The sequence below is a fragment of the Giraffa tippelskirchi genome, chromosome 5 (genome assembly GCF_054371585.1).
Source record: "Giraffa tippelskirchi isolate mGirTip1 chromosome 5, T2T-mGirTip1v1.2.pri, whole genome shotgun sequence".
Lineage (NCBI taxonomy): Eukaryota > Metazoa > Chordata > Mammalia > Artiodactyla > Giraffidae > Giraffa > Giraffa tippelskirchi.
This window is the reverse complement of record NC_137279.1, coordinates 137,493,906-137,565,994: the sequence shown is the minus strand read 5'-3', so window position 1 is coordinate 137,565,994 and position 72,089 is coordinate 137,493,906. Positions and strand designations below refer to the sequence as shown.

Genomic DNA, 72,089 nt, shown 5'->3' with positions numbered 1-72,089 from the left:
ACTTAATGAAGAGTTTGGTATGTAGTGAACTTCAACAAACTTCGGGGTTTCCCTGGTAGTTCAGCTGGTAAAGAATCCACCTACAATGCAGGAGACACCAGGTCGATTGCTGGGTTGAGAAGATCCACTGGAGAAGGGGTAGGCTACCCACTCCATTATTCTTGGGCTTCCCTGGTGGCTCAGCTGATTAAGAGTTTGCTTGAAATGTGGGAGACTTGGGTTCGATCCCTGGGTTGGGAGAAGGCGACAGCTACCCACTTTGTAAAGCACAGTGAAACAAAGTGCAATAAAATGAGATGTGTCTTTATGAGATTTTTCTAATTTTCTTTTTTCTTAGAAAATTTCCTAGCTATCTTTACATATTATTTCACAATATGGACTTACTATAACTTTGTTTATTTGTATACAGCATATAAAATCAAATCCCAAGATAAAAACTCCAAAAAGGAAGCATGCAAACAACACAATGCTCATGGTATGTTGTTTAGGATTCTGTTGAATATATAGATTAGTTTGGTGAGAAGTGACATATCCAGGGGATTATATCTTCCTATCAAAAAGTTTAAGATTTTTTGTCAGTTATTCAAATTCTCTTTTATGCTTCTTTATAGATTTTTAAAAAAGATTTTTAATGTAGGTCTGGTACAATACTTGTAAAATTTATATCTAAATGTTACATTTGTTCATGTTTCATGTGCTTTATAAATAGTGCAGTTTTTCCAAATTGAAAGTTTGCAGCAACACTGTGTCAAGCTATCAGCACCATTTTCCCAAGAGCATTTGTTCACTTTGTATCTGTGTCACATTTTGGTAACTGTTTCAATATTTCAAACTTTTCGTTACTAATATATGTGTTACTGCTGCTGCTGCTGCTAAGTCACCTCAGCTGTGTCCGACTCTGTGCGACCCCATAGACAGCAGCCCACCAGGCTCCGCCGTCCCTGGGATTCTCCAGGCAAGAACACTGGAGTGGGTTGCCATTTCCTTCTCCAGTGCATGAAAGGGAAAAGTGAAAGTGAAGTCGCTCAGTCGTGTCCGACTCTTAGTGACCCCATGGACTGCAGCCCAACAAGCTCCTCCATCCATGGGATTTTCCAGGCAAGAGTTCTGGGGTGGGGTGCCATAATATATGTGTTAGGGTGATCTATAATCAGTGATCTTTGATGTTACTACCATGACTCGCTGGAAGCTCAGATGATGCTTAGCAATTTTTAGCAATAAAGTATATTTTAATTAAAGTATGTACATTTCTTTTTTAGAGAAAATACTACTGTATATTTAATATATTACAGTACAGTGTAAACATAACTTTCATATGAACTGAGGAACCAAAAAATTTGAGTAACAAGCTTTAATGCAATATTCACATTGACTGGCATCCAACTCACAGAATCTTCAAGGTATCTTGTAAAAGGGATAGATGGTTATACAATTTTAAAATACATCATATATATATATAATTTTTGAAACTTTAATACTGAAGATGAAAAAATATCTATATGGGCACTAGAGATAAATTAGACAAACAATAAAACAGATTAAAAAGAAAATTTTATTCAAGCTTTACATATGATGATGATTCCATCTCAGATTATTGGGAAACACAAGGATAATTCTATAAATCATGTTGGATAAAATTAAAGCTACTCCTTATCTCATTCCTTGTAATAAAATACATTTTGATGGAGGAAAGATTTAAAGTAAGCATAAAAGTTCTAGAAAGAAAACACTGTGGACTTATTTCTAATTTTGAAATGAGAAAGGCCTTTTTAAATTGGACATAAAATCTAGAGGCATTAAAAAATAGGTAACACATACTACATAGAAATAAAATATATGTTTAAAAAATTACCATAAACAAAGTCAAAAGACCAATAGCAAACTAGAAAAAATTTTGCAACACATATAACAGATGCAAATTAAAGTTTTCAAATTTTCAAAATGCATATGTAAAATACTAAAGTAGAAGTAGCAAAGGCTATAAACAGTCAATGAACAGAAAAGCAGTACAAATATGACCTAAATATGTAAAATGAAATTAAGCCTCACTAATAATTATATAAAAATAATTTATTCAGCAAAAAATTTGGAGCACCTCTTCTGTATATTGGGAAAACAACCATTAACAAAATGCACAAATCCCAGCCCTAGTAGAACTTATGTTTCAATGAACAAACTATAGACCATAAACAAAATAAATGAATAGAGCATAATTTGTTAGACAAAGGTTGAGTGCTAAGGAGAAAAAAAAAAAAGCACCGACAATGTGAGTTCTAAAAAAAGGGAGGAAGACTGCAGTGTTAAATGTGGCAATCAAAGATGGCCTCTAATAAAGGTGATAGTAGAGTACCAAATTTCACAGTTTCACACCCAGGAGAAATACGTGTGTGTGTGTGCGCAGCAAAAATCATACATGAGAATGTTTCTAGAATCATTATTGTTAATAGTAGACAGTTTGAAATTACTCTATCAACATACTCAACACTAGAATAAACAAAAAAATTGAAATCACACAATAGAATTATATACAGCAATGAATCTGAATCTGCTACAAATACAACAAAGCAACATGTTGAAATCTCAACAATTTAATGATAGAAAAACAGTTAGGTAAGAGAATCTCCAAGTATAAACTCAGGCAAAGCTCATATAGGTACAAAATTTAGAATAGTGCTTACCCGTGGGGAGGAGCATTGCATGGGAATGTCTTTACTTTACAGGAAATGTTACATTTCTTGGCCTGAGTAGTGGTCACACAACTGTACTCTCATGGGATAATTTCACTGAGTTACTCAACTACAACTTTTTTTTTTTTTTAATGTAGGTTATATTTCAATTTCAAGAAAATTTTTAGAAAATTCTCTTTCTGGATACCCTGACTTCTTTTATTATTCTTGAGGTTTAAAAGACATACAAATGGCTAACAAACACATGAAAAGATGCTCAACATCACTCATTATCAGAGAGATGCAAATCAAAACCACAATGAGGTACCATCTCATGCTGGTCAGAATGGCTGTTATCAAAAAGTCTACAAACAATAAATGCTGAAGAGAGTGTGGAGAAAAAGAAACATTCTTACACTGTTGGTGGGAATGCAAACTAGTACAGTCACTATGGAGAATAGTGTGGAGATTCCTTTAAAAGCTGAAAATAGAACTGCCATATGACCCAGCAACCCCACTGCTGGGCATACACACCAAGAAAACCAGAATTGAAAGAGACACGTGTATTCCAATGTTCATCGCAGCACTGTTTACAATAGCTAGGACGTGGAAGCAACCAAGAGGTACATTGGCAGACAAATGGATAAGAAAGCTGTGGTACTTACACACAATGGACTATTACTCAGCTATTAAAAAAGAATTCATATGAATCAATTCAAATGAGGTAGATGAAACTGGAGCCTATTATACAGAGTGAAGTAAGTCAGAAAGAAAAATACCAGTACAGTATACTAATGCATATGTATGGAATTTAGAAAGATGGTAACAATGACCCTATATGTGAGACAGCAAGAGACACAGATGTAAAGAACAGATTTTGGACTCTGTGGAAGAAGGCAAGGGTGTGATGACTTGAGAAAATAGCATTGAAACATGTATATTACCATATGTGAAATAGATCGCCAGTTCAGGTTCGATGCATGAGACAGGGCACTCAGGGCTGGTGCACTGGGATGACCCTGAGGGATGGGATGGGGAGGGAGGTGGGAGAGGGGTTCAGGATGGGGGACACATGTACATCCATGGCTGATTCATGTCAATGTATGGCAAAAACCACTACAATATTGTAAAGTAATTAGCCTCCAATTAAAATAAATTAATTAATTTAAAAAAACGGAACTAGTTTTTATCTAGGTATTTTTATCTTTCAATTAGTTTTTCCAAATGCTAAGTAAGCATTTTAATCTGTATACCTAGGCCTTTCTCAGTTCTGGAAGGCTTCTTTAGTGTTTTTCCTCTCTTGTTCAATAAGAAATATTACATCTTTCATTTGATCTAGTGTCTCTGGTCTTAAATACATAGTCATTTTTATTGTCTTTATCCACTTGAATATTTCTGCTGCACTTTGGAGGTGATTACTATTTGTCTTTCTAATTAGTCATTTGATTTTCTGAATTATCATTCTACTGGTAATTTTCATCAAAATTGCTTTCCCACTTTCTAATGTAATAGTCATTAAGGCTGTTTGCGCATGTTTAGTTTTCTCTTTTACAGGCCATAGAAATTATATTTTTTTCATTAAAAAAAAATCAGTCATGGTTATATGACTTTTAGCATACTCTGAGAGAGTATGCTAAAAGAGGTGGTGGACCTAAATTTACATGTATAATTAAGATATGCAACATCCTGAGAGAACAGAGGTCAAGTTGATCTTAGTGCTGGCAGAGGAACATTTCTATGCTCCCTCCCTTCTCTATTCAGTATAGCTGCTTCACCAGAGGTTAATTTTCTGGAGCCAGGTTTCTGTTTGGCTGGAGCAGGTTCCTGCTGTGGCTGTTCCCAGTCCCCTAGTGGTGCCCACGGCATCAGAAACAAGCCCACATTGCCCTAGAAACTAGCCCTTGCTTCCCTGCTGGGATTTGTGCTTTCTAAGACTCTTAAGCAAAACTTGAAGGCTTCCTGTATTGCTGTTTTGTAACTTTTGTTTTTGTCATATTTATACTTACTTAAATAATGCATACATGTGTGACTAAATCAAATAATCAGCTTGGCTTGTCATAATTTCTATACTTCCTCACCCTATACTGTTCACACCCTTAGTCCCACTCCCCAGGAGCAACTTGATTTACCTTCTGTTACCTTCAAAACTCTAAGCATTGTAGTTATATCTCTGTCTCTTGATTTAAACACTCCAAATAAGTATTGATTGATTCACTAAAATAACAACAGAAAAGCTTTGCTTTAAACTTCTTCAATTCTCTTCTCAGTGCTTGCTGTGATTCTTCTATTTGCTATTAGATTTATATTTAGTATTTTAAATATTTGTAACCCTATATTTCTTTCCACAGTTCCTCTGCCCTTCCATTTTCCGTTGTCTGTGTGCTATAGTTTTCATTTATACTGGCTTTTTTGTTGATATGTATGTTCTTTCTGCATCCACAACTAATTCTTACACAATTCATATTTATATGTTTATATAATGTTTATATACTTACACAATGAGTCTTTGGAGTGACTAAAGTTGAAAACCATTTAAATATTATTAAATTATTATAAATAACAGCTAGGATTATATTCATTTTCTATGTGAAAATACCATAACACCTGAGCCACTTAGAAATTAATAGCATCAAGGCAAAGATAAATTCTTTTATATTTCAACAGTTGCTTGAAACAGTTGGAACTAAATATTTCCTTTCCTTTCAGTTTGAATATCATGTTTTATCATGTCTCAAATTTGTTCCATTTTCTTAATCATACAATTCTTTTCAAGTGATCTTTTATCTTCAGGGATCTCCTTCCCATAGTTCATCCATCTCTTACTGCACTGTATACCTGATAGACCATTATCATTCTGAGATTTCCCTTCATTGCTGTTTCATTGTTCTTATGTTCTATTTTTATTTCTTAATCTACTCTCTCACTTTGCTGGAGTACAAACTCAACTTTACAAAATGAGATTTGGGAAGTGTGGCTGATCATTAGTTAGACTTCCCAGTTGGTGTTAGTGGTAAAGAACCCGCCTGTCAACGCAGAAGACATGAGATGCAGGTTTGATCCCTGGGTTGGGAAGATCCCCTGGAGGAGGGCATGGCAACCCACTTCAGTTTTCTTGCTGGAGAATTCCATGGGCAGAGGAGCCTGGTGGGTTATGGTTCATAAGTTTATAAAGAGATGGACACAACTGAAGTGACTTAGCATGCTGCTCATTAGTTAATAGGGTAGAGTTACCTAGTTGCTTCCTCAATATCTATTCTTCTCTTACTTGGGAACACAGTTCAACTTTTTTTCCAGACTGAAAAGTACCCAAATAAAATATCCCACCTTGAAGCCACATGGGTCTGATAACTTAGGGAGGTATTATCGAATGTAATTCAGGGAAAACTTCTTAGATGGGTAAAAATAGCTGGTAAGCATTCTCTGGGCTTCCCAGGTGGTTCTAGTGGTAAAGAATCCGCCTGCCAATTCAGGAGACATAATGAGACACAGGTTCGATCCCTGGGTTGGGAAGATCCTCTGGAAGTAAAAGTGAAAGTCGCTCAGTCGTGTCGGACTCTTTGCAACCTCATGGAATTCTATACAGTCCATGGAGTTCTCTAGGGAAGAATATTGGAATGGGTGGCCTTTCCCTTCTCCAGGATATCTTCCCAACCCAGGGATTGAAACCAGGTACCCAGCTGAGCCACAGGGGAAGCCCAAGAATACTGTCGCGGGTAGCCTATCCTTTCTCTAGCAGATCTTCCTGACCCAGGAATTTAACTGGGGTCTCCTGCATTGTAGGCAGATTCTTTACCAACTGAGCTATGAGGAAAGTCTGGAGAATCCTATGGACAGAGGAGCCTGGAGGACTATGGTCCATAGGGTCACAAAGAGTTGGACACAACTGAAGTGACTTAGCACACATGCACACGCTCTGTAAATATATATGTACCTACTTCTAACAGGAATACAGAAGCAACAAGAGGAACTCCAGTAGTCATTTGAAACACGAAACAATCTTGAGAATGGAAGCCAAACACTTTGAACAATAAAAGACAGAGGAGAGCCTGGTACTTGTTTACAACATAGAACTGCTAAACCAGCCCTGTTACAATAAATTATAATTAAAATATACAGCTGCAGTTGCATAGCACTGGAGCAGCCATGAGGAAATACCCCACGTTCAAAGTCAGAGAAATCCCAGCAAGACGGTAGATGCTGAAGCGGCAGCTGCACAGCGCTGGACCAACTTTGAGGAGTTACCGCATGTCCAAGGGAAAAGGAGAAGCCCCAGCAAGATGGTATGAGGGGCGAATTCACGTTTAGAATAAAACCCCATTCCTGCCAGAGATGCTCAGAGGGCTCAAATAAACCTTGTGCACACCAGGACCCAGAGGGCCCACAGAGACTGAGACAGAACTGTGTTTGAGGGTCTCCTGTGGAGGTCCAGGTCAGCAGCGGACTGCCTCAGGGGCAGGAGCTCTGGGTGCAGCAGACTTGGGTATGGCATAAGCCCTCTTGGAGGAGGTCACCATTAACCCCATTACAGAGGTGTCAGAACTTACACAGGACTGGAAAATAGACTCTTGAAGGGCACAAATAGAACCTTGTGTGCACCAGGACCCAGGAGAAAGGAGCAGTGATCCCACAAGAGACTGACCCAGATTTGCCCAGGAGCATCCAGGAGGCTCCAGCAGAGGCAAGGGTCAGTGGTGGCCTGCTGCAGGGTTGGGGACACTGAGTGTTTGGGACCTTTAGAAGAAGGTTGCCGTTATCTTCATTACTTCCACCATAGTTTGGCCTCATGTAAATAACAGGGAGGGACCACACCTCCACCCATCAACAGAAAACTGGATTAAAGATTTACTGAGCATGGCCCCATCCATGAGAACAAGACCCAGTTTCCCCCTCAGTCACTCTCTTCCATCAGGAAGCTTCCATAAGCCTTTTATCCTTCCCCATCAGAGGGAAGACAGACTGAAAACCACAATCACAGAAAACTAACCAATCTGATCACATGGACCACAGCCTTGTCTAACTCAATGAAACTATGAGCGATGCCATGTAGGGCCAACCAAGATAGACGGGTCATGGTGGAGAGTTCTAACAAAATGTCGTCCACTGGAGAAGGGAATGGCAAACCACTTCAGCATTCTTGCCTTGAGTACCCCATGAAGAGTATGAAAAGGCACAAGGATAGGACACTGAAAGATGAACTCCCCAGGTCAGTAGGCGCCCAATATGCTACTGGAGATCAGTGGAGACATAATTCCAGAAAGAATGAAGAAACAGAGCCAAAGGAAAAACAATACTAAGTTGTGGATGTGACTGGTGATAGAAGCAAAGTATGATGCTCTAAAGAGCAATATTGCATAGGAACCTGAAATGTTAGGTGCATGAATCAAGGCAAATTGGAAGTGGTCAAACAGGAGATGGCAAGAGTGAAGGTCGACATTTTAGGAATCAGCAAACTAAAATGGACTCGAATGGGTGAATTTAACCCGGACGACCATTATATCTACTACTGTGGGCAAGAATTCCTTAGAAGAAATGGAGTATCCATCACAGTCAACAAGTCTGAAATGCAGTACTTGGATGCAATCTCAAAAATGACAGAATGATCTCTATTCCATTTCAAGGCAAACCATTTGATAACACAGTAATCTAAGTCTATGCTCTGACCTGAAATGCTGAAGGAGCTGAAGCTGAACGGTTCTGTGAAGACTGACAAGAACTTCTAGAACTAATACCCAAAAAAGATGTCCTTTTCATTATGGGGAACTGGAATGCAAAAGTAGAAAGTCAAGAAACACCTGGAGTAACAGGCAAATTTGGCCTTGGAGTACAGAATGAAGCAGGGCAAAGGCTAATAGAGTTTTGCCAAGAGAACGCACTGGTCATAGCGAACACCCTCTTCCAACAACGCAAGAGAAAACTCAATACATGGGCATCATCAGATGGTCAATTCCAAAATCAGATTGATGATATTCTTTGCAGCCAAAGATGGAGAAGCTCTATAGAGTCAGCAAAAACAAGACCAGGAGCTGACTGTGGCTCAGATCATAAACTCCTTATTGCCAAATTCAGACTTAAATTGAAGAAAGTAGGGAAAACCACTAGACCATTCAGGTATGACCTAAATCAAATCCCTTATGATTATACAGTGGAAGTGAGAAATAGATTCAAGGGATTAGATCTAATAGACAGAGTACCTGAAGAACTATGGACAGAGGTTCATGACATTGTACAGCAGACAGGGATGAAGGCCATCCCCCAAAAAAAGAAATGCAAAAGGGCAAAACAGTTGTCTGAGGAAGCCTTACAAATAGCTGTGAAAAGAAGAGAAGCGAAAAGCAAAGGAGAAAAGAAAAGAGATACCCATTTGAATGCAGAGTTCCAAAGAAGAGTAAGGAGAAATAGGAAAGCCTTCCTCCATGATCAGTGCAAAGAAATAGAGGAATACCATAGAATGGGAAAGACTAGAGATGGGTTCAAGAAAATTAGAGATACCAAGGGAACATTTCATGCAAAGATGGGTGCAATACAGGATGGTATGGACCTAACAGAAGTAGAAGATATTAAGAAGAGGTGGCAAGAATACACAGACGAACTATTCAAAAAAGATCTTCATGACCCAGATAATCATGATGGTGTGATCACTCACCTAAAGCCAGATATGCTGGAGTGTGAAGTCAAGTGAGCCTTAGAAAGCATCACTATGAACAAAGCTAGTGGAGGTGATGGAATTCCAGTTGAGCTATTTCAAATCCTTAAAGAGTATGCTGTGAAAGTGCTGCACTTAATATGCCAGCAAATTTGGAAAACTCAGCAGTGGCCACAGGACTGGAAAAGGTCAGTTTTCATCCCAATCCCAAAGAAAGGCAATGCCAAAGAATGCTTAAGCTACCGCACAATTGCACTCATCTCACACGCTAGTAAAGTAATGCTCAAAATTCTCCAAGCCAGGCTTCAACAGTAGGTGAAGCATGAACTTCCAGATATTCAAGCTAGTTTTAGAAAAGGCAGAGAAACCAGAGATCAATTTGCCAACATCTGTTGGATCATGGAAAAAGCAAGAGAGTTCCATAAAAACATCTACTTCTGCTTTATTGACAATGCCAAAGTCTTTGACTGTGTGGATCACCACAAACTGTGGAAAATTCTGAAAGAGATGGGACTACCACCTGACCTGCCTCTTGAGAAACCTGTATGCAGGCCAAGAAGCAACAGTTAGAACTGGACATGGAACAACAGACTGGTGCCAGTAGGGAAAGGAGTACGTCAACGCTGTATATCGTTACCGTGCTTATTTAACTTACATGCAGAGTACATCATGAGAAACGCTGGGCTGGATGAAGCAGAAGCCGGGATCAAGATTGCCGGGAGAAATATCAATAACCTCAGATATGCAGATGACACCACCCTTATGGCAGAAAGTGAAGAAGAACTAAAGAGCCTCTTGATGAAAGTGAAAGAGGAGAGTGAAAAGTTGGCTTAAAACTCAACATTTAGAAAACTAAGATCATGGCATCCAGTCCCATCACTTCATGGCAAATAGATGGGGAAACAGTGACCGACTATTTTGGGGGGCTCCAAAATCACTGCTGATAGTGACTGCAGTCATGAAATTAAAAGACCATTGCTCCTTGGAAGAAAAGTTATGACCAACCTAGAGAGCATATTAAAAAGCAGAGACATTACTTTGTCAACAAGGGTCCGTCTCATCAAGGCTATAGTTTTTTCAGTAGTCATGTATGGATGTGAGAGTTGGACTATAAAGAAAGCTGAGCACCGAATAATTGATGCTTTTGAATTGTGGTGTTGGAGAAGACTCTTGAGAGTCCCTTGGATTGCAAGGAGATCAAACCAGTCCATCTTAAAGTAATCAGTCCTAAATATTCATTGGAAGGACTGATGCTGAAGCTGAAATTCCAATACTTTGGCCACCTGTTGCGAAGAGCTGACTCATTTGAAAAGACCCTGACGCTGGGAAAGATTGAACGCGGGAGGCAAAGAGGATGACAGAGGATGAGATGATTGGATGGCATCACCAACTCAATGGAGATGAGTTTGAGTAAACCCCGGGAGCTGGTGATAGACTGGAGGCCTGGCATGCTGCAGTCCATGGGGTTGCAAAGAGTCAGACACAACTGAGTGACTGAAATGAACTGAACTGAAAATATACAACTACTGGCTAGAAATATATCTTATAGGAAGAGAGACATCATATCCCATTTGAATAACTGCCATTTTTTGATCTCCGTTGCTAGCTACTGGACAGAGTTATAAATTGAAAATTGTGGTAAAATTTCTAGACTTAAACATATAAAAATAATTCTGTCACACTTGGTTACTACATTTTTTGTTTATGTAGATTTCAAGATTGAATCTTCTTTTCCTTCAATGCTATAAACATTTCTCTATTCTCTTCTAATATTCAGTATTCCCTCAAGAATTCTGTTGCAAGTCTAATTTTCATTTCTTTAAGGACAATTCGTTTTGGTTTTTTTTCTTTCTGAAAAATTTTAGGAGGCTTTAGTTCTCTTGATGCTCTAAAACTTGCCCAGATTGTATCTGGATGTGAACTCATTTGTCCTTTCATTCTTTTATTTTTGTGAATGTAAGTGCATCATCCTTACATATACTAGATGCAGTTTTAAAGTAGAGCTGGTCCATGACAATAAAATAGAATCCAAGTGTTATCTTTCTTTAGTACTTCCCTTATCCCCTGCCTTCTCTTTTCATCAATAAGCTTTCTAACCTATGTATTAAAAACCCAACAAAATGTTATCGACTCACTTAATTTGAAATAACCAGAGCTAGTCAAACCTCAGGCATGGCTCTATTCCAGGTTCAGATGCTATCAGTCTCCATTCTGTCCATCACTTGGTTCAGTTTTATTCTATGATTTTACTCTTATGGTAGCCTCCCAATAGCTCCATGCTAACATTGATCTACAATCAAGTCTAAAAGAAGAGAGTTGCCCAAAATTTAAGCATGTCTGCTTGAGGGACTTCCCTGGTGGTTCAGAGGCTAAGACTCTATACTCTTATTTCAGAGGACCTGGATTCAATCCCTGGTCAGGGAACTAGATACCTTATGCCATGACTAAGAGTTCACATGTTGCAGTTAAAAGATCAGGCATGCTGCAACTGGAGATCCTATGTGTTGCACCTATGATCTGGGCAGCCAAATAAATAAATATTTTAAAAATCATATCTGCTTGGTTTAGTGTATTTTCCATTACTGTTACAATCTCTGTTACACTTTGTAGTACACAGGATTTGGACATGAACCTATCTCTGAACAAGTCATGGCAGCCAAAAGGATTCAATTCTTCTATTGCCTACTCTGGTATGACAGATATTGCTAGTTGCACTGAAAATCCAGTCTCCTTTTCTTCCCTTATAAAGACAATCTTGGTTTGGCCTCATGGATTCATTTCCAAGCTCTGAAGCTACATGTGTAATTATGATTGTAGTCTGATCAATAGCAAGTAAAATATGATGCATGCCACCTCAGGGAAGTGAACTTAAAGCAATGTGATGGCATAGCAACAAAAATGGTGGAACCTAGAACTGTAACACCAAAGGGCATAGTACCAGTCCCAGTCTCTCTTCAGCCTTAATTTACATGAAAAAATGAATTCCAACCTTGTTTTGGTTGTTGTGTTGGGTTTTCTGTCATTTACAACTAAGTTCAATATTTTTAATACACTTACTGTCAGCTCAATCCCAACAACGTGTAGTAACATAGACATATGTTGTTTACACACATATACACACATACGTGCAAGTGTGCTCAGTCACGTCCAACTTTATGCAACTCTGTGGACTGTAGTCTGCCAGTCTCCTCTGTCCATGGGATTCTCCAGGCAAGAATACTGAAATGGGTTTCCATGCCCTCCTCCAGGGGATCTTTCTGATCCAGGGATAGAACTCCCATCTCTTATATCTCCTGCGCTGGCAAGCACATTCTCCTTTTTTACCATCTGAGCCGCTAGGGAAGCCCCATACACACAACGCACACACAGAGAATTAAGAGCTACTAAAGTCATCTTTAGAGTATTGGTAATTATCTCTGATAAAGAAAATACCCAAGACGAACATGCAGTGTAGGCAGCTAAAGAGGCAGGGATTATGCAATTAACCTTAAGTGAAGCAGTTGCCTTGTAGTAGGAGGTATCCTGTTCAGTCCTCTGCTCCAGCTTTTGGGGTCCCCATATATAGGAGATGTGTCTTGAAGTGTGTTCCATAAGGAAGTCATCCATCTCCAGTTTTCAGCACACACCCCACTAGCTTTTCTCTATTTCAGTACTGTTTGTCATTATAAATTGAATTTCAGATCATACCCTAACAGTTACCTGGAAGTCTACAGAACATTTTCCCATAAACTTTTATAAAGCAATTCAATTATTAAAACCAATTGTTCTGTTTAAAATAAAAACCTTTAGAAGGCTGTCAGCTCTTTTGATATATATAGTGTTTGAAGGAACTTCTTTCCTTCTTAGTTTCTTCACTGGATAATTAATTCTCTTGAAAGTGGATTTGGGGGAGGGAAGTTGCTTTTAATTGTTTTTAAAAAATATCAGTATCCCTATTTGTAAAACTAGAGGAAAAAACTTTTCACTAGTTTTAACATTTCCTTTACCAAAAAAATGCATTTACCTTATTGTAATAAATACTGAAACAGAAAATATAAATACATTTTTAAAAAACTTTCAAAGACAAACTTGGAAATAGACCAGAACTGGCAATTAAGAAAGCAGGGATTTACAACACGCTCTTGCTCAGCAGTTGTGTGCCCACATAATAGTCATCTGAGAAACTGAGATGCTTCACATCCCTGTCATCTTATATCATACCTGGAATCAAACCTCTCCAACAGTCTAACTTTATCTGTGATCATAATCCCTATTGTGCACTGAGCTTCCTTTCTTCAAATCTCCAGTCCTAGCTCTCTTTCAACTCTGTAACAGTCTCCTTTGATATTCCTATGTTAAAGCAGTTAAATTCTCCCATATACTTGGTTTTCTCAGGCCTTTCCCTTCATCTTCTTATCTCAGCCTTGCTTCACTCCTCCCATGACTCCACCATCTTTCCCCCACAACACTCACATTTCTACTCTTACTTTATGACATTGTTCTGTTCTCTAAGCCCATGGATGCATGACTGGCTCCTTGATTCTCTCCTAATCATTCATTCACTCTGTACTCTTCTTTGTCCCTTTATTAACAGCTTAAAACTCATGGTCCTTCACTCTAATCAATGTACAGCTAAGACTGATGTCTTCAATTCAGGCATCCCTTAATTTTTGATTCAAAAACCTAGAACACACCATCTTTCAACAAACATGCTGTTGAAAACTGGGGTGCAAACTGATGCCACTAACACTGGGTTTCCAGACATAAATAAGCTTTTATCCCTTACAGTGAGTATACCCCTTTCCCACTGTATATATTCCCATGTGGTTGCAATTCAAATCCTGAATCCCATCACCCCTCTACCCATTTTATGAGAAAATGGAGATTACAATATGGGAACTAGATCTGTGTCCTGACCATAAATCTACAAAGTCATTGGTAGCTGCAAACATCTCTTCCTCCTCCTCTTCCAACATAGTTGTATCCACATTCCTCCATAATATTATGTCCAGGGTCCTTCCTGTTCCCTCCTAAATCCTCAGAGACATGGGTCTATCAGTTATTCTCTAGGATTTCCAATATCTACTTGAATCCTGCTCTTTCTTGTTAATATTTAGACATAGTTAAGCCTCTCCTAATTAGAACAAATAAACAAACCTCTTCTGACTTGTGTGTTTATCTCTTTGCTGCCCTTTCTCTTATTTTACTTATGCCTTAATTTCTTTAAAGTGTTGACTACACACATTGTTGCCACCTTCTTATCTCCTACTTAACTTCAACTTCATGACGTAGTTTTCATCCATCCTTCCAAGAAATCTGTTTTCACCAAGGGAACCAGTTCAGTTCAGTTTAGTCACTCAGTTGTGTCTGACTCTTTGCAACCCCATGGACTGCAGCATGCCAGGCCTCCCTGTCCATCACCAGTTCCCGGGGTTTACTCTAACTCATCTCCATTGAGTCGGTGATGCCATCTAACCGTCTCATCCTCTGTCATCCCCTTCTCTTCCCGCCTCCGATCTTTCCCAGCATCAGGGTTTTTTCAAATGAGTTAGTTCTTCGCATCAAGGGGCCAAAGTATTAGAGTTTCAGCTTCAGCATAAGCCCTTCCAATGAATATTCACGACTGATTTCCTTTAGGATGGACTGGTTGGATCTCCTTGCAGTCCAAGGGACTCTCAAGAGTCTTCTCCAACACCACAGTTTAAAAGTATCAATTTTTCAGTGCTCAGCTTTCTTTACAGTCCAACTCTAATATCCATACATGACTACTGGAAAAACCATAGCCTTGACAAGATGGACCTTTGTTGGCAAAGTAATGTCTCTGCTTTTTAATATGCTCTCTAGGTTGGTCATAACTTTTCTTCCAAGGAGCAAGGGTCTTTTAATTTCATGGCTTCAGTCACCATCTGCAATGATTTCGGAGCCCCCAAAAATAAAGTCTGTCTCTGTTTCCAGGGTTTCCCATCTATTTGCCATGAAGTGATGGGACCAAATGCCATGATCTTAGTTTTCTGAATGTTGAGTTTTAAGCCAACTTTTTCACTCTCCTCTTTCACTTTCATCACAAGGCTCTTTAGTTCTTCTTCTTTTTCTGCCATAAGGATTGTGTCATCTGCATATCTGGGGCTATTGATATTTCTCCCAGCAACTTGATCCCAGCTTGTGCTTCATCTAGCCCAGCATTTCTCATGATGTACTCTGCATAGAAGTTAAATAAGCAGGGTGACAATATACAGCCTTTACGTACTGCTTTCCATATTGAAACCAATCTGTTGTTCCATGTCCAGTTCTAACTGTTGCTTCCTAACCAGTAACCTCATCTTTTTAATCAGGTATTTAGCTCCTTATCTTTCTTGACTTCTACAGAATTTGAAATTATCAATCATTTCTTCTTTCTTAAGACTCTGCTCATTTGACCAGTTCATGTAATAATTTTATTTTTTCTAACAATTTTCTTGCTGCTTTATTCACTTTCCTATTTGGTTCCCTCTCCCTATATTTATCCCTTTGATTGTGTAGTCGGAAGTCATTTATATTTTTCTCTTCTAACTCTAAACCATTGATTGCTAACCACTTTGAAAACATACATTAAAACAAACAAATGGAATGATTTTTACATTTAATGTCCAGAATTTGGGGGTTTCTCAGGTGGCGCTAGTGTTAAAGAACTTGCCTGCCAATACAGGAGACATAAGAGACTTGGGTCTGATCCCTGGGTCTGAAAGATCCCCTGGAGGATGGCATGGAAACCCACTCCAGTATTCTTAGCTAGAGAATCCCATGGACAGAGGAGCCTGGTGGGCTAGAGTCCATGAGGTCTCAAAGAGTTGGACATGAATAAAATGACTTAGGACACACAGTGCAGTGGGATTTTTACTAACTTTCTGATATCTTCCATAGGTCCTGCTTCACCCATTCCCATGAGTGTTCCAGTTCACTCTCATGTTTTCAAGAACCTCTTTTGTGCTGTTTATTCTATGTCAGTATCTCCCACCACCATCTTCACCTCCCTTTTAAGCCTTACCTGGATGCTTTCCCACACACCTCCCTCATTGTGTCAAGAGGAAATTAATGAGCTTCCTCCCTGCCACCAAATGTGATTCCACTTTCATTGCTGGTGCTGAAGATTCATGAGCTAAAGATCTTATTCTTATTGCTCTGTCCCTAGCACCCAGAATAGTGCTGGGTACATGGTGAATTTTAACTAAATGAAGGAATTAATGTGTCTTAGCTCAAAAAATAGCTCTTTTCCAATCACTGGCACACCAGAAATCTGAGTCTACTTTCTTCCCCACAACACTGAGTTGTTTTAACTCCAACTTCTTAATTTTATTTTTTTCTTCTAGTACTACAGTGTCATTATAACTCCCCTCAACTCACTTCCTCTGCTCTATTCTCCTTAATCTGTGTGTATATTAATCACTCAGTAGTTTGCAACACCATAGACAGTAGTCTACCAGGCTCCTCTGTCCATGGAATTCTCCAGATGAGAATGCTGAAGTGGGTTGTCATTCCCTCCTCCAGCGGATATTCCCAACTCAGAGATCAAACCTAGGTCTCCTGCATTGCAGTCAGATTCTTTACCACCAGGGAAGCCCTCTGGTGGTATAGAAGAATAGCAAGGAGAGATAAGAAAGCCTTCCTCAGCGATCAATGCAAAGAAATAGAGGAAAATAATAGAATAGGAAAGACTAGAGATCTCTTCAAGAAAATTAGAGATACCAAGGGAACATTTCATGCAAAGATGGGCTCAATAAAGGACAGAAATGGTAGGGACCTAACAGAAGCAGAAGATATTAAGAGGAGGTGGCAAGAATACACAGAAGAACTGTACAAAAAAGATCTTCATGACCCAGATAATCACGACGGTGTGATCACTCACCTAGAGCCAGACATCCTGGAATGTGAAGTCAAGTGAGCCTTAGGAAGCATCACTATGAACAAAGCTAGTGAAGGTGATGAAATTTCAGTTGAGCTATTTCAAATCCTGAAAGATGATGCTGTAAAAGTGCTGCACTCAATATGCCAGCAAAACTGGAAAGCTCGACAGTGGCCACAGGACTGGAAAAGTTCAGTTTTCATTCCAATCCCAAAGAAAGGCAATGCCAAAGAATGCTCAAACTACCACACAATTGCTCTCACCTCACACGCTAGTAAAGTAATGCTCAAAATTCTCCAAGCCAGGCTTCAGCAATACGTGAACCATCTAATTCCAGATATTCAAGCTGGTTTTAGAAAAGGCAGAGGAACCAGAGATCAATTTGCTAACATCTGCTGGATCATTGATAAGCAAGAGAGCTCCAGTAAAACATCTATTTCTGCTTTATTGACTATGCCAAAGTCTTTGACTATGTGGATCACAATAAACTGTGGAAAATTCTGAAAGAGATGGGAATACCAGACTATCTGACCTGTCTCTTGAGAAATCTGTATGCAGGTGAGGAAGCAACAGTTAGAACTGGACATGGAACAACAGACTGGTTCCAAATAGGAAAGGGAGTACCTCAAAGCTGTATATTGTCACCCTGCTGAGTTAACTTATATGCAGAGTACATCATGAGAAACGCTGGGCTGGAAGAAACACAAGCTGAAATCAAGATTGCCGGGAGAAATATCAATAACCTCAGATATGCAGATGACATCACCCTTATGGCAGAAAGCGAAGAAGAACTAGAGCCTCTTGATGAAAGTGAAAGAAGAGAGTGAAAAAGTTGGCTTAAAGCTTAACATTCAGAAAACTAAGATCATGGCATCTGGTCCCATCACTTCATGGGAAATAGATGGGGAAACAGTGGAAACAGTGGCTTACTTTATTTGGGGGAGCTCAAAAATCACTGCTGATGGTGATTCCAGCTGTGAAATTAAAAGGTGCTTACTCCTTGGAAGGAAAGTTATGACCAACCTAGATAGCATATTGAAAAGCAGAGACATTACTTTGTCAACACAGGTCCATCTAGTCAAGGCTATGGTTTTTCCAGTGGTCATGTATGGATGTGAGAGTTGGACGGTGAAGAAAGCTGAGCGCCAAAGAATTGATGCTTTTGAACTGTGGTGTTGGAGAAGACTCTTGAGAATCCCTTGGACTGCAAGAAGATCCAACCAGTCCATCCTAAAGGAGATCAGCCCTGGGTTTTCATTGGAAGGACTGATGTTGAAGCTGAAACTCCAATACTTTGGCCACCTCATGCGAAGAGTTGACTCTTTGGAAAAGACCCTAATTCTGGGAAGGATTGGGGGCAGGAGGAGAAGGGGACAATAGAGGATGAGATGGCTGGATGGCCTCACCAACTCGATGGACATGGGTTTGGGTAGACTCCGAGAATTGTTGATGGACAGGGAGGCCTGGCGTTCTGCAATTCATGGGGTCGCAAAGAGTCGGACATGACTGAGCGACTGAACTGAACTGAACTGAACTGAACATCTAATCTTGCTTCTCTGAACCTGTCTTGTTCTCTTCAACTTCAATCCACTGTCCATGACTCTGATAGCTTGCAATGATTGATGTTGGATTCGTGATCTCTGAAGAAGAAGATTTAGCTTTGGGACCAGGGACCAGGCTTGATCACTCAAGAGCTTTTGTGTAGCAGAGTTTTATTAAAGTGAAAAAAGGGACAGAGGAAGCTTCTGATACAGACATTAGAAGGAGGATGGAGAGTGCCCCACTCACTAGTCTTATCGAGGCATTATGTTCATTTATCAGATCCACTCCCACAATATACATCTTAAATTAACAAGATTAGAACTAACAATAGAAAGGTCTTACCAGACTCACTCCCACAATATACATTTTAAGATGACACATTTAGTCAGAGTTTCTTAAGAAGGAGAAATATGTCCTCAAGCGGGATAAGGATACATTGTTATATTGACTAAAACAAAGCGTTTGTCCTTTTCTCCTCCTTGAGAACTCCAGACCCCTCTCTCCTCCTTGGGGATCCCAGACTTCTTATCAACCTACCTAGGAAGTGCCTCTCAGCTCTGTGCCTAGAATATTCTCACACTTCTGCCTCTGCTTGTGATTCATTCTTTCTGCTCTTTCCATGGCTTCTCCCTTCTTCTCACGCATCTTAAATAAAACTCCTCCCTGTTTCCATAGCTCTCTGTTCTCACTCTTTTCCTATCACTTGTCACACTTGATTAATTGTTTATAGTAGTCACTGTATGCCCTATGAAATGGTAAGTTCCTTGATGCCAAAAGGATGCCCTTATTTATGTTTGTTTTCCTTATGTTCAGGATAGTGTTCTGTAAATGTACATGGAGTGAATTCATCCCATCTTTCTCAACTTTTGTTCTCTACTTGGTTCAACTCTCCCAGATGAAACTTTCTGTGTTTTGGATTAGTTTCTTGCCTTTCACTGTCACTTTCCGAATAAGCCTGGGCCGTGGAAGATTGACTTAATGCAGGAAATGAATAGAATAAATATGTACATAGATTGCATGCCTTGGTAATTAAATCATTAGTGCTGAATGCTAGCACTGAAATGAGTGCATGTTAACATATGTTTTTATTTGTCAGAAGCAATAAGTAAAGATGAAACCTAGCAATTATAGACTGTGACTCAAAAGGATTTTTCTGGGTGGTCTTCTATGAATCTTGAAGAAAAGAAAGCAAAAGGCAAAAGTTCACCAGTGTTTCTCCTGACTTCTTTATTAAATGTAATACTGATCTTCAACATGTAGTATTGCTTTTAGGAATCGAACTTGTAGTATTTTTTTATGTTTAATACTGTTGTTTCAGACATTCATCAGCAGTTTTGTTCACCTTTTCTGATTTTTTTCCTGTGTTCTCACCTTTATGCTTCTCTGCCTTCTAGTCATCCCCTCACAACTCTGACATCCTCAGCTCAGCTTCATCCAGCACCTTTTTCACTCATTTCCTACAGGCCATTGACCCTCTGCATCTCACTCGGGTCCTCCTCCACCAAGTAATGCCAGATTCATGTGGTGAAATGTTTATGAAATGTTTATGTGGAAATGTAACATGTTTATTTTCAATGTTTTTTTACTTGATAAATTCCGGACGTCTTGTTACAAAATATCAGTGTTGCTGGTGATATTTTAGTAATGCTGCTGCTACAGCTGCTATGTCGCTTCAGTCGTGTCCGACTCTGTGCAACCCCATAGACGGCAGCCCACCAGGTTCCGCCGTCCCTGGGATTCTCCAGGCAAGAACACTGGAATGGGTTGCCATTTCCTTCTCCAATGTATGAAAGTGAAAAGTGATAATGAAGTCGATCAGTCGTGTCTGACTCCTCATGACCCCATGGACTGCAGCCTACCAGGCTCCTCTGTCCATGAGATTTTCCAGGCCAGAGTACTGGAGTGGGGTGCCATTGCCTTCTCCGTTTAGTAATGCATGAAACACTATTCGTGTTGTCATATTAGTGTTGACAACAGATATATATTTAGTGTTGTCATTTCTCTCAAGTATCAAAATAAATAACCTTACCAGAGGACAGGCATTGTTCTATCTTTAGAAATATATCCTTTTGTGAGGCTAAGGGGCTAACTGTCCTTTTCCACAACCAGAAAGAAGCAGCTCACCAAGTCCATCCTTCCTAAGCAAGATGTCTGGTTACTAATGAAACTGATTGAATCTTTGATGTTGAGATTGTAGTTTAGTCGCTAAGTCATGTCCAACTCTTTTGTCAGCCTCCGGACTATAGCCTGCCAGGCTCCTCCTCTGTGCGTGGGATTGTCCAGGCAAGAATACTGGAGTGGGTTGCCATTTCCTTCTTCAGGGGATTTTCCTGACCCAGGACTGAAACCTGCATCTCCTGCAATGTCAGGTGGATTCTTCTCTATTGAGCCAGAGGGAAGCCCAGATGTAGAGATATATGTTTTATATACTTGCCCCTATCCAGGACACACTTAAGTGATTAAACCATTATTTTTGTTTTTAAAAGTGAAGTTAATTTGCTTAATATTTCATTTCCTTGGGGGTGACAGGAAAACTTGTTATTACATGATTTAAATAGAAGTATAGAGGTTTCTTCAAGAGGACATAGAGGCATTAGTATCTCAGACTGTGCCTATATAAGAAAACTATTTTCAATAGACATGAATGGGTGAATTTAGCATACCATCATAGTCTAACCTAATCTTAAATATTCTAAACCTAATCCCACTGAGGAGATGAGAGAATATTTCCTTTTTAAATCTTTAAAATATGGTTTCCTCCTTTAGCTGGAACGGCTACAGCTCTGACCACATATTACTCTCCAGCTTGGAGGATCACCAAAGCCCAGGGTGTGGAGAGAGTAGAGTATAAACTCCATCTACACATTGCATAGGCAAAGTTTTCTTTTGGCCTTCTCAGTGATTTAACAATTTCTTGCTCAATACAATATAAAGCACATATGATCTCTCTTCTAAGGCTACAGTTGGGTGTGAGCTTGGTCCCCCAAGGAGAGCTGTAAGAGGATCAGAAATTTCTGAGCTATGGACTTGAACAGCTGCTTGGTGGTGGCAGCAGCAGCTGTTTTAAAGAAAGGCCTTTATCCCACTATCCATGTGGGCTTCACAGGTGGCACTAGTGGTAAAGAACCTGCCTGCCACTGCATGAGATGCAAAAGACATGGGTTTGAGCCCTGGGTCGGGAATATCCCCTGGAGGGCATAGCAACCCACTCCAGTATCCATGCCTGGAGAATCCCATGGATAGAGGAGTCCAGAAGGTTACAGTCCATAGAGTCGTACAGAGTTGGACCCAGCTTAGCAACTGAGCACATAGGAATGCAAACCACCCATATGCTTCTTTTTCTCTCTGAGTCCCCTTTCTTGTCAATAACCAAGCAACATTTATTTATTGTGCAGAGGCTAAGGGCTAATTCTTCTCTGTAGGCTTATCCATCTGCCTCTTTCCTTTTCACTCACATTGTCTCTCCAGGGTTTTATTTTGTTTATATAAGCATCTTTCTATCTGCCTGCTTCTTCTCACCATATGGTAATTCTGATGTATATCTTTTTTGTTGGAGGAGGAATGTGAGACAACAGGAGAGAACAGAGTCCCTAATGGAAAAAAGATTTAGAACTCATCATAGGATTGTATGATTTAATAAATGCTGCTCTCTCCAGCACGATTTTAATCACATTACTGTTAACCTTTTTTCCCCTTAAAATAAGGAAAAGAGATTTCCATAAGTACCTATGTTACCTACAACCAATGTCTCTAATTTTTTCTTACCTATCACCTTTCAACAATTCAATCGGCATCTTCCTTACTACTCAATAAAATTATTTGGGCCAAACCACAAATGACTTACAACATAATGAGTCTCAAAATTATTTTTAATTCTCATCTTACTAGACTTCTCATGTGTGCATGCTGTGTCATTTAAATCACTCGGGATAATTCACTCCTTTTTTCCTGAATTATCAACTTTCATGATGTCATACTCTCTTAGATCCATCCCCACCACCCTGTAACTGCACCTCCTCACTCTCTTTCCTCAGCATCACTGCCTGCACTTGACCTGTAAATGAAGGGACTTCCCAGAGCTCTCCCTTTACTCATCTTCCCACCTCTTCTCTGTCCCCTCTTATCTCTAATTGACCTCATCCAGTTTCACAGCTTTAAATACCACCTATTTGCATATAGTTCCCCAAATTCTAGCTAAGATTTCTCTTTTGAGCACCCAACTTTATGGCTGCGTGCTTTCTTGACAGCTATCCTTGAATTACACTTGCTTAAAACTAAACTCAAACAATCTCCACACCTTTCTCTCACTCAATTTTCTCATCTTGGGGGAACTATCTCCCCATAGTTATTCACATCAGTAATGCAGGAGTCCTTCTTTATTTCTTTTTCTTCAAGGTCTATATGGAATCATTCAGTTGTGAGTCATTACTGCCTCCCATGTATATCACTAATTCACTTTTTTCTTTTCTTTCTCACTCTTACCACTCTAATCGCTATATTGTTTTTTCTGGCTTGAAATTTGAGAAGAGTTGTCTCTTGCCAAACAAGTTGTCTCTTCTGTTTGTATCCTCTCTATTTTGTTCTCTAGAAAACATCTATAGTGAGCTTTTAAATTATGAACATTGAGGATGTCACTATATGGCTCATAACCCTACAGAGGTTTCCTATTTCCTTGTAATAAACTCATTCTCCTTAACTCACATCCAAGTGCCTTAAAGATCTGGCCCTGCTAACCTCTTTATTCTTATCTTGTGGACTACACTCATTCAGCCCCAGAGATGCCTTTGCTAATAATCATACATGCTGTATCTTCCAACTTCAAGGTTCTTTCCTCATCTCTTCATAGTCAAGTTTCCTTTCATCCTTCACATGCCACTGTAAACGTCTGTTCCCAGAGGGACCTTCCCTGGCAATCCAATCTAAATTTGTTTATCACCCATCTCATTCTAGTTTCTATTATAGCATCCTATTCTTTTCCTTCTTAGAATTTACTGCAGCTTATGTGTATGTGTGTGTGTTTTCTTTTTCTTTTTTGAGTTTATCATTACATTGTGAATTTTTTAAATATTTTAATTGGAGAATAATTGCTTTACAATATTGTGTTGGTTTCTACCATACAATATGAGTCAGTGTGTTTTCTTGTTTAAGGTCTGACTAGCTGTTAAAATGTGAACTCCTTGAGGTTCAGGGTCCATATATGTTTTTTGTTGTGGTTGCTGTTGCTAGTTTTATGTATGTGTGTACATTTCAATAATCACACATATTTGGTTCATAATTGTGTAACTAATGCCTAACAATTTATCTGGCAACAAAAAATCTTGCAATTTCCACCTCCAAAATTATTAAAGACAGGTACACCTAATATCTTTTTAAACTTGATAATATATACCTATTATTGATGATAAACCCATGTGAGTTCACAGGATAAGTTAGAATATCTGGTATAAATTATAGAGTAGTCTTGGGACTAATAGGAAAACGTAGCAGTGAGAGAAAGTAAAAATGAAGAAGAACTATAATGCATGGGCAACTCTGGGGATTAAAGTGAAAATAAAGAAGATATGGAAATCCTCAGGAAGCCAAACCCAAGGAATCAGAAAAACTGTGTTCAGTCTTTTTAATCTATTGGAACATCTAGCCAAGTGTTTCAGGATAGATTTTGAACATTACTTCTGAAATAAGGCCAACAATCCTGCTCAAAATCAGTTGCTAAATCCAAGATATATGTTCAGTTTAGCTCAAGGTAGATCCAAATTAGGGAGAGTTCCAGGGAATCCTTTTGAGGAAATACCACAAGTGAGAAACATCTCACTTCCTCAAATGGAGATCTGCTTTAAGTTTCTGAAGGCATATGAATTGTAGTTTCCTCTTTAGTTCAGTCCAGCTCAGTTCAATTGACTCTTTGTGACCCTATGGACTGCAGCACACCAGGCTTCCCTGTCCTTCACCATCTCCCAGAGCTTGCTCAAACTCATGTCCATTGAGTCAGTGATGCCATCCAACCATCTCATCTTCTGTCATCCCCTTCTACTCCCACCTTCAATCTTTCCCAGCATCAGGGTCTTTTCAAATGAGTCATTTCTTCACATTAGGTAGCCAAAGTATTGGAGATTTAGCTCCAGTTTCCTCTTAGATCCTATAATATCCAACACACACAATCCAGCAGTTTCGGGTACCTTGTGTGCTAAGTTAAGTCATGTCCAACTTTTTGAGACCCCATGAACTGTAGCCCACCAAACTCCTCTGTACATAGGATTCTCCAGGCAGGAATTCTGGAGTGGGCTGCCATTTCCTTCTCCAGGGGATCTTCCTGACCCAAGGATCGAACCCACGTGTCTTACATCTCCTGAATGTCAGGCAGGTTCTTTACCACTAGCGCCACCTGGGAAGCACTACTTTAGCATACAGTCCAGGCCAAATGGGGCTTCCCTGGTAGCTCAGCTGGTAAAGAATCCGTCTGCAATACAGGAGACCCCAGTTTGATTCTTGGGTTGGGAAGATCCTCTGGAGAAGGGATAGGCTACCCACTCCAGTATTCTTATCTGGAGAATTCCCATGGACAGAGAAGCCTGTTGGGCTACAATCCATGGGGTCCCAAAGAGTTGGACATGACTGAGAAACTAAGCAGAGCACAGGACCAGGTCATACGGTAAATAATCATTAGCCTAAACCAATAATGGTCATACCTCAAAGGGTCATCCCTCAGCCAGAGAGATTGTTCAGGCCAGTCAAATGCAAATGTGAATTTGGGGGGAATCTGGGAAATATTTTCTCACTACTAAATGATGAATTCAGAAGGAGATTATACTGTTTTTCTAGATCTTGCCCTGGGCAGATGTGAGGTCAGAAATTGTCTACCAACTTAGGATAAGGCCAGCACTCAGGAAAGGGCAGAGCCAAGGGAACTGCAAGGAAAGATGATTCATCACCAGAAGCCCACCCTGAATTACATGCTCTTTAGACTCCCTGTTGAAAGGCCAATAAATATCTAAGTAGATTTAGCCAGTTTAAGTTTGACATTGTCTTATTTGCTACAAAAGGCAACTTAACTGAAAAACTGTTCAAGAAATACAGACATCAGGAAGAAAAGAAAGAAAAGGCAAATTTTGGAAGGCAGCTGGATGATCGATTATGGTCCCCACACCTCAGTATTTGGACTACAGTGAGGGTAAGGTTGCTGATAGCCCACCAGCCACATCTTCCGCTTGTTCAAGCTGGTGTAGAGTTAGGATGAGACAAGGGATGACAGCATTTCTCTTCTCACCAGAATATTTGCTGACAAAGAGAACAAGAATAGTTTATTAACTACTTTTGCAGTGGGAGTGTTTCTTTCTTTTTTTTTTTGTTTTTTGTTTGTATTGAAGAGAAAAAAACAATGCACTTAGGGCTCAATTCATTAATCTATTTTTCATCATGTTTTGCCATCAATTAATTGCAAGACATTGTGTCAATAATACTAAAGATTATGACAACAGTAGTTACATCAACAGTATCAGTGAACACTTATACAGGACTTACTATGTGTAGAGCACTGTTATAAGCACTCAATATATTACCTCCTTTAATCTGCAGAGGAACTAGGTACTACTCAGTTCAGTTCAGTCACTTAGTCGTGTCTGACTCTTTGCGACCCCATGGACCACAGCACGTCAGGCCTCCTTGTCCATCACCAACTCCTGGAGTTTACTCAAACTCATCTCCATTGAGCCGGTGATGCCATCCAACCATCTCATCCTCTGTGAGCACCTTCTCCTCCTGCCTTCAATCTTTCCCAGCATCAGAGTTTTTTCAAATTAATCCGCTCTTTGCATCAGGTAGCCAAAGTATTGGACTTTCAGTTTCAGCATAAGTCCTTCCAAAGAACACTCAGGACTGATCTCCTCTAGGATGGACTGGTTGGATCTCCGTGCAGTCCAAGGGACTCTCAAGAGTCTTCTCCAAAACCACAGTTCAAAAGCATCAATTCTTCGGCACTCAGCTTTCTTTATAGTCCAACTCTCACATTCAAACATGACTAACTGGAAAAACCATAGCCTTGATGAGACAGACCTTTGTTGGCAAAGTCATGTCTCAGCTTTTTAATATGCTGTCTAGGTTGGTCATAACTTCCCTTCCAAGGAGTAAGCGTCTTTTAACTTCATGGCTGCAGTCACCACCTGCAGTGATTTTGGAGCCTAGAAAAATAAAGTCAGCAACTGTTTGCATTGTTTCCCTATCTATTTGCCATGAAGTGATGGGACTGAATGCCATGATCTTAGTTTTCTGAATGTTAAGGTTTAAGCCAACTTTTTCACTCTCCTCTTTCACTTTCATCAAGAGGCTCTTTAGTTCTTCTTCGATTTCTGCAATAATGGTGGTGTCATCTGCATATCTGAGGTTATTGCTATTTCTCCTGGCAACCTTGATTCCAGCTTGTGCTTCATCCAGTCCAGCGTTTCTCATGATGTACTCTGCATATAAGTTAAATAAGCAGGGTGACAATATACAGCCTTGACGTACTCCTTTTCCTATTTGGAACCAGTCTGTTGTTCCATGTCCAGTTCTAACTGTTGCTTCCTGACCTGTGTACAGATTTCTCAAGAGACAGGTCAGGTGGTCTGGTATTCCCATCTCTTTCAGAATTTTGCACAGTTTATTGTGATCCACACAGTCAAAGGCTTAGGCATAGTCAATAAAGCATAAATAGATGTTTTTCTGGAACTCTCTTGCTTTTTTGATGATCCAGCGGATGTTGGTGATTTGATCTCTGGTTCCTCTGCCTTTTCTAAAACCAGCTTGAACATATGGAAGTTCATGGTTCATATATTGCTGAAGCCTGGCTTGGCGAATTTTAAGCTTTACTTTACTAACGTGTGAGATGAGTGAAATTGTACAGTAGTTTGAGCATTCTTTGGCATTGCCTTTCTTTGGGATTGGAATGAAAACTGACCTTGTCTAGTCCTGTGGCCACTGCTGAGTTTTCCAAATTTGCTGGCATATTGAGGGCAGCACTTTCAGAGCATCATCTTTTAGGATTTGAAATCGTTCAACTGAAATTCCATCACCTCCACTAGCTTTGTTCATAGTGATCCTTCCTAACGCTCACTTAACTTTGCATTCCAGGATGTCTGGCTCTAGGTCAGTGATCCACCATCGTGATTATTTAGGTCATGAAAATCTTTTCTGTATAGTTCTTCTGTGTATTCTTGCCCCCTCTTCTTAATATCTTCTACTTTTGTTAGGTCCATACAATTTCTGTCCTTTATTGAGCCCATCTTTCCATGAAATGTTCTCTTGGTATCTCTAATTTTCTTGAAGAGATCTCTAGTCTTTCTCGTTCTATTTTTTTCCCTCTATTTCTTTGCACTGATCACTGAGGAAGGTTTCTTATCTCTCCTTGCTATTCTTTGGAACTCTGCATTCAAACGGGTATATCTTTCCTTTTCTCATTTGCTTTTCACTTCTCTTCTTCTCATAGCTATTTGTAAGGCCTTCTCAGACCGTCATTTTGCTTTGTTGCATTTCTTTTTCTTGGGGATGGCCTTGATCCCTGTCTCCTGTACAATGTCATGAACCTCTGTCCATAGTTCTTCAGGCACTCGTCTATCAGATCTAGTCCCATAAATGTATTTCTCACTTCCAATCTCCCAATAGTACAGAAGAAAATGGAAGCACAAGAAAGTTAAGCAACTTCCCCAAGATCATGCTGTCATTAACTGGAAGGGCCTGTTTTAAAATGGACAATCTAGCTCTTGAAGCTGGGGCTTTTAAATTCTATCCCAAAATACAAGTTACTGTGGGGCTATAAGCTGAGGGAAATGATGAAAAAAAATCAATCTTTCTTTCATGAGTCTTATAGTTTGTTGTTTTCTATTTAAGCAATATTTCTTTTCATCCTTATATGAAACAGAGACCATGTCTACATCATGACATGCATTCAACAATATTTTTGTGACTGTTGATGATTTATTATTGATTGCATAGTCAATATAATTTTATATTTATGCTACCCCAAACCACTTCTTATTTTCAAACTACATTAAGATAATAAAAAACATAACCCACATAAGCATTTCTAGGAAATTTAATACTTTCATTGCTAATTTTATCCTCTAAGAGAATGATATATGTTTCTTTTAAGGTTTTAATTGCTCTTCAAAATGCTAAATAGTCATATTTCATTCATTCAAAGACATATGATGTAGTTTTTACCACATGAAAACCTAAGTCTCCTCTAAGAATTAGTAAGGAAAAGGTTGTTTCTTGGGTCTAGGTAATGCATGGTTAAATTATTATTCATCAGATCATTCAAGAAAACCTCATGTGTGGCAGTATGGGCATTTACCAAATATGACTCTCTTTCATATGCTAACAGTACTAATCCATCATGCAATTTAACCTGGGACATTACATAGGTTTAAGTCTTTTGGACCTATGTGAAGAAAGGCAATACATTAAAATCCCCTTAAGCTTCCCTTCAGATATTTTGAATGTAGCATCCCTGTCATCTTTGAGCACGGATATAACTATAATCTCCACACTGCAGTAAACATTTAAATTTAAATATGTTGGTTTTTTGTTCCCAGACAGTTTCTAAGCTGCTCTGTCGAATTTGTTAGTGGAGAAGAATGAAATCAAGAAGAAAGACTTAAAATACCTGAGAGCAAGTCTGAGATGGAGAAGGGAAGATAGGAGTAAGAATGAGAATAACTAAAGATCAATTTTCCATCATCCACAAAAGTGGAATTGATCTCATGCAAGGAAATAGAATGAAAATTCTCCTTAAATTGGGAAAAATATGCTAGTTTTCAGGCACAGATCTCAAGAGCAGGGGTTTTACATATTGACACTACTTCTTCACAATACCTTTTCCTTCTAGTGATTAATATTAGAAAGATATATTTTTTAAAGCTCAATGAGATAATTGGAAGTAATGTGTTTGTTTAGTTGTGTCTGACTCTTTGTGACCCCATGGGCTGTAGCCCACCAGGCTCCTCTGTCCTGTGTGTCCTGTGTCTGCTACTTGCAGGCAGACTTTTTACCACTGAGCCAACTTGGGAGTATAGGAACATTTAAAAACAAGTTGTGAGGAGGATATTTATCAAGTATTAATTAATATTAACTTCTTTGAAAAGTCTTAGTTGTGGTTGAAAGCTCTTTGCACAATTAGTATAATCAGCTTATCTTACATAAAGTCAAACATTCTCCTTCAGACTCTCCATGAATGAACCTATATACACACTGTCCTCAAAGACATTTATATTTCTTCTCCTTATAGTGAAAAGACCTCATGAGTCAGTGTCAGAGGCTATAGTTTTCAATCCTACTGCTATTACTTTTATCTATAGTATTTGATTTTGTGCAGGTCACTTAATTTCATTACGCACCTGTTTTCTTGTCTGGAAAGTGGCTTACGTCCTTCGCGATGTAGAGAAGAGTCCCTGAAACAAACATATGAAAGCACAAATACTTGGCGTGCCCTCAAAACATACGATCATTCCCTTCTTCCTTTTGTTTTTCCTTTATTTTCTTCCAAACTTTGGAAAAAAATTCTGGTCTTAGAGTGACAAACATTTGAAGAAAGTGACATATGTTTATATCACTTTCCATTCAAGCATCACAATTGTTGTTTTACTTACACATTCCCATCTAATCATTAAATAACCACTGAGGTGGTTATTATGAACCCTATGTTACATATCGGAAATGTGAGATTCAAGAAGTTCTACTAATGAGGCCATTTACTTATCTGACATTATTTACTGAGTGTTTACTATGTTCTAGGCATTAAGCCAAGAGCCATGGACACAAAAAAATAACTGTGCTGGGATTTCTGCCCTCTATGAAGTCTCAGTCTCTAAGAGAGAAGGTCGTTACACAGAGTTAATAGACACTAATAGAAGCCAAGGTCAGGAGAGGCAAAACTCTCTGTCAAGTTCACTATAGCAGCCTGACTCATATTTGGTGGTAGACTATCAACCTCACTGGCATCCACCTTTATAGTATAACTAAGATTCAACATTTTCCTCTGGATTTGGAGACTCCTTATTTGGAGATATATCTCCTCATGATAATACCATCCCCAGACCATAGTGTTGCACTTTCCATACAATATAGTTTCATCTCTTTGCTTAGACTCACTCACTCAGTGCAAATATACATCAAGAACTTTCTATGTGCCAGGTCTTATGCTATGTTCTGGGGAGAAAACTATATTCATAAGGATAAAAAAGAATAAAAAGATATCTTTCTAATCACCACTCTTGAGAAGGTTAAGACAAAATAAAGGAAGACTGTTACTGAACAGATAAGAATGAAACATTGTCCATGCTAGGATAGAACTATAAAAGACAAAGTGAAAGAGATAAAATCTGGTCTATATTGCTTGCTTAGTATTAGGGTGGGTTAAGGTAACATATGAAGGGTTCAATTTCAATATGTTGTGATTGAGCTGATTGTGGCACAGGGAAGAGTCATGCCCAGGTGGATATTTAGAACTTGAGCTCAAGGGAAACATCTTATTTATAGATACACTTTTTAGAGTCCATCCTAAGTAAGTATCACTTGAAGTCATGGAAAGCTGATTTCCCAGAGAGATGTCTAGAGTGAAAAAGAAAAGGTCCCAAGAAAGGCAGAACTGGAGGAAAAGCAGTGTTAAGGAAGAGTAAGGGATGAGTAGGACTTGGATGCCAGTTCCTGTGGAGGACTGCCTCCTCATCTACTATTGAGAGAATAGATTTCACCAAAAGTCTCACATTTTTGCAAGCAGTTTTTTGTTAAAAAAACAAACCACACACCAGAAAAGACTTGGGTAAAATCTATTTACAATACTGTGTAAAAACCTCACTGAATTGAAAATCTGATCAGGAAATTTTTAAAGAACTTTTATTAAAGCAAACGAGAAAAAAAAAAAACAGATGAATGAAAAATAAATATCCTTCAATGGTTAAATGAATGAAGAAAATGTGGCATATATACAAAGAAATACTAGTCAGCCATAAAAAAGAAATTCTGCCATCTGTAAACAACATAGTGAACCCAAGGGCATCATTATACCAAATGAAATAAGCCAGACAAAGAAAGACAAATATTGTATGGTATCACTTATATGTGGAATCTAAAATAGAAGAAGCTGATTTCATAAAATCAGAGACTAGAATGGTGGTTGCCAGGACTGGGAGAAGGGAGAAAAGGGGAGATATAGATCAAAGGGAACAAATTTTATGTTATAAGAAAAATAAGTTCTGAGGTGCTAGTATGCAGAATGATTACTATAGTTAAAAATACTGTGCTGTCTACCTGAAAGTTTCTGAGATTAGATCTCAAGTATCTCACTATAAAAGTTATGTTAATTATCTTGATCTTGATAATCATTTCAAAATGTATATATATATCAAATTGCCATGTTGTACACTTTACAAATATACTATTATATTTGTCAATTATTCCTCAGAAGAGTTTACAAATATACTATTATATTTGTCAATTATTCCTCAGAAGAGTTAAAAAAAAAAAAAGAAAATGGAATAAACTCACAAATTAAACACCTCATCTTAATATCCCACAAGAGCTTTATTCTGTGTGATAAGTAGCAATATTTTATCTCAAGGAGTATCTTCAAAAATTTTAGAAATATTATTAGATTCAACTAGCTATATAATTCTATAGCTGCTATTCAACTAGCTTTCTCATACAGTGAACCTTTTTCTTCCCTCATATCATCAGCATATTAGAGTACTATAGTGATTACTGATCTGTCTAGTTCTGTTCTCAATTTATTTTGAATAAATATGCTAATCTTAAAAGACAAAATGATACATTATAATTCTCAGCTTTCAGTAATTAAAACAAATAGTTATATTTCTGTTCTATAATTTTTTTTTAAATTTGGAAACTCATTCCTAAGGAGGAAAATGGTCTTGTTTCAATTTTTTTTTTTTTTTATACCAAGACCAAGATCATGAGAGAGAATTATAGGAAAGAAGCCAGCAGGTGTTTTTAAAGATTGTTCAGTGAAGCAATTCCTATAAAGTGATACTCTGACAATATCAAGAGACAGTGTTAGGGGAATGGGAAAGCACAGTTCATGGCCAAATAATTTTGGAAAACCCTTCGTTAAATTGAGTTAAAGAGAGTTTTTTTTCTTACTATAGGACTTCTAAGAGCCTTTACTGAACTTGTTTTCATGGCTAATGCTTTAGGGAAAAAAAAAATACCTTAAACGCGTTAACCAAAGGACTACAAAAGACACATGACAAAATATGTCAGTGATCAGGATGGATGTGATACTGAGGGTCCTAGCTGGTGCTAACTACATCACAAAAGTCAGGAAAAGTGAAAAGTGAGAATAGAATGAAAACTCTAGCTCAGGTGTGCAGCTGGAGGGAAAGAAAATAAGTGAGGGGGAAGATAATGTTCTTTTGTATTACAAATAGAGCCTACTATTGATTTTCTGGGAAATTGCTACACGCCTCACCAAAATTTCTCTTGAAGTCTGTTCCCATTTCAGAGTAGCAGGATCTGGTTTCTTGCTTGTCACTGTATCTCCAGTGTGTAAAGCAGTGTCTTGTCTGCCTTCGAGAAAGTGCTCAAAACTTATTTATCAAATAGTAAATCAGTGATGGTAGAACCACAATAACTAAACTTATACCATTTGGAAATTTTCCAGTGGTTGGCTTATTTGCAGAAACCAAGACTTCCAGATGTTTCCTAACTCTGCCTCGATGTTGAGAGATTATACTTAAGGGGTTCCCACAGGAAAGGTTTGCACAGCCTCGGCAACCTGCCCCTGCACAAGAAGGCACAGTTGGGGGTGGTTATCAATGGAAAGACAATACAATTTAAAAGGCTGCGTCCTGTGTGCAATGTCTTCTTGCTTATTATAGAATGTTTATTATAAATCTAACCCTAAAACTTGAATTTTTATATGAATAAGGCCTCATACTTATAAAAGAATTTTCAACTCGTCTAAACTGATTAACTGCATTAATCTTGAAAGAGAGGACAAGTAGCCCAGTGTAGAAAGAGAAAAAAAAAAATGAAGCATATCAGATGAATTTTTTGTCGAAGTTCAAATTACTTTATGGAAGACCCAAGGTTAAAACCTAGGTCTTTAAACTTCTCTTCCTTATAACACAGAGAAGAGTAACCGTTAATTCTATCTGGTCTGAGAAATTCCATGACTTGTAATGGAGTGGAAATTTTCTTTTAAAAATAACCTCTAAAGAAAAAAAAAAAAAAGTAGACATGACTAATTCTCCTAAAATAATAAAACAATTATAAGACCACATAAAAGTCATCTAAAAAGCCGGGTGAAAAGAAGATCAAAGATGCTTATGTAAGGACAAGATAGAAGCCAAGCTTCAGAATTCAAAGCTTTTGTGAGCTCTAATCATTTCTCTTGCATTCATAAAATCTTAAACATTTTCTCTCTACTTTTTGATGTATAATATTCAATCAATTGTAATGGAATATAAGTGGATAGTGCTTGTAATGGCCCCTGAGCATGAAAGTGAAAACTATGACAGATGTACAGCACTGCCGCCTACAGGGTAAAGTGGGCTTTTTTCTTCATGGTCAAATGCTTTCAGAAAAGAAAAGAGAAATGGCTGAGCTTGGTGTCATTTTTAGTCTTTTTTTTCCATGTTAATTGAAATAGAAGAATTTTGTTTTTTCCTCTTTTCTACTCTAAAGTCAAAGGCAATGACTAGATTTATTGCTGCAAAATATATGTATATCTCCTTTTCCAATTGATTAATAAGCTCTACTTTAAATAAATATAACAGATATAGATATAAAAGGAATCAAGGGTCCTGCCATATCTTCTTGGGAAAGGGCATTTTCCTAATTTATTGAGATTTTGAATTGTAGGTAGGGCCAAAACTTCATCACTGACCTAATTCTCATGCTACTGCACACCAGCACAGAGTTAGCATTAAAACTCCATGTGATTAAAAAATTCATAAGTGCTTTAAAATTGTATATTTTGAAAGATGAAAAGAATACAAAAATATTCACAAACTACTTAGCTAGTGAGTTTTTAACAGGAAAAGAAAATCAAAGGCAGCATTTTTCAAAGGATTAGTTGTATGCAACCACTTTCTCAATTTTTCTGGTGTATATTTATGAGATTAAATATATAAAAGATGAACTCATGTTTGGTGGTCTTCAAATAGTTAAACAGCAAGATTATGTTGAGAAAACATTTTGTAGCAACAAAAGAGCTTTTAATCTCCCATTCTGTAAATGGGTGTATGTAAGCGGTGTTTTGGGTGGTAAGAAACAGGAAAAGACAGAAGGGACATTTAAATAATAGTACAGAGTATATAGAGTAGCACCCAGCCTAGAAGATATTCATTTCTACCCTTAAATGTAAGGAAAATTGTAAAAACCCTGTCATTGAAGTGTCAGAAAATTCTCAGAAAGAGTATGGGGTTTTCTTAAAGACCAAAAAGAGTCGCATCTCCTGCATTTCCTTCCTTGAAATATTTATGTTACAGCAGTTAGGAATAAACATCAAAATAGTTTCTAAGTTGCAAATAGTTTAGGCAGAAAGCTTCTATATTTATACAACTTAACAGTGAATCACTGCTGAGAACATCCTGTAAAGAGTATGACCCCTTGTCACAAAAAAAAGGTTGGTTCATCCTGTGCCACCATGGCATCAAGAACTAGCACATTTAAATAAAAGAATATGCAGAACAAGGAGAGTGGATGAAAAAGGCAAGAGCAGAGAGACAATCTCACCAGTCACCAAAAAATGGGGGATGGTAATTGGCTTCAGAATTAATAATAGTTGTCCTACATTTCATAGTAGATATGCAGCTCTTCTTGATTAATCTCTTGTTGTGTCTTCTTACAGCTCCTATTTTTAAAAATGTCCTGTGAATGTTTATTAAAGAAAAGTATTGCTTACTAAAGAAAGGTGGACCTGGCCAACATTTCTTATTTCTATCCTAGTACCTTGAGTGAAAATCACATAAGCATATCACTTAGTAAAAGATGTCTACACAGAGTCTGTTATTACTTGAGTGACTTCAGTCCAAAGTACCTCGGGAACTGTAAACTGTCATAAATTCTGTTTCATCATAAAGCAGTGCACTACAGGGGAGATGCTTCTTGCTCTGTGGGAGGAGTCACGACTTCTACTTCTGCCACTCATTGACCAGTGAGCTTGTCACTCTATGGGATGGTCACTTGAAATCTGAAGCTTTTCTTTTCTTATACAGAAGAGAGAGAAAATAATTATTGTATTCTGGAATTACACACAGAGACTGAAATCATACATGTGATTATTATTTTTCTTATTAGCAACATAAATTTATAGTAACTCATATTTTGTAGCAGTTATAATTTAAAAGTACCATCAACTATTTTATCCCATTTAATTCTCACTGCAACTCTCTGAAGCAGAAAAATGTCTCCATTTTTCTTATGAGGAAAAGGTCAGCACCTATGTCAAGTGATCAGGAAAATGAAGTGCAAGGAATACAATTCCTATTTTCTGATGTTCAACAACACTGTCTGCTGAGCAACTATCTGCTACACCAAGCCATTCATCATAAATATTCTTGTTTCATTTATGAATAATTCCAGCAATGAGGAAGTTCTACATCCAAGGAAATCTATTCTATTTTTCAATACTCTCATTTTTAGAAAGATCTTCTCTTTGATTCATAATTCACCTCTTCATAAGTTCCTTTTATTATTTTTATCTCTGTAAAAAATGCAAAAAAAAATGAAATTCTTAAACTAAAGGACTTAAATTATTTCATAGTATTATCTGTTTTAGAAACTGTCTTTCCAAAATATTCAAAATTTTCAGTTTCTAGTGTCCTCATCATCATGATTTTCCTAACTCCAGAAATACAAAAACTGTCATAGATATCTTTTTTCTTGTGTCTGGTGCAGTGCTTCTAATATGGCATTTGATTTTATGTTTATTTAACTATCTTTTCTATTAGATTATGTACTTGTGTGTGTGTGTGTGTGTGTGTGTGCGCGCGCACATGTGTGTTGAGGGGAAGGTGTTCATGACAATTTTCTTGCTTGTTTGTTTCCTTAAGATCTAATATAGATCTTGGAATATAAAAAATACTAGTATATAACTTGTTAAACTCCAAAACTACATCTGGTCCCATCACTTCATGGCAAATAGATGGGTAAGCAATGGAAACAGTGACAGATTTTATTTTCTTGGGCTCCAAAATCACTGCAGATGGTGACTGCAGACATGAAATTAAAAGACGCTTGCTCCTTGGAAGGAAAGCTATGACCAACCTAGACAGCATATTAAAAAGCAGAGACATTACTTTGCCAACAAAAGTCCATCTAGTTAAAGATATGGCTTTTCCAGTAGTCATGTATGGATGTGAGAGTTGGACTATAAAGAAAGCTGAGTGTCGACGAATTGATGCTTTTGAACTGTGGTGTTGGAGAAGGCTCTTGAGAGTCCCTTGGACTGCAAGGAGATCCAACCAGTCCATCCTAAAGGAAATCAGTCCTAAATATTCATTGGCAGGACTGATGTTGAAGCTGAAATTCCAATACTTTGGCCACCTGATGCGAAGAACTAATTCATTGGAAAACACCCTGATGCTGGGAAAGATTGAAGGCAGGAGGAGAAGGGGATGACAGAGGATGAGATGGTTGGATGGCATCATTGATTCGACGGGCATGAGTTTGGGTAAGCTTCGGGAGGTGGTGATGGACAGGAAAGCCTGGCATGTTGCAGTCCATGGAGTCACAAAGAGTCAGACACGACTGAGTGACTGAACTGAACTGAGAATATTCATTGAATTTGACACTGTTAAGCAGCATTCAAAAAGTTGATCTTTAACAATAGAAATTAAATTTCCAGAGTAAAATGTCTATAGCTCAACTTAACCATTTATTCTGTCAATGTTCTTGTATAAGGAAGGACTCTTGAATTACAGAGAAGAGGGAGACACTTCCAATCTGATGTAGAATTCAAAGAGATTTCACCTGAGAGGCAACAGGTCATCAGTTTTCAAGTCTGGAATTGGGAGAACAAGAATGTTTCCATACAAAGCAGAAGTGGTAAGAAAATTCCAACAAAATACATTGGGATATATTATGGAAGATTTGGGACATCACAAGAGGTCAGGATTTCAGCCACCAGACAACAGTGGCCAACAAATTTTCTAAGCAGAAAAGTTGAATGAATTTATCTATAGTTTAGAAAATGATGCTGAAGGGGTGTGTGTGTGTGTGTGTGTGTGTGTGTGTGTGTGTGTGTGTTTAGTCCCTAAGTGGTGTCCAACTCTTTGCCACCCCAAAGACTGTAGCTCACCAGGCTTCTCTGACATGGGATTTTCCAGGCAAGAATTAGGAGTTGGTTGCCATTTCCTTCTTCAAGGGATCTTCCCTACCCAAAGGAAGATCAGCCCATGACTCCTGTGTCTCCTGCATTGCAGGCAGATTCTTTCACTGCTGAGTCACTGGGGAAGCCCATACTAGAAGGTAGTAAACCCATTATAAGTGTTTTCCAGTTGTCTCCAAAAAAAAAGCCATGAGCACCTGAACTAGAGCACTGACGTTCTGAGTGGGGAAACAGAAGTAAAGGCAACTGGCATAAACAAAGAGGAAAGAGGAAGTGCAGGGCTCTAATACATCTTACTGGATTAGGGGCAAGAACTAAACACCGGAGGGCTTCATTAATCCATTTACTCACTCTACAAATGTTCTTAAGTGTTTATTGTAGATGTGGTTCCTGTTCTTATGCAGCTTACAGTCTGGGGTGGGAGGGGGTGGGGAGAAGGAGGATTCAATTCAATGGAAATAGAAATAAAGTAGGATAAATTATAAGCAGAGCTAGCTTCATAGGAATGAGACCAGTACAGTGACACAGGGTAATTTGCTCAGACGGCCAAGCTCCCCAAGTTTAAAGCTCTGCATTGTCTGTCCTGAAATGTTTAATACTTTTATCTTGGATTTGATATTGTGTAAATTAAGTCCAAGGGGACAATAGGGCTTGTGCCAGTTCATCTGCAGTTTGATGCCTCACTGCTTCTCGCACCTCCCTAGGAAGCTTCTTAGATCCCAGCATTCTTTTCTCTGATGCCCCAAATCACTGCTGCCCTCTGCAGAGATTCTAACAGGTCTCAAGGTGCTTCACATCCACCCTCCATCAAGACGTGTCCGAAGGCAGAGAGTGCAGTTGTTTGCACACCACTTGTCCACCTGGTGTGGAGATGGCAGCTCGTGAGAAAGGGAGATTGATTTCTCCTGATGCTTCTGGGGCCCTGTATTTTCATTTTATACAAGGACCTACTAATGATAAAACATATGTGCTGTGCTAAATCACTTCAGTAGTGTCAGACTCTGTGATTCCAAGGACTATAGCCCGCCAGGCTCCTCTGTGCACGGGACTCTCCAGGCAAGAATACTGGAGTGGGTTGCCATGCCCTTCTCCAAAATGATAAAGCAGGCCTTGGTTATATAATGACTGAGCTGTGGACATTTTGTGAGAAACGGAATATTTCTTGCCATCAGGAAATAAAGGATGCAGCCCTCCAAGGCTAGCTGGAGAGCCCTGAGGAAAAGGATCCGGAAGGAAAAGAATACCTGCCATCTAGAAGCAATCAAACTACAACCACTCCCTGCAGCCAGTCCCCATGGTGAGCCTTGAGGAAACTCAGGATGTGAAAATCTGTATATTGGCCCCAGGTAGCTGAGATGCATATCAAAGGAATTCAGTTAGCCCAAATTCTTGCATCTTCCCCAAAAGAGCAAAGAGCTAAAACCCTTTACTCAAGATATCTGGTTTTCTTTAATTTACAATAATCTTTCAGTGTTCAGACTACTTACTCTTTGTTGCAAAACATCTATATTACCTGAAGCATTTCTCTCAGGTTTACTTGAGATACTGTCTCCCAGGTTTGAAGTCCTAAAATTTCCTGTCAAATAAAACATAACTCTCAACTTTCAGGTTTTGTGAATATTTTTTTAAATCTACATCTCTAGGCACATAACCTGGTGGGGGTGTAGAGACCTGGTAGTTTTCTCTGGCATTTAATCTGAGACTTTGACCAAGTATCTCTTGCAAAAGAAGAGAATGCAGAAAGTTCCAGGAAGAGGAAATAACCAGACAAGTTTCATGATCAAATCAGAGTACAGAAAATGTTCCAGAAAGTAAGAATGTAAATGCGGGTGTTATGACAGTGGGACCAGTAATAGCAAAATATGGAGTCACTGAGAGGAGGTCAGGAGCTCTGTTCAGCAACAGAGGGCTTGAGAAGTATCTGGAGTGGTTACACAGTAAAGCAGGTATTTTCTCCAGACATATCTTAATTACTCTGTACACGTACAGTCAAATTTTGACCTTTGACTAAAAGATATTGCATCATTGTTTGTAAAATTCTACCTTAGAAAGAGGTAAAATTAACACAATAAAAGGCTCAAGTTAACACAAAGGCTATTGCCTCCTAGCCACCATCTACTGAGAGAAATGGGATTCCCAGGTGGCTCAAGTGGTAAAGAATCCACCTGCAATGAAGGAGACACTGGAGTGGGTTCAATCCCTGGGTTGGGAAAATTCCCTGGAGGAGGTGATAGCAACCCATCCAATATTCTTGCTGGGAAAATTCCGTGGTGGGCTACAGTCCATGGAGCGTTGGACATGACTGAGTGGCTGAGCACACTTACACAGGCTCTAAGAGAGACACTGTGGCTGTTCCACTCAACTCTCCCTGGAAATTCATGCTAAAACAAGTAAGTGAGTGGATCCCAAGAGTATACAACATAGCCTCTCGGAGCTGAAGCAAAGTACAATTTTCAGAACTGGCAAGAAGTAGATTTTTTTTTTTTTTCTTTAGTAAGGATTTTTTTGTTTTTTATCACATTGACATTTAGTTTATTAGAGCTCAGTTTAAAAGACCAGTTCCTGAAGAGCTTTTACCTAAATCAGTTGCCACTTTGTATAAGTAAGATGAGAAAATGTTGAAAAATATGGTTTTTCTTCCTTAAACCTTATTCAAAATAAAATCACATCAATTTTTTACTACCAAGAAGCAGTATATTTTATCTCAGACTTTCAGGGAAGCAGGTATGCCTTGCAATAGGTTTCATCCAGGCTAAAAGCTATGTTTTCTTGTCCAAATTACAGTTTATGTTCTCTTTCCTTGATGCCTTTGTGCGTGTGTGTGTGTGTGTGTGAAAAGTGGGAAAGAACATGTTTCTATATGAACTCTTAAAAATATAACTGAAAAACAATTAGTAAGATTTTTATGAATGGATTGGGAAAGAAAATTATATATATATATGTATATATATATATATATATATATATATACACACACACGCACACACACACATTTTATAAAAAAAAAAAACTTATCCAATAAATGCTAATGGTAGAGTATCCAAAAAGTGTGATTAAAAAATAAAATTAACTTTTGAGCATTTTACTGTGCACCAGGCAAGTTGAGTATGGTTACTTCAATTGGTAAGTATTATATTTCCCAATTCACACCCAAAAGAAACTGAGCTCCAAAGGGCTCATATAACTTGACAGTTTCACATAATGGTTGCTGATAGAGTCAGAACTTCTATTCAAGTGTGTCTTATTGCAAATTCCTCACCTCTTCTTCTGTCCTTCTGTCTTCTTCTGTATTAAAAGAGGAACAGTGTTCTGTGAATGATGTGAAGTTTACAAGAGTAATCATTCATTTTGTCTAAGCCAATTAGGGAGACTTTAAACTTACTTGCTTTGCTTCGATAAGAATTTGTTGGATAGTTTTTAACTCACCATATCGATATCTTACACTTTAGTTAGCTCATTCTATGCCAGTCATATCCAGCATGCAGAAGTATGTGACCATCACTCAATCAAGATAAGAACAATTTCCATTTACTAAGTCCTGGTCATCATATTGAGCTCCATTCAGGTGGTGCTAGTGGTAAAGAATCTGCCTGCCAATGCAGGAGATGTAAGAGACGTGGGTTTGATCTCTGGGTTGGGAAGATCTCTTGGAGTAGAAAATGGCAACCCACTCCAGTATTCTTGCCTAGAAAATTCCATGGGCAGGGGAGCCTGCTGTGCTGCAGTCCATGGGGTTGCAGAGTTGGACAAAACTGAGCACATGGGGAGGAGGGAATTCATTATGATGTCTATTGTGGAAACCAATAGAGCGGTTCAAATATATTCAATGCTGCTTTGTGGGGAAAAGGGGATATGGAGTGTGGCTTGGGAAGGAGAAAGAATTAGGAAAGTGAAAATGGCTGGAGAGGTTCAAAGACAAGTATATCCTTCAGGAGACATATGCAAAAATGAAAGTATGTGTGAGCAAGGTCAAGTGAATATAATATAAATAATCAAAGTTGCAGTAGCAACAGTACCAAAAACATAACCTATAAGTATGCATGTGATTAGTCCTAATTCATTCTGTGATGCGTAGGGAAACCAAACTTCCTATCTCCCTGTGAAACAACTGCCTTGAGTCATTCATCTGCTATAAATTAGATGCTGAAGGATAAAGAAGAAAGCAGAAAGGGATTGTATCATAGCAGAGTTTGAGCTTAAGCACAACAAAAAAAGCATGTATGGCTGCTTACTACTTGCTGTGTTCTTGTGACAAAAAGAAGCAGTAGGAGGAAAATCACAGTAGGGAAAGAGACTGTAGGGTTGAAAGGAAACTTCTTAGAATCAAGCTAAATGCATATTTCATATTATTTGTATCGCATACTTCCACTTTAAGTCATAGATTTCTCAGTACCATGTGTGTCATAGACTCTGCAAATGTTAACTTTATCAACAAATAGAATGAAAGAGAGAGTGGGAAAATGCAATTAATTTCAGAAGAAGGACTAAGAGGGGAAATTACTTTTACATAGATAAGAGGTTGGTTTAGTGCTCTTTACACTGACCAAAAGGGAAAAAAAAAAAAAAAAACCTCCTAAAGGAAGAAGACTTGCCAACCACACAAATGTAAATATTCAAAGATATATGAGATTTGAAGTGGAAGATATATGATAGTATACATGATTTCCTCAGTGAGAGGAAATATCAGATTTATGAATATACTATGTTCCATCCCAATCCATGAGAGAAATTTGAGAAGGAAACATTATTTGGAGTCATGACATATCTCCTGCATATAAGAAGAATGGCTGGAAGGAGACTTTGACTAACTGAAAAAGATAGAAGGGGATTTGAAAGAGGAAAAGACCCCCAAAGTAATATGTGGACAAATTTGATTGCAAATAAAGTCAAGAATATAAGAATAAAGACTGTTTATCCCTTGCTTTGTGACCTAAGTGACTTAATGTACCTTTTCCAGGCCTCAGCATCATCATCCACAAAATGAGAGGGTTAAATCAGATGATCTCTAAAATCATTTCCAATTAAAAAAATATTTAGAAAAATAGAGTAGTAGTCTGGAAAGTCCTTAAAAGGAAAGGAAGTGAACCAGTCAGGTTGACAAGATCCATGAAAAAGAATTATTGTTGTGCTGTATAAAGAAAAATATTGTCTTTTTAAGTAAGACTAGAGCAGTGACCAAAATTAATTTTTATAAAAGTTGGGAATGTGGCAAAGACATATGAAGGATAAGTTAACTGCTGCTATAATAGGGATAAATTATGATATAAGGATGATAAAAAGTGGAGAATGTTTTCTGTTCTTTCAAGATATAGAAGCTTAACAGAATATATTTTTAAAAGGAAAATGAAAGTCTCATGTAAAATTCTCTGGTAGAGATTGTTAATTGCAGAACTCTAATACCTATGATCATCTTCTTCCTTAATAATCAAATCCCAGTTGTATTCAATGAACAAATAAGATACTACATTTCCCATCATTTCTTGTAGCAAGGTGAGATTATGTTTATGTCCTGTCAATGAGATATAAGCTTATGATTTTACAGAGGTCTCTGAGAAGACTACTTAAATTGAGTTAATTCATTCAAGATGGAGAGATAGTTTGACCTCTCTCCAACTCTTTCTGTTACCACAGAAGTGACATCTAAAGTGACAACAGTCATTTTAAACTATGAAGTTACCTCAAAGAAGGAAGCTTCGTGGTAAAAACAAAGTAACAGGAAGAAGACAGGTTGGACCCTGATAACATTCTGGTGGTACCAGGGTAACTTCAGTTGGTTTATCTTCAAACTTATCTTTCGCAAGAGAGAGAAACTAACTTCTCTGTTGGCTAGGTGACTATCGTTTCCACTATTTTTTTTTTTTTTCTGATTACATTGATTCCAACCTTAGTCCAACTGATTTAGAACCCAGAAGTGAAATGCTTCAACAAACAGAAACTGGATTGGAGAAGAACCAGGTAAGTGTAAAATAATGACTCAACTAATGAAAACTGAAAATCTCAGAACCATCATTATTACTATCACCTGCCATACATTGGAAAGTAAATCATGTGCTATAAATGTCTATATGTAATATTAGGAGAAATGGTAAAATATATGCAGAATGTTGGCATGGGTTGTCAGCAAAGTCCTGAAAGAATGATAAATTCAAGGCAGAACTAGTGGGCCAGACTTAAGAGTTCAATTAGAAAGACAGGCATCTTTGTTGAGGGAAATACTCTTTGCCTACAACCTACAATCTCAGCTGACTGAGAGTCTGGAAATTTAAAAAGGGTAGAAAAGGCCAAGTGCTTATACCCCAAATTGAAACAGTTAAAAGAAGTGTCTACAAATCCCAGTCTTAGCAATAAATATGACTGGTGCCCCACCATACAAAAGTTGTGAGCCTGCTGGCAAAGATATTGCATTATTTCAGATGTTTTCAATGCAGTAGACAGTAGCAGGCTGAGAATTATTTGGATGAGCAAAGCACAGAGCTCTGTAAATAAAAGACTAGAGGCTTCGAGCTTAAAAATTCCATTTATTCAAGAACTTTGACTCTATGTACTCACATTTAAAATAACCAAAAAGCCACTGTGCTGAAATCATACCACATTTTTGAGGGCAATTTTCTATCCCCAAATAATCCACTGGATCCTAAACGCATACTAACAAGAAGTGGTTTGCTCTATAGGTGTTAGCCTTAGAAAATATATTCCCCTGAATGTCCACTTCAGATGGGGCCACAGGATGATAGAAAAGAAGACTCTTCCACAGGGCAAAGTCAGGGACCAGCAAAGAAAAGAAACAAAGGAGCTCCTCCTGAAGGACAGAACCTGGGGCTACCAGATGAACAAATTAAAGAGCTCAGTCCACAGCCAGGGAGTGAAGTCTTCAGCATTTCTGCTCAGCAAGAACTGATGATTGTTGTACACCAGAGAGACCTTTCGTGTCTTTAAATTAATAAAACTATCTAGTTAACTAAACCATGAGGAGCCAAATATCAAACTGTGAGTAGAATGCCACAACTTCAAGGGTAACATAAGAGTTTTTTCTATTTAAAGAAGGGGTGCATAGACAGAAGGTATCCAAAGGAGAGGACCACACAAAACTTTGGTGGATTGCATGCTTGTTCTCAGTTCTACACTCCTTCCTGTGCAGTGGAGCAGAGGAAGGGGGGTATATCTGTGATTGAAAAGTGAGAGAAGGGGGCTTTAAATTTGTTTGCATGGGCCTTTCAGGCCTCACTATGTGAAGGGCTTGACCAGAAACTATGGGTTCAAAGAAATGAGATGTGGAGCAAATCCAAAATCAATGACAAAGGTTGGCCCAACACTCAGCTTAGTGCAGAAATGTTCTACTGGCCTACAGGCACATGACAGAGTGGAACCATGTCTTTAAAACAATAAAGGCTTGTTTTAAAAACCATTGCATTCTAAGGTGGTTTGCTGTATAGCATCATGGCCAATATAGCAGCCAGACCTCAGGTCACAACTAAAACAGAAGTTTTAGAGATCTCATCAACCGTCATGATTACTAAAGAAATAGAAAACAAATGATGAGAAAAGTGTAAGCAAACTTTTGAAAACCCAAAGAAGAAATGAGACTAGAAAGACAGAGGAATTTCTAGAAACCTCCAAGAGTGGTCAGGGTGTCTGGAGCACTGAGCCAGAGAGATGAAAAGAAAGACAGATCTAGATAAGGTGTAAAGAGAAACTGCAAATTGTCAAAAAGCTTTTGGGGTTTGTTGTGGATTTTGTTTATGTATTTGTTTCTTAGGAAACTATTTTGAAATTAGGAAATTAAATTGATAAAAGTACAAAGTTGTTAACTCACCATAAACAGATCAAAAACTGAGAAAAAAAAATGAATCACTCCTGAAATGAGCACGTGTGATCATATTTTTGAGGAGTGGAGCACCCCCACTTTTAGAGAATTTATGAGAAAGCGAAAAGTCTCAGAAAATGAAAATAGAAGTGTAAATAATACTAACAAATAGAGCTAAACAGAAAAGGCTAACTTTTCAAAAGAATATATTAAATGAAGCAGAAAGAGGCACACAGGATGAGATCCTTAAAAAAGAAGTCAGGAAAGTATTACATAGAGTAATTGCAAAGGCCTTTTCTCCTTATAATACGGAAATTGATGGATTTGAGAATAAGGATATTAAAAAAGATCTTTAAGAGTCTTCAGGAAATAGAAGAGCTAGGACAAAGCATGGATGTCATGTAGAATATTTTATGATAAACTGCTGGCCTTAGCCAATAATTCTTGGGCTGGAGAAGGAATTGTTGCTTTAAAGAAACTGGGTGGGGGTGGGAGTGGGCAGGAGAAACTGCAACACATATTTTCTAAATACGTTTCAAAGGAACACCTGAAGGACACAAAGATAACTAGTTAAAGTACAGTTGCTAAAAAACTAGAATATTTTTGTAAATAAAAACAAAGCAGAAAGAAGAAGAACAATAGATCATAAAAGTGGCAATAAAAGAGTGGTAAGTCATTAATGCCTAAAAGTAAAGAAAAAACTGCTCAGAAGGGTAAAAGGCATATAGAAGAGAGAACTGTAAAGCAAACAGGAAAAAGCAACGAAATGTAAATATTGAGTGTATAAAAGGTTGTAATTGTTGTACAGGAACCCATCGTTGAATTGTGGGATATAATTTAAACATGCACATAAGCAAAACTTACAAATACCTTTGAAACTTGAAAAAATTTGAGGAGAAAATAAGACCGTGGATTAAAAATGTTTGTGAATAATACAGTGCTTTCTAAAAATAAAAATAATTAAGTGTTTCATTGTTAAAAGTTATTCTTTGGGGGTGAATAGCAAAAATACTGTTCAACTTAACGAATATTTCAGTTCAGGTCAGTTCAGTCGTTCAGTTGTGTCCAACTCTTTGCGACCCGATGATCCGCAGCACACCAGGCCTCCCTGTCCATCACCAACTCCCTAAGTCTACCCAAACCCATGTCCATCGAGTTGATGATGCCATCCAGCCATCTCATCCTCTGTCATCCCCTTCTCCTCCTGCCCTCAATCTTTCCCAGCATCAGAGTCTTTTCCAATGAGTCAGCTCTTTGCATCAGGCGGCCAAAGTATTGGAGTTTCAGCTTCAACATCAGTCCTTCCAATGAACACCCAGGACTGATCTCCTTTAGGATGGACTGGTTGGATCTCCTTGCAGTCCAAGGGACTCTCAAGAGTCTTCTCCAACACCACAGTTCAAAAGCATCAATTCTTCGGCGCTCAGCTTTCTTCACCGTCCAACTCTCATATCCATACATGACTACTGAAAAAACCATAGCCTTGACTAGACGGACCTTTGTTGGCAAAGTAATGTCTCTGCTTTTTAATATGTTATCTAGGTTGGTCATAACTTTCCTTCCAAGGAATAAGTGTCTTTTAATTTCATGGCTGGAATCACCATCAGCAGTGATTTTGGAGCCCTGAAAAATAAAGTCAGCCACTGTTTCCACTGTTTCCCCATCTATTTGCCATGAAGTGATGGGACCAGATGCCATGATCTTAGTTTTCTGAATGTTGAGCTTTAAGCCAACTTTTTCACTCTCCATTTTCACTTTCATCAAGAGGCTCTTTAGTTCTTCTTCACTTTGTGCCATAATGGTGGTGTCATCTGCATATCTGAGGTTATTGCTATTTCTCCCAGCAATCTTGATTCCAGCTTGTGCTTCATCCAGCCCAGCATTTCTCATGATTCACTGAGTCACTACAATGTTGTTGTTGTTGTTCAGTCGATAAGTTGTTTCCAACTCTTTGCAACCCCATTAACTGCAGCATTCCAGGCTTCCCTGTCCTTCACTCTCTCTCAGAGTTTGCTCAAACTCATGTCCATTGTGTTAATGGTGCCATCCAACCATCTCATCCTCTGTCATCCCCTTCTCCTCCTGCCCTCAATCTTTCCCAGCATCAGGGTCTTTTCAGATGAGTCAGCTCTTTGCTTCAGATGGCCAAACTATTGGAGATTCAGTCCATGAATATTCAGGACTGATTTCCTTTAGGATGGACTGGTTTGATCACCTTGCTGTCCAAGGAACTCTCAAGAGTCTTCTCCAGCATCATAATTCAAAAGCATCAATTCTTCAGCACTCAGCCTTAGTTATGGTCCAACTCTCACATCTGTACATGACTACTGGAAAAATCACAGCTTTGACTACACACTACAATGTACTAAGCACATAGTAGGCTCCGAGGGGAAACATGAATAATGAAGACAGACATACATCAACTATTTCAACCTGGACAGTGGTATTAAGAGAGAAAGGATACAGCTTTTCAAAAAGAAACCTGCTGCTTTCCTAAAGGCAGCCACTATTATCTTGTGAACTTTCCAGAAACAGATGTATGTGAAAGTATATGTGTGTTCTTATGCCAAGTTGTATATATGTTTATGTATATACATACCATTTGTATGTACATTTAATTTTACAGAGTTGAGTACATGTTATTACACTATTCATGACCTTGTGATTTTCTTTTAACACAGTAATTTGGAGATTACTCCTTATTAGAATAAACAAACCTACCTCATTTTTCTTAACAGCATATTTTATTGCATTGTTCTGCAATAATTCATTGAATCACTGACTGTTACTGGACATTTATGCAGTTTCCAGTCTTTCCTTATTACATACAATACTTATAATGTGTTTTATACATGAATTAGTATACCTGTTATACAAATTTATGGAACTGAAATTTCCATTAAGTGGCAAGTGGATTTTTAATTTTGATAGTTATTGCCAAGTAGCCATCAAAGTAATTACATCCATTTGTATTCTGACCTACAGTGCATAAAAATGCTTTTGTCCTCATACCTCATGCCAGTGGCATTTATTATCACACCAATTTGATCTCTCCAAAAATATATTTCATTGTAGTTTGAATTGTGCTGATCTTATAAAAAATATGAGCATATTTTCTCATTTTTATTTTTTTATTTTTTTCATTTTCTCATTTTTAAAAGGATTTTATGTTTCCCTTTCTATGAGTCCATAATCTTGACCTGATTCTCTACTTTTTAAAACATGAATATGTCATGAATGATGCTGCTAAGTTGCTTCAGTCGTGTCCGACTCTGTGCAACCCCATAGACGGCAGCCCACCAGGCTCTGCCATCCCTGGGATTCTCCAGGCAAGAATACTGGAGTGGGTTGCCATTTGCTTCTCCAGTGAATGATGAGCCATTGCCATATGCCCTGTCATGTTTTTTTTCTTTAGCTTGTTTTTTCCAATTTTATTTTTTTAGCCATGGTAATCTTCTACTTTGAGTTTATTGTGGGATCATACACATTTATATAAAATGTAACATTTCATATATATATCATTCAGTTTCGCTCACTGGTAATATTTTTCATAACTGTAGTACAGTATCACAGCTAGGAAGCTGACACAGATAAACTTCATTAACCTTATTCAGATTTTGCCATTTTTACATTCACCTGAATATGTGTTTCAGTTCAGTCTTTCAACGTATCCAACTCTGTGTGACCCCATGGACTGCAGCACCACAGGCTTCCCTGTCCAACACTAACTCCTGGAGCTTGCTCAAACTCATGTCCATTGAGTCATTGATGCCATCCAACCATCTCATCCTCCGTTGTCCCCTTTTCCTCCTTCCTTCAATCTTTCCCAGCATCAGGGTCTTTTCAAATGAGTCAGTTCTTTGCATCAGGTGGCCAAAATATTGGAGTTTCAGCTTCAGCATCAGTCCTTCTAATGAATATTCAGGACTGTTTTCCTTTAGGATGGACTGGTTGGATCTCCCTGCAGTCCAAGGGACTCTCAAGAGTCTTCTCCAACACCGCAGATCAAAATCATGAATTCTTCTGCTCTCAGCTTTCTTTATAGTCCAACTCTCACAACCATATATGACTACTGAAAAAACCATACCTTTAACTAGATGAACTTTTGTTGGCAAAGTAATGTTTTTTAATATGCTGTCTAGGTTGGTTATAGCTTTTCTTTCAAGGAGCAAGGGTCTTTTAATTTCATAGGCTGCAGCCACCATCTGCAGTGATTTTGGAACCCCAAAAAATAAAGTCTCTCTATGTTTTCATTTTTTCCCATCTATTTGCCATGAAGTAATGGGACCTGATGCCATGATCATGGTTTTCTGAATGCCGAGTTTTAAGCCAGCTTTTTCACTCTTCTCTTTCACTTTCATTAAGAGGGTCTTTAGTCTTCTTCGCTTTCTGCCATAAGGATGGTGTCATCTGCGTATCTGATGTTACTGATATTTCTCCCGGCAATCATTTAGTTCTATGCAAGTGCATCATTGTATCACATGTGTAGATTTATGTGAATATCACTACAGAAGTGTGTCATCATGAACCTCTTTATCAGTTTTATCACAAAAAAATTGTTTTTAAAATTGTTTTTTAGATCGACTTTAGAAGGGGTAGGCTACCCACTCCAGTATTCTGACTTAGAGAATTCCACGGACTCTATAGTCCATGGGGTCTCAAAGAGTCAGACGTGACGGAGTGACTTTCAATTTTACATGAATTATTTACATTATTGTGTTAATTTCAGGATCTACAGAAACAGATTCACAGATACAAAAATAAACTTGTGGTTACCAAAGAGGAAAGAGAAGGCTGCTACTGCTAAGTCACTTCAGTCATGTCCGACTCTGTGCGACCCTATAGACGGCAGCCCACCAGGCTCCGCCATCCCTGGGATTCTTCAAGCAAGAATACTGGAGTGGGTTACCATTTGCTTCTCCAGTGCATGAACGGGAAAAGTGAAAGTGAAGTAGCTCAGTCATGTCCGACTCATAGCGACCCCATGGACTGCAGCCTATCAGGCTCCTCTGTCCATGGGATTTTCCAGGCAAGAGTACTGGAGTGGGATGCCATTGCCTTCTCCGGGAGAGAGAAGGGGAGACAGATTAATTAGGGGTATGAGATTAACAGATACAAACTACTATGTATAACATAGATAAGCAAAAAGATATACTGTATGAACAAGGAATTATACCCATTATCTTGTAATAACCTGCTACCCTTTTATATTCACAGCCACCTCCCTCTCTCTGATTCTCCCTAACACCTGAGTATGACAAGTCTGTTCTCCATCTCTAAAATTTTGTCATTTCAAAAATATTTTGAAATGGAACCATATAGTATACAGTCTCATAAGAACGGATTTTTTTCACACAGCATAATTCCCTTGAGATCCTTCCAAATATATATCAACAGTCCTTTGTTTTGTATTGCTGAATAACATTCTACAGTATGGGGATGATCATCCACTGAAAGACATTTGAATTGTTTTTAGTTTGGATCTATTACAAATAAAGTTGATATGAGCAATTGTGGCCAGAATTTTGCATGAGCATGTGTCTACAACTCTCTGTGATAAACACTCACAATGTTCAACAGAGCTGAGTCATATGATATTTTGGTTACATTTTTATTTTTGAATTTTAATGTTTGTATTGATATCTCATTATGGTTTTAATTTGCATTTCCCTAGTGGTAAATTATTTTGAACATTTTTTCATGCGTCTATATCCTCTTCAGTGAAATTCTCTTCATATCTTTTGAGCATTTTCTAATTTTTTTTGATTTATTTATTTGCTGTTGTATATAATTTGAGAGTTCTTTCTAGTCTTTTGTTCTAGATACTATTTAACAATGGGATTGTTAAACATTTCTTCCCACTATATTGCTTATTTGTTAATACTCTTCATAGGGTCTTTGACAGAGGAAATTATTTTTAATCTGAATAATGTAATTTACCTACTTTTCCTTTCATAAATCAAATTTTTTGTGTCAAGTCTAAGAATCTTTACCAAGCCAGAGATTCTGAAGATTTTCTCCTATAATTTTTTTCTAGAGGTTTTTCTTTTTTAATTTGTTTTATGTTGTACACTACACTGAAATCTTTATCCATTTTAAGTTAGTTTTTGTATAAAGGGTGAGGTTTAGGTTGAGGTTCGTTTTTTTGCCTATGGAGGTCCAATTGCTCAAGTTATCCTCTTTCAGTTCAATTGCTTGTGCATGTCTGTCAAATATAAGTTGGATCTATTCGTGTCTATCTATTCTGAATTATCCATTTTGTTCCACTGATCTAGGTTGCTATACCCCTGCCAATACAATACCATTTTGACATGTATTTATAATAAGATTGAGTCTTCCAATGAGGTTCCTTATAAAACGGTATTCTTCTTTCTCAAGGTGATTTTGGATATTCAGTTCTTTCGCATTTCTACATATTTTTTAGAATGATCTTGTCTACATTATGAAATCTTTGTTAGAATTTTTATAGTAATTATGTTGAAATTGTACATCAATTTGGAGAGAAATGACATCTATCATTGTTGAGTCTTCCCTTCCTGGATATAGTATATTTATTTAGGTCTTCTCTGATTTCTTTCATCAGCATTCTATATTTTTCAAGACATAGATCCTATACATATTTTCTGAAGTTTTATTTAAAGATTTCATTGTCATTAGTTTGATTGCAAACAGTATTGTGTTTTTATATTTTTTTTCTTTTCACATAATTATTGTTAATACAATAAATGAGATTGATTGTTGTGTGTTGTCCTTGCATACTGAAACCTGACTGAACTCACATTAGTTCTAGAATTCCTTTTTAATTTTGTAGATTCCTCATGGTTTTCCACATAGATAATCTTGAAAATAAGAGCACTTTTATTGTTTCCTTTCTTATCTGTGTGTCTTTTATTTATTTTCCTTGCCTTATTTTTGTTGGCTAGAACTTCCTGTACTATAATTTTTTTGTATAAGAGTGGTAATATGGGAATGGATATTCCTTCAGTCTTAGAGAGAAAGCATTAAATCTTCTACTATTAATTATTAATATAATTCTAGTTTCAAGATGTTTATAGACACTTTCTCAAGTCAAAGTAGTTCACCTCTGTCTTTAGCTTGAGAATTTTTATCATGAATGGGTGTTGGATTTTGTCAGATATCTTTGCTGCATAAGGACATGACTGCTTGATATTTAAATACTTGAATTTATTAACCTGGTCTTTCATGATTCTGGATTTTGTGTTTGCCTTGAATTTTAGTGGGAATTTTTCTAGTGTTTCAGCGATAAGGGTGATGTTGGCTTGTGTTTTTGTGTGTATTTATGTGTGTTAACTTTTCCCTTTCACGCACTGGAGGAGGAAACGGCAACCCACTCCAGTATTCTTGCCTGGAGAATCTCAGGGACGGCGGAGCCTGGTGGGCTGCCGACTATGGAGTCGCACAGAGTCGGACACGACTGAAGTGACTCAGCAGCAGCAGCAGCAGCAGCAGCATGTGTGTTAAGGATATTTTCATTGTCAACTAGTATTTTATTATAATTTTAAGATAAATTTTAATAGGAAATGAATTTTATTATGCTTGATAGTCTTTAGAAATAACCACATTTTTTTTCTCTCCTTTACTGTATATTAGATGTAAAGTGAAAGTGAAAGTGAAGTCTCACAGTCATGTCCGACTCTTCGCGACCCCGTGGACTGTAGCCTACCAGGCTCCTCCATCCATGGGATTTTCCAGGCAAGAGTACTGGAGTGGGTTGCCATTGCCTTCTCCAATATTAGATGTAAATATCTCCCAATATTGAACTATCTTGTATTCCTAAGGAAAGCCATTTTTTGGTTATATATATGTTTCTTCTAAAGCACTTTTGGATTCTATTTGACAATGAAGGTTTAGGATTCTTGAGGCATTGTTCACATGCACTATTAGTTTTTTGTGTATGTCTACTCTGCTAGGTCTTAGCATCAAGGTGCTTTTCCTTTCTCTCATGCTCTTGTTTACTCTCTCCCCCTGGAGAATGCAATGGCACCCCACTCCAGTACTCTTGCCTTGAAAATCCCATGGACTGAGGAGCCTGGTGGGCTAGAGTCCATGGGGTCCCAAAGAGTTGGACACGACTGAGTGACTTCACTTTCACTTTCACTTTTCCCTTTAATAGAATAGTTTTCCTCCTCCTTGATGAATATTCTCACAGAATTTCCCTATGAAGCTTTATGATATGGTGGTCTTTCCCAGAATAATAAGCCTTTTTAGATTTTATAAATCCTCTGGTATCAGTTTTGGTAATTTTTACTTTCCCAAAAGATCATTTATTTCATTCAGGCTATATACATTATCTATATAGAGTTTAGAAATATATTATTTTATGATTATTTTTCTGTGATCATATAGCCATTTTCAGTTTGTATTTTGAGTATCTTTATTCCTTTTATTCAGAGTTAACTTATATAATGGATAGCTGTATTTTTGTTATTAAGTTTCTCATACCAAAAACCAGCTCTTCATTTTACGTATTAGTTTACAATATTTCCTTAGCAAATATTAGTTTGTTATAATTCCAATTTATTGTCTTACCCTATATACTTCCATATATTCTTTCTGATTCAGTTCAGTTCAGTAGCTCAGTCAAGTCTGACTCTTTGCGACCCCATGAACCGCAGCACGCCAGGCCTCCCTGTTCGTCACTAACTCCATAAGTCCACCCAAACCCATGTCCATCGAGTTGATGATGCCATCCAGCCACCTCATCCTCCGGCATCCCCTTCTCCTCCTGCCCTCAATCTTTCCCAGCATCAGAGTCTTTTCCAATGAGTCAGCTCTTTGCATCAGCTGGCCAAAGTATTGGAGTTTCAGCTTCAAGATCAGTCCTTCCAATGAACACCCAGGACTGATCTCTTTAGGATGGACTGGTTGGATCTCCTTGCAGTCCAAGGGACTCTCAAGAGTCTTCTCCAACACCACAGTTCAAAAGCATCAATTCTTCGGTGCTCAGCTTTCTTTATAGTCCGACTCTCACATCCATACATGACCACTGGAAAAACCATATCCTTGACTAGTCTGGCCTTTGTTGGCAAAGTAATGTCTCTGCTTTGTAGTATGCTGTCTAGGTTGGTCATAACTTTCCTTCCAAGGAGTAAGCATCTTTTAATTTCATGGCTGCAGTCACCATCTGCAGTGATATTGGAGCCCAGAAAAATAAAGTCAGCCACTATTTCCACTGTTTCCCCAACTGTCTACCATGAAGTGATGGGACTGGATGCCATGATCTTAGTTTTCTGAATGTGGAGCTTTAAGTCAAATTTTTCACTCTTCTCTTTCACTTTCATCAAGAGGCTCATTAGTTCTTCTTCACTTTCTGCCATAAGGGTGGTGTCATCTGCATATCTGAGGTTATTAATATTTCTCCAGGCAATCTTGATTCCAGCTTGTGCATCTTCCAGCATTTCTCATGATGTACTCCGCATATAAGTTAAATAAGCAGGGTGACAATATATAGCCTTGACGTACTCCTTTTCCTATTTGGAACCAGTCTGTTGTTCCATGTTCAGTTCTAACTGTTGCTTCCTGACCTGCATACAGGTTTCTCAAGAGGCAGGTCAGGTGGTCTGGTATTCCCATCTCTTGAAGGATTTTCCACAGTTTATTGTGATCTACACAGCCAAAGGCTTTGACATCGTCACTAAAGCAGAAATAGATGTTTTTTTGCTACTCTCTGGCTTTTTCGATGATCCAGCAGATGTTGGCAATTTGATCTCTGGTTCCTCTGCCTTTTCTAAATCCAGCTTGAACATTGGAAGTTCACGGTTCACATATTGCTAAAGCCTGGCTTGGAGAAGTTTAAGCATTACTTTACTAGCATGTGAGATGAGTGCAATTGTGCGGTAGTTTGAGCATTTTTGGCATTGCCTTTCTTTGGGATTGGAATAAAAACTGACCTTTTCCAGTCCTGTGGCCACTGCTGAGTTTTTCCTATTTGCTGGCGTATTGAGCGCAGCTCTTTCTCAGCATCTTCTTTCAAGATTTGAAATAGTTCAACTGGAATTCCATCACCTCCACTAGCTTTGTTCATAGTGATGCTTCCTAATGCCCACTTGACTTCACATTCCAGGATGTCTGGCTCTAGGTGAGTGATCACACCATCGTGATTATCTGGGTCATGAAGATCTTTTTTGTACAGTTCTTCTGTGTATTCTTGCCACCTCTTCTTAATATTTTCTGCTTCTGTTAGGTCCCTACCATTTCTGTCCTTTATTGAGCCCATCTTTGCATGAAATGTTCCCTTGGTATCTCTAATTTTCTTGAAGAGATCTCTACTCTTTCCCATTCTATTGTTTTCCTCTATTTCTTTGCATTGATCACTGAGGAAGGCTTTCTTATCTCTCCTTGCTATTCTTTGGAACTCTGCATTCAAATGGGTATATCTTTCCTTTTCTCCTTTGCTTTTCGCTTCCCGTCTTTTCACAGCCATTTGTAAGTCCTCTTCAGACAGCCATTTTGCTTTTTGGCATTTCTTTTTCTTGAGGATGTTATTGATCCCTTCCTCCTGTACAATGTCACAAACCTCCATCCATAGTTCATCAGGTACTCTGTCTATCAGATCTAATCCCTTGCATCTATTTCTCACTTCCAATGTGTAATAATAAGAGATTTGATTTAGGTCAGACCTGAATGATCTAGTGGTTTTCCCTACTTTCTTCAATTTCAGTTTGAATTGGTAGTAAGGAGTTCATGATCTGAGCCACAGTCAGCTCCTGGTCTTGTTTTTGCTGACTCTATAGAGCTTCTCCATCTTTGGCTGCAAAGAATATCATCAATCTGATTTCGGTGTCAACCATCTGGTGATGTACATGTGTAGAGTCTTCTCTTGTGTTGTTGGAAGAGGGTGTTTGCTATGACCAGTGTGTTCTCTTGACAGAACACTATTAGCCTTTTCCCTGCTTCATTTTGTACTCCAAGGTCGAATTTGCCTGTTACGCCAGGTGTTTCTTGACATCTTACTTTTGCATTCCAGTCCCCTATAATGAATAGGACATCTTTTTGGGGTGTTAGTTCTAGAAGGTCTTGTAGGTCTTCATAAAACTGTTCAACTTCAGCTTCTTCAGCGTTACTGGTCAGGGCATAGACTTGAATTACTGTGATATTGAATGGTCTGCCTTGGAAATGAACAGAGATCAATCTGTCGTTTTTGAGATTGCATCGAAGTACTGAATTTTGGACTCTTTTGTGCTTTTATAGTACTTTATCTCACTTATACTAAATTTTTAATTCATTTATATATTTAATAACAAGCATTTACTGCAATACACTTGAGCACTGAAACTACACCTGTTTTATAAGATCTGATAGAGTTACAAAGATTTACAGTTAGTATTCCTACTTTTTCTATAATGTGACTTTGATTCTTTACCAAAGTGCTGTTTTAATATGTATTTTAATTTCATGTAGTTTAGGGTTTGTTTTCTACACTGTATTTGCTATTGGTTTCTGATACTATTTTATTATGATTTAAGAATGTTCTGTATTAATATCTACTTGGAATTTATTAAGGTTTTTTTTGTGGGATGAAACATTCATGTTCAATGGCAATTGAAAAAGGGCTCTGTTCTAAGTGCAGAGATAAATTTTATTGTATATTAAGAATAATTATTTGAACTAGGTTATTGATTTCCTCTAAACATAACTTTATCTTTGTTGATATCTATTAAGGGTTGAGAGAAGTTAAGTAAAGCCTCCTCTTGTTATTGCATTTTTGCTTACTGCTTATATTTGCTGAAATTTGGGCATTTTGAATTTTGATGCTATGCTATTTAACACAAAATTTCAAACAAAGCTTAATTTTGGGTTTTGATCTTTTTGTTTGTATCGTATATAACACCTGTGTTTTTTTATTCTAATTGAGTCTTATTTTTAATGAGAAATTTTATCCCATTTACTTTTACCGATATAATAATTAGCTCTCACATTTTATTTAATAATGTGATTTTGATAGTTTAGTGCTATTTATTTGTTTTGCTATATGTCTGTGTTTCTTGTGTGAATGTTTTATTGTTATCATTTGGAAAGCATATTTCCCACCATTAAATTTTTCTGGTGGCTACCTTGACTGTATACATTTCAGAAGACTATGTATTTTAGATTATCTTTTAATTCTCAGGGAAAAGACTTTCATAATTATCATGTGTTTTATGACAAGATATTTTTTATGTGTTTTTACCTTTCTTCTATTTTTTTTCTTCCAGAATCTTGTGTGCATCACTTGTTTGCTTTCTTTTTGTACTTGCTGTTTTTATCTCAACCTAACTATGCGCAAGGAGATCATGTTAGAAAGGACACCAGTGGAGTGAGTTTGATATTTAAGTAGCTTGAATTCTGAACCTTTGTCTTGACATGTTTCCCAACTATCGATTGTCCTAGAGTTTTGATTACTCTCTGGGCTAGCATAAATTTCCATATCTCTCAACAAAATATGCCACCAGCTTTTGAGTGGTAATTTGGGGTTTATATTATCTTTGTATACTAAATAATTAGATAAAAGATTTCCTCTCAGCCATGTTTTCTCTTCTTTTATTTATTTTTTTGCTAAGCTGATATGTAGTCATTTTATTTGGTTCTCCCTTCCCTATCATTGTATTGTGGCCAATAAAGTTAGTGATGGGCAAACATCTCACAAAGCAACTGAGTCTTTCTGTTGCAGAGATTTGCGCTGATTTGAACTTTCAGAAAGTGAAGTTTACCTTTGGATTCTTCATACTTCCTGCAAACATGGAGGTACACACTTACTGCTGCGTTCCTCATTTCACTTAGATGTAAATTTCACAACAGTTTGGCAGCCTTCCAAAGCTTCAGTTTTGCTTCTTGGTTCTGTGTTTTTGTTTTAAGTTGGTTTCAAAGAACAGAGCAGAAAGGTTTTCACTCTGACATCTTTAAGTATTATCTGTATTCTTTAATAAATTTTAAAATTAAAACCAGAGAAAGAACAATTAAACTTCCATGCTACGACCAATAGAAGCTCCAGTTCCTTGTATAGCCAGACTCTGCATTTTGGGGACATTCAGTGAACTTTTAGGAAGACATTACTGTTCTCTCCACAAATCTGAAATAGATAACCCTACTGGGTTGCATGGACTTCTACTCAACAATGTGAGAGTCCACACCAAAAAAATCATAAGGTTGCACATTGTTCCTTCTACAATTTTTAAAATATTTTATTTTAATACTGTATGGTTGTGAATAAATAACATGTTTATGTTCACAGTTCGTATTAGAACATTTGCTATGCATTTTGTTTTCAATCATAATCCTTACAGCCTTGAAACCAATGACTCACTTATACTGTATAGAATGGTATTGGCTTGGTATTACTGCCCTGGGAAATAGTGTTCATCTTTGTGGCTTCATTTCAACTTACAGCAGGATTTCATAATGACACAGTCCCCTACATAGTTCTAGTAATACAAAATGGAGCAGTGTGAAACTCCTAGCTTTGTTTGAACTCCCATGTCTGAAATCTATCATTTGGTGGTGTTTACTTTGCCTGGCGTATTTGTTTACCCACTGCCTATTGACTAGCTTCCAAATCCTCCTGATGAGGTGATTTCATAACAGCTGGAAATGATATTGCATTCCTCACCTATAACAGGTGGTCCCCAAGTGGCTGTCCATCTTCCCTTGTGGTCTCTACTGTGAATTGTAAATCATGTCAGGAAATGACAGCCTGGTAGGCAATGTGATCTATCATCATTGTGAGACACCAGTCGCAACATGCATAGACTTGATCCATCCTGCGTGCAAGTAATGAATTTGGTCAAAAGACTGCCATTTCACATTTTGGAAAACATGAACTGATGTGAGTTCATAAATGAAAATTTTTAACCTGTGATTTCATGTAGATGTCACTGTGTCATCACCCCTGGAATTCAGCTGCCAAAATAAGGATGAAGAAGTAGTTCATGTCAGTTTGGATGACAGTGCCCCATAAATACTGACTCTGAATCCCTAGTATCTATAGATATATTAATTCATCATTCCACAAATATTTTGAGGATTTACTTAGTGTCAAGCACTGCACTAGGTCTAAAGAAACCAAAAGTAATAATAATGGTAAACTTGGAGTCTAAGAAGGGATGCATGCATCCTCAGTCACTGAGTCATGTTTGACACTTTGCAACACCATGGACTGTAGCCCACCAGGCTCCTCTGTCCATGGGATTTTCCAGGCAGGAGTACTGGAGTGGGTTGCCATTTCTTCCTTCAAGGGATCTTCCTCACTCAGGAGAGGAAGCAATCTCATAAATAAGAACGAGGCAATCTCATAAATAAATAGGTATATAAATGTATATTTTTCAGTAATTAGGAGCTATTATACAAGCATTAGAGAGAATACTTCCTTCTGAGTTTAGGGAGTTGGAAGGATAGCATGAAAATCAAGGTAAGTTTCTTTGCAGACAGGTAAATGCATCCCTGGTATAGGAGTTAGTGAGGCGTGGCATTTCATGTATAGGAGAAAATGAGCAAAGGCTTAGGCTCAAGAAACAACCTAAAAGGTGAAAGGAACTATCAGCAGTCCACAGCGAGATAGTAGGAGAGAGGCAGGCAAGAGACAAGAATGGAGAACATTTTGTGAATAACAGAGAAACCTAGACAGGATCCTGGGGTCAGGATATTCTCAAGAGTTTCTTGTTGAATTTTGTATTTTTTTTAGATAGTTTTCCATTTTTTAAATTTCTCAAGTGTCCTTGTTTTATTTTCTTAAAAAAAGTTCACCATATTCCTTTTTATTTTGTTCTTTTTCTTTAACTAGAATTTTTTTTTTTTTTTTAGGTTCAGAGTAAAATTAAAGAAGGCTGAGTGTTGAAGAATTGTTGCTTTTGAACTGTGAAGTTGGAGACGAGTCTTGAGAGTCCCTTAGACTTCAAAGATATCAGACCAGTCAATCCTAAAGGAAATCAACCCTGAATATTCGTTGGCAGGACTGATGCTGAAGCTGAAGCTCCAATACTTTGGCCACCTGATGTGAAGAGCCAACTCATCGAAAGAGACCGTGATGCTGGGAAAGATAGAAGGCAGGAGAAGGGGATGACAGAGGACAAGATGGTTGGATGGCATCACTGACTTAATGGACATGAGTTTGAGCAAGCTCTAGGAGGTGGTGAAGGACAGGAAATCCTGGTGTGCTGCATCCATGGGGTCGCAAAGAGACACAACTGAGCTACTGAACAACAACAAAACTTAGAGGGCAGATACAGAGAATTCTCATGTGCCCATTAGCCCCATTTATGCCTAGACTCTCCCTTGCTTGTTTTGTTAAATAGTTTTATTGAGGTATCATCTATATGCTTGAAAATTCACTTTTAAGTGCATAATTAAATGAGTTTTATTAAATTTTATAGAGTTGAGGAATCATCAACACAGTCCTATTTTTAGACTATTTCCAAGATGTCTAAGAAAGAAACATCTTTCTGAAACATCTTCTCATGCCAATCTACTGTCAGTCTCCATTCCTGCCTCCAAACCCAGGAAAACACTAACATGCCTTGTGATTCTATTCTGTATCCAGACATGTCATTTCTAGACATTTCACACAAATAAAATCATACAATATTTGGTCATTTGTATCTGGCCTCTTTCATTTGGCATAAGGTTTTTGAAGTTCATCTGTGTTGTAGGATGTGCCTATAGTTTATTCCTTTGCATTGTCAAATAGTATTCCATAATATGGATATAAAAGTCCATAAAAGGACTTCCCTGGTGGCTCAGATGGTAAAGCCTCCGTCTACAATGTGGAAGACCGGGGTTTGATCCCTGGGTTGGGAAGATCTCCTGGAGAAGGAAATGGCAACCCACTCCAGTACTCTTGCCTGGAAAACCCATGTACAGAGGAGCCTGATAGGCTACACAGTCCATGGGGTCACAAAGAGTTGGACACAACTGAGCAACTTCACTCGTTCAATACGAATATATCATAATTGGTGAATTTATCTGTTTACCAGTTGATGGACATTTGTATGGTTTCTATGTTTTGGTTATTATGACTAATGCTTATAAAAACATTCACATCTAAGTCTTTGCATAGACCATATGTTTTCACTTCACTTGGGTGGATACTTAGGGATAAAATTCTTGGGTCATCTAGTAAATTTATATTTATCTTTTTAGGAAACTGTCAAACCATTTTCCAAAGTAGTTACATCATTTTGCATTCTAAACAACAATGTTTTCCTGATAAGTTTGAATTAAGGGGCCATTATGGCTGTATTTGGACTTCCCTGGTGGCTCAGACAGTAAAGAATCTGCCTGCAATTCAGGAGACCCAGGTTTGACTCCTGGGTCAGGAAGATCCCCTGGAGGAGGGCATGGCAAACCATTCCAGTATTCTTGCCTGAAGAACTCCATGGACAGAGGAGCCTGGCAGGCTACAATCCCTAAGGTCCAAAGAGTTGGACACAACTGAAGCAACTGAGCATGCACACACACACCAATGTATCTATAACTCTAAATTTACAAAATTATAGCTTGGAAGAAAAATCTCAAAATGACAATTCTTATATCATAATTTTTGACAGTGAAAATTTATTTATTTTATGATTCAATAGGCTTTTCACAAAAAAATAAATAGCTTGAAATGATTTTGAGAGTAGAGAAAGTTTTGGAGAATTAGAAAGTCAGAAAGTAAATGACAGTAATTAACCAGTAAGCTTAATTCAATTAGTAAAATTCAGACTAAATTGCTGCTAATTACTTTGGTTTACTTTGAAGATATATGAAACCTTAGTTTTTTTTCTTATTATTGTTATTTAATTTAATCAAAAGTTTAGTTGAAAGAAATGATAGCCAGTTAACACAGCCAAGTATACTTAATTCTGAAGAACAAGTCTATGTAATTGCTATTGGAAATATTTCTATGACATATTCAAAAATCATTAACTTTACACAAATGTCTATGATAATATTTGCCTGACTTATAATTCATTTGTTTTAGCATTCTCTTGTATGTCAGGCAGCATAGAAAAAACACTTTTGGTCTTATAGAATACAATTGACAAATGAAATTTTAAGCTGCCTAAAGTAAAAGTAAGCTTTCCAGATAACATAAAAAATCTACTTGGACAAAACACAAACAAACTGATTTAAAGTTTTTTTCTGTACAGCATGTAAACATTTAAAAATAAATGGACTTAGCACCTAGTCTCCTTATGTTCAAGAAAGACAGTGTAATGTAGTATTTAATAGAGGTGGGTAAGAAGTCAGACTACCTGAACTAAACTCTGCTCTGACACTTGGTTATTGTGTAACTTGATAAGTTATTTAACTTTGTTCTTCAGTTTTCTCATCAGTAAACTGAGGAGAATAATTGCAGTTACTTTAAAGAAGGATTGTTTTGAGGATTCACTGAGTTGGTAAAATGCAAAGCCCATGAAAGAGTATCTAGAATGTGGTAAGGGCTTAATTAATCTCACATTAATTATTGAGCATTCAGTCTACACTTATTTCTTTCACAGCAAATCTTTTTGAATGCATAGTCTATACTAATTGATTCTTTTCATTCATTCAAAAAGCATTTGTTAATTACTTAATTATATCTGTAATTTGTAATTTTGAAAGCAGATTTTGGACTAAGCCCTGAGATAAACAAAAGGAAATGCAACTTACTCTAACTTGAAATTATGCACAGTTTCAAGATGGAAAGAAGGACCATTCAGCCAAAAGGAAAAAAAAAAAGAGTTATGGCAGTACAGAAACGCACTAGCTGCAGCAGGAGCACCGAGCTGGAACACTGAAACAGGCTGGGACCTGGGACCCTTGGCTGCACTGCTGCAATGCTTGAAATTCTCTTTGAGCAACAAAATACAGAGGAACTGTACAGGATTAGAAGTAACTGAGTGCATGTGCAGTTGGGACAAATTATGGACAAGAAGATGCAAAAAGATCAAGAAAAAAAAGAAAAGCCCAACTGCCACTTCTGAAGGGCTGGGAGAAAAAACAAAGTGTCAGGAGCAGGAGTAAAAGCAAGGTGCTGTGCATGCCCCCTGAACTCAATACCACCAAAGGGATGGGCAAACCACCTTAGCCACTTTACCCTCACTCCATATAAGGAACCAGTTCACCTCATTCTCGAGGAGCAAGCAAGGGAATCTGTCACTTGTTCTCACTCTCCCCTGCTGTAGCAGGGGCCCCAATAAAACCTTGCCTGAATTTCTTGGCTGGCCTCTAATCAATTTCTATTGATTTGGAAAGGTCAAGAATGCTGGTCTGTATCAGCATCATCAGATCCAGGCTAGAGTTGGGATTAGGGAGGGTTGGGCTTTGGAAAGTTCATTCATATAATGGGATTTAAAGAATGCATAGGATTTGTTGAGAATAAGAAGAAAGATTTACAAAGGGAATGGAGTATTCAAAGATATAGATGGAAAAGAGACTATGATATGTCTGAGGAAATAGGTGAGGATGTATAGCATAGCCTGAAGATCAAAGACAGCAAAGTGTCTCAGCCCTGACAGAAGAATGAACTCCTTGATCAACTGACCAGGCTGTAGTTTGGCTCCATGGAAGGCTTCTGCTTATTCTTTGCTCACTATTGCCACATAAAATATGTGAAATGGGGAGTATGTTCCTTTGGGAGACTTTTCTGTTTTAGCAGATCAATTTCTGATGGTTGGATTTGGGAACCAGGAAATGTGTGGTATAAGCATTGAGCAAACACAAGCCTCTATGTGGCAGGTCTGGGGATTCCCTGGCTATGTAAACTTCATTATGATTTTATACAACTGTGGATTATTTGTATTTTTGTGACTCCTGGTTTAGTAATCAAACTCAAGAATTTTTGATAAGTCAAGATTTATGAACCAAAGTGCTATCCCGTACATGCCTCCAGGTAAAACTGCTAAGTAATAAGCAGCAATTGTAAAACACTCTTAATCTAATACTCCCACTTGCCACTAGGGCAAACACCACTAGATTTCTTTCTTTTACATTAGTGATGATAATTTGTATTTATCAAGCAGAAGGAAGTTTGTGGCAGAAAAACTAGGTGGTCAGTTTGTCTCCATTACCTTCTTTTGGTCCTTTTTATTCCCAGATTTATCTACCACCAAATCTCCCTGCTCCTCTTTAGGTTCACATTAATTTTAGTGAAGAAACAGAATCTGGCGTTTCCATTCAACAAGGGAAATGGTTAGCAAACATTCAACCACCTTGGATTGCTAGCCAAAGTCATAAATGGCCTCCCTTGGGCAGACTAGATAGCCATACTTCTCTGCTTCCACATGAGCCAGTTCAGACTAACATATTTCTCTTTTTTTGGAGAACCATATTGAAGACTACACAAAGAAGCCCACACATTCCAACACCCTTACTTTTTCATGCCAGCTCTATTAAAGCTTCAACTTCATTAGCACATATGCTAATTCACAGAACACAACAGATAATAGGTTGATCAGATGCTTTGTGGCTATTTTAAGAAGTCTGAGGATGTCTCTGTTTGGGAAAAGAAGCTTAATTGTCTTCTACACCACTTCCACAGGGCTTCCCAGGTGGTGTTAGTGGTAAAGAACCTGCCTACCATTGCAGGAAATATAAGGGATGCAGGTCAAGAAGATCCCCTGGAGTAGGAAGTAACAACCCACTCCAGTATTCTTGCCTGGAGAATTCCATGGACAGAGGAGCCTGGCAAGCTTCAGTCCTGTTACATGTGATACTCTATATCTGGTTACTAATTTTTAGCATGATTTGGAGTTCTTTCATTGCAAGTAGTAGAAACCAGTTCTAGATGAATTAAGCCAAAGAAAAAAGGTATTTATTTTAAGGTTGCCAGTTAATTCACAGAACCTAGGGAAACACAAAATAAACAGAGCTTAAGAAGTATAGGAATTGGCACTAAGCCATACATCTCAGTCAGGAGTTGTGGACAGTCTCTTTTGCAGTCTGATATAGAAATGACTCACCTCTCACTCCCATTGTCTCCATGTACCAACTAAGTCAAGATCAAAATTCCTGGGAAAAACAGATTTAAGTCATAAGACTGCCCTTAAATCAGTTATCATTCCTTGGGAGGAATGGTAATAATAACTGACATCAAATAATTACCCCTGGTGCTGAGTGTGTGTGTGTGTGTGTGTGTGTGTGTGAGTCAGAGAGCACAGGATGAAGTTCTCACAGATAAGGAAGCTATGTTACCAGCTAATGGTAATAGACATCTAGACAAAACTAAAGATATCCATCTAGCATCCATCCTGAAATCATTCTCATCTTTTCTTCCATTATACCTCTTTTCATTTGGCTTCTTCATGTCTCTGACTACTTTTTCAGTTTCCTGTATAGGATCTCTGTTTGGGATTCTCTTCTTTTACATAACACATCATTTTTGTTATTCATAAAAATTCTTTCTTTGGTTATCTTCTCTTGCTGTGTATAGTGAGACAAGAAAGAAAAATTCGCAGTCCCCCCAGCTTCAACTTCCATTTTATTGTAATGATTCCTAAATGTTTATCTTTGCGCTGAACATCTCTGTTGATTTTGTAATTCACATTTCTAATTTCTATAGACATAGCTACTTTGATTTCCTTCAAACATCTCAAACTCAACATGTCTAAAGCATAACTCATTTTCTCTCCCTGAAAGCTTGTTACTTCTTCTATACTTTTTAATCACAGTGAAAGTAATTGCCATTAGTCTCACTTACATCAGAAGCCTGGGGATGATCTTATGCTCTGTATTCTCACTCATCACCCCCAGAAGATCAGCCACTGCTCACTTTGTCAAATAAATTACTCTGCTATTAAAAAAAAATGAAATAATGCCATTTCAGCAACACAGATGGATCTAGAAGTTGTCATACTAAATGAAGGAAGTTAGACAGAGAAGGAGAAATATCATACAACAGTCCTTATAAGCAGAATCTAAAAAGAAATGATAGAAATGAACTTATTTATAAAACAGAAACACTCACAGACTTAGAGAGTGATTCTATAGTTGTCTGGGGGTCAGGGGATGAGGAGAAGGAATAGCTAGGGAGTTTGGGATAAACATGAACACACTGCTATATTTAAAATAGAAAGCCAACAAGGACCTACTATATGGCACAGGGAAATCTGCTCAGTGTTATGTGGCAGCCTGGATGGGAGAAAACTTTGGGGGAGAATTTATACAAACATATGCAGGGCTTTGTTCCTTTGCTGTCCATCTGAAACTATCATAACACTGTTAATTGGGTATACTCCAATATAAAATAAAAAGTTTTTTTTTAAATAAATTTTGAATGCTTTCAATTGGACTAGGGTGGCTATGTACCCTAGTTTAACCAAAACAGTTCTCATTCATACCTGTTGAAAGTGAAAAGTAAAAGTGTTAGCTGCCCAGTCGTGTCCAACTCTTTGCGCCCCCATGGACTGTAGCCCACCAAGCTCTTCTGTCCATGGAATTCTCCAGCTAAGAATACTGGAGTGGGTTTACATTTCCTTCTTCAAGGGAGCTTCCTGACCGAGGGGTTGAACCCAGATCTCCCACATTGCAGGCAGATTCTTTACCATGTGAGCTATCAAGGAAGCCCCTTCATACCTGTTATTCATGATTATTGATCGTGCTCTCTTTCACTCTAAAAAATCATTCCAGTTTGGATGACACATTTAATGAGTTAAATAGTCAGCCTATGAATCAGCTATTTCCAGTGTCCATTTCCCACTGCTCTAATGTAGGTCCTCATTATTTGCCTCCTGTTTACAATCTGGCTCCTACCTACATCTTCAGCTTATATTCCTTCCACACTTCCAAGTGGAGGATAAGATCTAGCTACCTTAGCTATTTGCAGTTCCTTGAGTGCATTCTTTAAGATTCAGAACAAGTGCTTCCTTATCTGAAAAACTTCTTTTCTCTAACCCATTTGTAATCCACTACCATCAATTCTGAGACAGTTAGGCCTCCCTGGACAAACTGCCTGGCACATCCTTAATTAGCACTTATGGCTATACATTGCAACTGTTCAGTTACTTCTCCACCAATTGTCATCTACTGGTGGTAGCCACTCTGTGGACAAAGATTATGTTATATCCCTCTTAATATGCCTTAAGTATATATTAAACAGTCACATACATGCAAATGACTCCATACATGTATTTATTTTTAAAAACCTCTTCTACAGTATTGATATACTTTGATTGAATGCAGTTTAGTGCATGTGCATAGCAAAATATTCCATTATGTCTTTTGCATATTTTTATTTGTTCCTAGTTGCATTTACCTTCTATGCCTGCAATGCAATTGACTAAAAGGGAATCATTTTTGATTGGTTTTTCATCCAACTTCCTATGGTGAAATTAGCTTTATTGCCCTTCTTCTGCTTTGTACATTTAGACAGTCAGATATTTCTGGATTAATATGCCTTTGAAGTCAAATAATCCATAGTTTCTTTGAGTGTCTCATATGCACCCAGTAACTATAACATTTGTCACAAATCAAAGTTTGTTATTCAAATTTGAGCCCAACAAGAGAACTTAAACTTCATCTAACACCCTTCAATATGACTGTAAGATGTACATATCATTAAAATTTCATATTAGGAGGAAGGAAAAAAAGTACAAGAAAAAATATGTTTTTGAGAGGAATAATAATTCTTTGTGAGGAATCCCATTAAAATACTTTTTACATTTCTTTCTGGAAAAATTCAACAGAAAATTCAACACCAAGTTACCTAAGAAGTAAGTAGCATTTATTATTTCACATAATTCAAAGTCTGAAGGTAAAGTGGTTTGTGAGTGGAATAATTTAGTTGTATACTGACATCGTCAATGATCTTTTTTTCTCTCTTTATGATCTGTCATCCTCAGTGAATTGGTTTCCCTTTTATGGACCCACGATGACTACAAAATGTAGAGAGGCATAAAATGGAGTCTTTCCTTCTGTGTTTCTTTTTAATGGACTCTATCTAGATGGTTCCCAGAAGATGTCTCTTCTCAGTCTATTTGCCAGAACTGCAGGACAGATCTGACTCTGCACTGTCAAGGAGAATAGGCTTGCCCTGGTTCTTTAGATCAATAATGATTTACTTCCTGAAGCTAGGGAAATCCAGAAGTGAGTGAGTATGAGATACCTGGACAAAAACATTTTTTTTTAATAACTAAGAAGGCGGGAAATAGTGATTAATATACAAACAACAGTGTCTGCCCCATTTTATGTTCATTCTGTATCATACCTTAGGTCAGAGGCAGTCAGGTCTAGAGCCACACCAGTCAAGATGCAGCTTTGCAGAACTGTGCCTCTAAGCATCAGAAATGCATTGTTGGTGATGACTATGGACATGGTATAATAACAATTTTAAAAGGAAAAGTGATAGAATGATTTGAGTTTGAATACAGACTGTTCCTCATATTGATCATTGTCTTCTAGTTGTTTATGTTTCTCATTAAGCTTCAGCATCTTCATCTATTAGATGAGGATGAAAGTGAAAAGTAAATGTGAAAGTAGCGTCCAATGCTTGGCAACCCCATGGACTATACAGTCCGTGGAATTCTCCAGGCCAGAATACTGGAGTGGGTAGCCTTTCCCTTCTCCAGAGAATTTTCCCAACCCAGGGATCGAACCCAGGTCTCCTGCATTGTGGGTGGATTCTTTGCCAAATGAGCCACAAAGGAAGCCCAAGAATACTGGAGTGCATAGCCTATCCTTTCTCCAGGGGATCTTCCTGACCCAAGAATCGAACTGGGGTCTTTTGCATTGCAAGTGGATTCTTTACCAACTGAGCAATCAGGAGGATGCATGCATGCTAAGTCACTTGAGCTGTGTCCTACTCTGTGTGACCCTATGAACTGTAGCCTGCCAGGCTCTTCTGACCATGAGATTCTCCAGGCAATAATACTAGACTAAGTTGCCATCCTTCCTCCAGGGGATCCTTGCAATCCAGGGATCAACCCACATCTCTTATATCTCCTGCATTGGTGGCAGGTTCTTTACCACTAGCACCACTTGGGAAGCGTTAGATGAGGATAATGGGATAAAATTCATTGTTGTGACACACTGTATTATTCTGCAGTACTATGATTATTTGTGTTTTTCTCTGTGATCCTGTAAGTTCTTTATGCTGAAAAATGCATCTTCTCCAGAATATCTTTGGTAGCTAATAACTGAAGGATTATATTATAAAAATATGTATTAAAGCCTACTGTGAAGTATTTGGCATGTAATAGACATTTAATAATAATTAGATCAGCAGTGATGACTTTTGACAAAATTGACAAATTGCTAATTATATTTGCATAATGCTAATTAGAATGAAAGGCTTCCCTGGTGGTTCAATGGTAAAGGATCTGCCTGGCAATGAAAGGGACTCTGGTTTACTCCCTGGGTCCAGAAGATCCCCAAGAGAAGGAAATGGCTGCCCACTCCAGTATTCTTGGCTGGGAAATCCCAAGGACAGAGGAGCCTGACAGTCTGTAGTCCATGGGGTCACAAAAGAGTTGGAGATGACTTAATGACTAAAACAACAAAAACAGAATAACAGGTTATTGGAGAGCATATGTGAAAGTTAATATACAAGTCCAGTCTTGCTCCTTTCCCAGTTGATTTCCCCTAAATAATCACTTTAACTCTGAATTTCAATTTCCTCACTTGTAACATAGAAACCATACTACAAACCTCATAGTAGTGTTAAGATGATGTAATGACTAAATGTCTCTTATAATTACTAAATAATCTCATAGTCACTTCCATAAAATTATGTGCTGAGGCTTTGCTAATAATGATAGATTGAGAATCACCAAAAATTTTCATTGTTTCCTAACCAGTCAATAATTTACAAAATATCTGAGATCTTTTAAGACTTGCTTTATCCATTCCAATTAACAAATTTAGCAATTTAGCAAAAATTTGATTTATCTGAAGCCCATTAAAATACCATTAGCTAGCATTTCTTGAATAGTTGCTTTGTACTGGGCTTTTTTCTAAGTAACCCATGAATGAACTCATGAAAATACCTCTTTATTATTCCGTTTCTCAAATGGCAAAACTGAATTTTACGTGGAACAAAATTCTTTTCCCAAAATGATACAGTTCATGAAAGGCAAAGGTGGGTTTTACACCAAGGTTTATCTGAGTCCAGGTTTGAGTTAGTTATACATTTTATTATGAGGCCATTCAAATAAGATTTACACGTCTGGGTAATGTCAAAATGTCCTGAAGAGAAATCAAGTAATAGGTCATATTTGATTTTCTCAGTGAAGTAGTAATTAGACATGTTAGCTAGGAATTTCTACTTGCTGCAGTATAAAATGATTTCCCAGGCAGCTCAGTGGTAAAGAATCCATCTGCCAAGCAGAAGATGGGAGCTTGATCCTTGGGTTGGGAAGATCCCCAGGAGGAGGAAATGGCAAGCCACTTCAACATTCTTGCCTGAAAAATTCCATGGACTGAGGAGCCTAGTGGGCTACAGCCCATGGGGTCGCAAAAGTCAGATAACTACTGAGCAACCAAGCACACAGTTATAGTATAAAATACTATTTGGTAAAGCATATGCTAGCTTAGTTTCACTGTGGAGCAATAATCTCCATTTAATACCTTATTATAATATCTTGTCATGTTAAAAGTGGTCATTTAGTTTATCTTATTATAAGACAGAAATAGTATTTGCATATGCAACTAAAAACTAACCAAATCACTGAAGGCATCATAGAAAAACAGAAGCCTTGGGAAATGATTCAGAGGTTTCATTTTCAGGGCATAAAGTAATGATTTCCTTGCAACAGAAAAAAAAAATACAGAATGGTAGCCATCAAGACTAAGATGTCAACTAGAAATTACACAATTTAAATGTTTGGCACTACAGATACAAATTATAATCTGCAAATATGTCAGTAGAGCATGCTGGTCAACTCAGTTTATAGGAAATTTTTCTTAGCGTTCTCACTGTGTTGAAACAATAAGTATCGTAACCAGAAGAATGTATTCAATTGCTCCTATGAGCCAGCATGGAGCAGACTATTTTAAACATAGTAGTTACTCAGTAAATACTTGATAAATAAGTAAATGACTAGGTGATATAGGGAATGCAAATTTTCCCCTATTTTGAAGGACACAAAGTCTATCAGGACACAACATAGACATAAAAAGATTTTTTAATAAATCAAAGTGCATGTGTGAATATTTAGATGATCTACAAAGTGAAACGTTGGGCTAAAGCTATTGATGAAAACCATTTTACAAATCAAAATTCTATATGGTAGGATAATTCTCAGATGACTTGTTACCCATTTACAAAATACCCTCTTCCACTGGTGAAGAGAGAAGTTAGGAACACA

General features: G+C 37.8%; 1 long non-coding RNA gene across 1 annotated transcript; it reads right to left on the bottom strand.

Moving 5' to 3' along the window:
- Positions 1-25,715: 25,715 nt before the first annotated feature.
- On the bottom strand, positions 25,716-43,875 carry LOC145506195 (uncharacterized). The gene is made up of 5 exons (XR_014053610.1): positions 43,708-43,875; positions 39,544-39,606; positions 35,739-35,907; positions 30,076-30,129; positions 25,716-25,984 (listed from the first exon to the last, which is right to left on the bottom strand). It is a non-coding gene; the product is annotated as an uncharacterized LOC145506195 (long non-coding RNA).
- Positions 43,876-72,089: the final 28,214 nt, after the last annotated feature.